At 40.7% G+C, this 72,089-nt stretch overlaps 2 protein-coding genes across 2 annotated transcripts; both read left to right on the forward strand.

Annotated features, from left to right (window-relative positions):
* Positions 1-13,002: 13,002 nt before the first annotated feature.
* Positions 13,003-18,595, forward strand: rbm7 (RNA binding motif protein 7). Its single transcript, XM_069712484.1, has 5 exons — positions 13,003-13,183; positions 13,480-13,642; positions 14,977-15,052; positions 17,263-17,353; positions 17,593-18,595. The coding sequence occupies exons 1-5, from the start codon at positions 13,091-13,093 to the stop codon at positions 17,929-17,931; spliced, it is 762 nt and encodes a 253-aa protein (XP_069568585.1). The 5' UTR covers positions 13,003-13,090; the 3' UTR covers positions 17,932-18,595.
* Positions 18,596-21,327: 2,732 nt separating this feature from the next.
* On the forward strand, positions 21,328-32,984 carry barx2 (BARX homeobox 2). Its single transcript, XM_069691207.1, has 4 exons — positions 21,328-22,333; positions 27,414-27,729; positions 30,907-30,991; positions 31,896-32,984. The coding sequence occupies exons 1-4, from the start codon at positions 22,147-22,149 to the stop codon at positions 32,178-32,180; spliced, it is 873 nt and encodes a 290-aa protein (XP_069547308.1). The 5' UTR covers positions 21,328-22,146; the 3' UTR covers positions 32,181-32,984.
* The last annotated feature ends 39,105 nt before the right edge of the window (positions 32,985-72,089 follow it).

Here is a 72,089-nt window from a genome sequence, read left to right on the forward strand (position 1 = left end):
AGATTGACAGTTTTTACCTCACCGGCAGATTTGTGGTTCCTGTTTTAGCGTGTTTAAGTCATTTCAGGAGGCTTAATTTGCACTTCATTTGTCAAGTTGGAGCTAACCTCAATTGGCAATTTCTTTTTAATGCGATGCTCGCACATCCAAAGACCAATTGCAGCAGTGAGTGACAGTGACATTTTTCTTAATTTCTACCCTCTATATGCAGAGCCTGGGGTCTCTACAGTCACTGCATCGCTCCACACAGTGTGGATCCATGTTGTAATGTGTGCATGGGTGTGTTGAAGTCACACTCGCAGCATGTTGAGCAGATGGTCCCCATTACACCCTCATTCTGGATAAATGTGGAGGATTTTCTCCATCTCTCGTTATTACTGAAGATTCCACTCAGAAAAAAAAAAAAAAGATTTTAAAAGAAAAATCTGTGGATTGGTTCCAGTATTGTGGGAATGAGTCTGGATCAAATCTGACATCATTAAATCACATATATAAAGTAAATTCTCCTTCAAGTTTCAAGTGAACTCTGTCTATATTAAAACTATTCAAACTGCGTGCAGATTAATACTGTCATCAGTGTCCTTGGACCTCTGAATTTTGATGTGTTTGCGGTTTGTGGGTAGGTAAGCATGTGCATATATATGCAAGCACGTTCGCATTTGCATTCATGTTTTTATTCATGCATTTGTAGTTTGCACTATTTCCTCTGCTGTTTCTTGCAGTGGGATTTTTGCTTGTGGCTATCCAACCTGCTCAAATTTCAGGTCGCTGCACTTCTTACCCCAGAGGAAGGTCCTCGGGGAGGTCTTGTTGTTTGAACAAAACTTTCCACCATGTCTGACTGTAAAAAGAAAAGAAGGTTGCTTGCCACATCGTGGTAGACCATGCATAAGGAAGAAAGAGAGAGACATTAGGCCAGCTTTAAAAGTATGTCTGCGAGGACTTTTTAACATATTCAGCTCTGCAACAAAACCAGGACGCTTTATTAAAAGGAGTGAGGGATGTTGCTTCTTGAACACATCATTCATTTATACCATTCTAAATAAAACATTATAACCACATACTGTCAGACTTACTGTATGTGTGTTACACATTCACGTATATGATCAACTATTACAGTTTCATGCACATAACACTAAACATAAAAACACCACAACTTTTTTTAAGCCTCTGAACACTGCTTATATAATTCATCCACAGCTTGTTATCTGAGACGGCGTAATGAAAGTAAAGAAAAGGGGAGGGGAGGTGGGAATAATTCTTTCCCCACCATATATTGGGAGTAGATGCGTAGCTAATGAAATGGACGACATAGAGGACATGTTGCTGATACAGTGGTAATTACCAACTGCTGCTACTGCAGTACCTGCACTGCCTCAGCCACATGCTCGTATCGCCCTGAGCATGATTTAGGCAATGCTCAGAGGATATTGTTCGATCAACACTCCCCTCCCTGGCTGTCACTGCTCGTGTCGATGTCTGCCCCTTTTTTGGGGGGGTCTGTTTGATTGACAGGACTGTGGTGCAGTCAAGGACGTAGTATTATCGGGTTTCCAATCAGATCGAGTCAGATCCACCTCTCGCTCCCCCCAGCTCGTCCAAATACGATCACTTCTGGTAACAAATCACTCGGAATTTGAAAGATGGCAACGGTCAACTCGAGGGTTCATTACGGCAGTTTACTAACAAATGGTTGCCACTTGGTTTCGTCGAAGGAAGAGCCCGTATTTCTACTGAAATCATCCTTCTCTCTCCCTCTGACAGCTACAAGAGAGGCTTTATAATACAAGTTTATGACGACACACTCGGAAGCCCTCACTTTAGTGCCCTGAATGTGACCTAAGTCAACAAAAGCATTCATAAATTCAGCGGTGCAGGGCATCACAAAAACTTGCTGATGCATTTGTTTACGTTAGTGCCAATGTTCATGAGCCTTTTGACTAATTGATTGCTACCCCTAAAGGAAGAATTCTCATTACAATGAGACATGTACTCCATTCGGGGCTCTTGCTGTCATAAAACTGCCAAACAGTTGAACCTATGAGCCACTGTCAATTTGTTTAGCCCATACTCTGTGACCATGTCTTAATATACATGCATACAGAAACATATCGTGAACAATCGTATCTGTGTGTGTGACAGTAAGATCGTCAGAAGAGTGTGGCGTTCATTTGTAGATACCACGCCCTTACTCATGCATTAGAGTCAGAACGCAGTTACACTTCTCCAGTGCTGCTTTAAGTTTTGGGTTTTTCTGCACAGCGCTTTTACAGAAGGAGCTTGGTGTTCAATAACTGCAGAGTTGTGCCAAATGTTAAATGTATCCATTCCATTAGCTGCAGGGCGCACATATCTCACTCATCCTGCTATGATTAGCATATGGTAATATGGCTACAGGGGAAATACTTTGGAGTAATTACAGAACCATGAGACAGACAGGTTTGCAAAGTGCGATATTATGCAGCAAAGATCTAATGGGGGAGGGAAGTTGATGCATGTAGGCAGCAGTTTAAAAATCACAGATGCTTCAGAGATCCTGTGATTACATGTGGGATGACGATTACGATGTGCTTGGACAACATTAACTGATTGCACTTCCGTGATAGTCGGCAGGTCAATCCCGTTCGCTGTTCCAAACCCGACAGACGGCTCATTAAGTGAAGAAACATGCTTTAACAACAAACAATTATCCACACAACCAAGCACTGCGAGTGGAATTGCAACACCTGCGGAGACCCTTAAAGCTAATTTGGGAGAAATCCTTTCAGTGAGACATTAACTCGGCACAAATGATATGAAAAACTCAATTAACATTTAACCGAGTGATGAAATACAACAATACAAACAAGCGCACCTCTGGGCACAGTGAAAATAAGCCCTCATTAGCCAGATGGAAATTATTAAAGTAAGATAATAAGAAGCCCTCCCCCAGTGTGAGGCTGTGCAGGGTGAAAAAGTTAAAGATGTTGCTTTTATATACTACATTACCAAAGAATATTCATAAGGCAGAAAATACTGTTTTATCTCACAAGTGAATTTAAATTTAAGAAGGTAAACAATTTAAAAACAGGTTATATTTTACTGTCTTGACTCTAATGCTAGTTTAGTTGGTCATTTCAATTTAAAAACAGATTTATTCCAGCCTGCTAAATAATACTTAGCTCCTTTAAATGTTATTTAGGCACACTGGGTGGCTGTGTAGTAGATAGCAACATTGATTTCAGTGTTGGTGGTCTTCGACCTCCAGCTTGCTTATCTCCTCTCTGCATCATAATGGAATTAAAACATTGGGAGCAGAGGTTGCGGTGGCAAGGGGAAGTGTTGCTACCAGAGTGGTGATTGTCCCAACCATTTTTATCCCCCCTTTCACATGTCACCCATTAATAAAGTCATATATCATTGTAAGGACTGCTTATTCTGCCGCTGTCATTCTGACACTGCCTCAAACCCCTGTGCTTGATACTATCCTGACCCCACTGATGAATAAAGAATCGGTTTTGAATTAGTCCTTCATCACTACAGTCTCCTCACTCCACTTCCTATCTCTCTGAAACTGTTGAATTTGAATTTCAATCTGTTCCAGTCCATGATATATATTTCTTTTTCACAGCCTGACAGTCAGTTGATATATATTTATGCTGTGGTTTATGACTTTGTCCAGACTCTTTGTAAAACATAACAATAAATCTGCTATTTTCATATTATCCTCCACTACAATATTCTGGCAGTGTCATGGATGTAAGACCGGAACGCAGCACCATTAGGGCCACATGCAACGCTGTAATACACACATATGATTTATGGAACACTAACATCACCCCTTCGATTCCCATCTATATCCGCTGCTATAATTATACTCAACAACATTTTTCCTGTACTTGCTGCATGAATTGATGTGCATAATTTATTTACTTTCTGACAGATTTTAAATAGGAAGCATCAAACCATGGAGTAACCTTGGTGCCTCATCCAAGTGCAGTCACAAGGCTGTCACTTTGAAGAAGTGTGAAAATGCTCATTTATTTTCGTTCTACATACCCCCAACCAGGATAACAGTAAGTAGTTTTAATTTTAATTTTGCGTATATTTTTTCTTGACAGTTCCCTGATTATAAACTGTGTGTCCAGTGAGATACAGTACATGTCCATGCTCAATTTCCCTGGGGTGTGACCCAACCTTCATTGCATCGCTTACATGCAGGGAAATGGATGGCCATGGTCTCTCGCCTTTTGACGGCTTTTAGCTGAAGCAACACCATAAGTAACCTGGTGGGGATTCACTGTCTCATTTCAACTGCGTGAATTCACATTTGCTTTAGTGGGTATTAACTGTATGATGGTATAATTCAGTCTCTGTAATAACTAGGTCACCCTGTTGCCCATATTACAATGTGACTTCCTTGTAATTTGTCCCCACGCTACACTGTGGTTATATGGGACATGAGCCAGTGCCATCAGTATTCCATCAACATTATCTGCTAGTTAATGCATGAACCTTTGCTTTCTGTAGCCAGAGGGACAGAACTTGCCATCACATCGCGGAACACCAGACAGAGAATATAAAATTAATATTTCATAGTGCTCCAACGCCCGTCAGACAAATTTATGTGGACATCCCGTCAATAAATGGTTGAAAGATTGATGGAATATGATGTCCCTGGGTGGAGCACAAAGCAGCTGGTGGGAGTGTTGATACTATTTTTGGAAGATCCCGAGTTCTTTCTCTTAATCTATGGGGCAGCCAACTGATGCATTGTTGCATGCATCAACGTGGTCCAGGAAAATGGAAAGCAGAAGGGCATAATGTCACAATGTCCCAGGAATGTCCCATCTCACAGTGTGTCACAATGTGTGTCACATCAGCTTACTCGCATCTGACATTGTTTCACCAGTAAAACACAAGTAAATGAATCTGTCATGTTAACACAAATTTATGTTGTAAAGACCATACAATGTTAAGTGCCCTGAAGTGATATATATATATATATATATATATATATATATAAGTAGAATTAAATTGAACTTGAATTTTTAATTGAAACATTGATGAAAAATCTGTTTGGAAATGTAGCTTTTTTTGAGCAAAATTTTTTCTATTGGTTAAAAGATTATTACCTCAGCTCCCCGTTTGATAACAGATTTTGCAGCATTGCTCTAAAAGTGGAGATTTACACAAAACTATTTTAAGAGTTAGCCCACTATTACGAGACCCAAATTCACTGTTTGAATATAAGGGTCGGGCAACAGTCCATTGGGGATCATTTCCAGTCGTTGCATCCTGATGGCCGGAGACCTCAGTTTCATTTTAAAACTATTGGAGCAGCCAATCTATCAATCAGGATTGACCTGCTGATACCGAATGTTGTGTGCCAAAACTCTACAACCAGTCCCGCCCACTGGCCACTGATTGTTCCACCCTTCAGAGTGGTTGAGCAAACCTTAATGCGAACAGGGTTTCCAGAGTATAATCACAGAAAAGACTGAAGCTGTGAATAATAGTTGGGCGGTGTCCAGCTAACTACAAGCAGGTTCCATGCAGAGATTAGTATTGTTAACTACTCCCACCTAAGTCTACTAACTGCGATGTGTAAGTGTTGCCAAGCTAGAATCAACTGACAAAACAGTGTTAGCTTCCTAACATGTGACTGTAAAGAGTGAAATGAAACATCTGGCTGACACAAAATGTTGTGATGGCATAGACAAGGAAGATATTAAATACAGTAACACCATGAGACAACATAATGCCTATACATCAGACTAAGTTCCTATTTATGAGGTACATGAATATCACTTAATCTGAAACACATATTTTTCAGTGTATGCCAATATAAAAAAGTCAGAACTCCATTTTTAAAGGTTGGGTAGTTACGTGGTGTGTTATAGCTTGTGATGCCACAGTAACTTCCTGTTTTCAATGGACTGTGCTTCAGATTTTTCCAAGCGAGTAATTTGACTTGACCAAAGTCTTTACTAGCTCAGACATTTCTTGCATTTAAAGAACCTAATTTATCACGGTCTGCTATCAATCTGAGGAAGGGCTTCACACAAACTTTGAAATTTGATTCATGGATAGCCTGAATCCTGAAATTGAGATGTCTTTAAACTAAAAGATTAATGAGCAGGAATTATCATGTGCCTTTGTGACATTTGTCTTCAATCTGCTCGTCCTGGGGCATGTGCCCAGAGGGTTGCCTGGAGGGCCACAGCCACCCATGAAATATGAATGGACACTCAAAATGGCCAATTACAGAAAAGGCAAAGATCTGAAGGCCTATTTGTCTATATTCTGGGGAGCCACTCAATTACCCAAGGTATAATCTTTAATGAGCTTCCATTTAAATTAATGACAGGAAAATGTCTGTGTTATTAGAAAAGAAAAAAAAAAGAAAATGTAAATCAGTTTTGATCCTACAACTTGTTCGTATTTGGTTCAGAATACTTCTCACGCAGTTACTGGAACAAGCTGAGGACATTTCAGACTCGTGTCCCTCAGCTTCCGAGCTCGTTTACAATTTTCTGACCTTCATAAATAAATTAGCTGAATGTCAAGGCAAAGGCTGCACATTTTTGAACAGAGAAACCTACAAGCAAAGGATAGAGGGACCACACAATATTAGTTGTGACAATGACAGATCCAAACCCTTGGAACAGCCTTCAATGGATTTGACATGGTCCCATCTTGCCAGATCTGTCAAACTGCTCTTGAACTTTTCTTTCTATTATTTTGCGGTGAGGAGCACAATACAGCCTGGAGCAGCTCCTGCACGGGTTTGAAGAAATGTGCTCTACCCTGACAGTGACGATAAAGGGCCTGGGCTTGGGGTGAGGGGGAAAAAACAACAACTCCGAGGTCTCCGGAGAGATTACTGTGAATCTGAAGGTTAGCTCTGCAGTTTTATGCCAACAGAAGACTGGCATTCGATTCAAGTTGTCCACAAATCGACTGCGAGCAATTAATTTACACTCTGAGCATCTCACTGAAATGATTGACCTTCTTTTACTCTCCATAAACACCCAGGCAGCTTCTTCACAAAATGACAAGGCTAACTGAAATTTTATTTCATTTGCATCATTGACTTCATGGAGGTTGGCAATTTAAGCCCAAGCCTTGGGTAGTTTAACAACCTCCTAACTGTGTGTCAGTCATGCATGGCTTGTATGGGAGTCTGTTTATTTTTTAGTTTTTTTAAAGCCACAGTAAACATACCAGAATGACAACAGCACCACTTTTGGGAATTATGAACTCTCAAGTGGCGTTGAGCCGAACTCCTTTGTTTGAGAGCAGCTGTGTTATCTTGTCGAAGAGGAGGAATTTCCTTATCTGCTGAAGTATAAATCTGAATCGTTTTCAGTATAATTTCTTCAATATACGGACATTACAGATGGTGGTCTGATTGACTGCAGGGTTCTTTATCCAATGAGTGTTATTTCCTCTGTGCAATTACACCACTGACGGCAGTCAAGATCGCTCGCCTGAGCTCAAGTGCGAATCAGAGAAAGAGTTTTAATATGGAGGTTTTGCATGTAAGGCAAATATTTGCATCACAAGGAGTTGGCATAACATCCTCTGATCAGCTGATTACCATAGTGATGAGAATCTTCAAAGGGGAAACTTTCTTCTCCGGAGGTTGAGCTTGGAGTTATAGGTTATAAGCTGCAATATAGACTGTCTCTGAGGGCATGTTCTGCTCGGTAGCAGGAATTTGGGACGCTCCACTGTTGATTATAATGAAGTGGAGAAAAAGCTTACTTTTGGAAGAGGGGAAAAGAGAAGCAGTCTCTTTTTGACAGAGCTCATTATCTTTTCTGAAGGTGTTTGAGGCTTTAAAAAGCAGCAACAGCAGTAGAGAGAGGAGAAGAGAGGAGCGGAAAGGAGCTGGAGCTGGAATATCCAGAGAGGAGGGAGATTTGTGATGAGATGAACTTTAGACTATAGTGATCCATTTCTTAATTACTCCTCTAGGACAGTCATTTCCCCTCTATTCCCCAGCAATAAAACATCCTCCATATGGCGCCTTTGGCAAAAGGCGTTATTCTGCTCCTCAACAGGCAGGCATCAGTGTGAGCCCAGCTCTCTGAAATGTGCTGACACATCACTTCTTGGAACAGTTACAGGGGTAGGGGTAATGGGAGGATTAGTAGATGCAAAAGAAATGTTCCCTTTTTCTTTTTATTGATGGTCCTTTTTATGCCCCTAATAATATACTGTAAGGTAATATTAGTCATCGGACACCCTCTCCGGGGTGGGGGGTGGGGGTGGGGGTGATCTGAGGGATGCTGTTTGAGCTAAGCGATGGAAAAGGAAAAAAGATTTTGGATGCCCTTCTGCAGTCACTTTTTGTGGTGTGGGGTCGATGCCAGACATCTCTCTCTCTCTTTCTCTCTCTCGCTCTCTCTCTCTTTCTGATACTGCTACTCAGCACTGCAGCACTGTAGCAACAGGATGGATCTCTCCCTTAATGTGTGTGTGTGTTTGAGAGAGGGAGACAAGAGGGGGACTCAAAGAAATGAAAATGAAGTCATGTCAGGGCAGCCGCAACAAGCCGTGCTGATATTGAGATAACAAGCATGTTGCAAAAGCGAAAGAAAAGCCGTGAAGAAACGAAGCGGCTTGGACACCTCTCAGAAGATTTTTGAATCCGTTTGTTTGAGGAGGGTGCTGAAATGGAGTGGCATGCTGCCAGAGATGAGCTCCTGTCTGCATGTGTGTGTGTGTGTGTGTGTCTGTGTTTGAGAAAGAGACTCCACTCGATCTGATGTGACTTTCAAAGTGAGGACAGGATGATTCCCAGAGGTCTTACACTTCATATTTGAAGCAAACCTGTAGAAATTGATTGGCTGAAAATGATCGTTATTCTGGTGGGGGAAAGAATGAGTGATGCCGAACTTGTGTGTCTGAATGTGTTGCAATATACTCCGACCTGTGCTGTAATCTAACAATCTTGGTGAGTTCTATACAGGAATATACAGACATACTGTATCAGATCCTTTTCAAATTGAAGACAGTGCAGCACGCTGCTATTGTTGGAAAGACACACTGTATGCGGTATGTATATGCCCCTTACTCATCTAAAAGCGAGCCTATATAATCTGCAGTCCTAAATAATAAATGACGTCTACCCCAAAAGTGGTTCTCCTGCTCTGTTGAATTAAGTATGATTGATCCACATATTGCCACTGCAACTATGGGAACCACTCAAACACCACCCCCATCAATTGATTCTATCAAATATCAGCTCAGACGGTATGAAATAAGATTGCGCATAGGTGGAGGCAGTTGCTGGATAAGCACTGGGTAGCACTTAAAAAAGCACAGGCCATTAAGCCGAGTGCTGGACGCGCTGAATGGGAAGCTGCTCTGTGACATCACGCTGCCAAAAGAGGGATGGCTTAATTAAACTTTCATCCGACAAATATTCATGCGCGTTTAATGATCCCGAATCACTTCATTCCACATGAATTATGATTATTAATGAACAGGAGGGAAGGGCAGCGAAGGGGTGTACGTTAGAGTCTAAAGGAAACATTGGTGGTAAAGAAGGATGCGTCTAGCCACCAGTCAATCACTTCACAGTCCCACCAAAGCCTGCAGGCCACAGGCCATTATTGGAAGTGTGCACACACTGTGAATGTGTGTGTGTAGCCTGGTGTAGCTAAATGGCCGTAAGATTTCACCCACATCTGACCAGACCAAGGGTGGCTGGTGGTGGCCTATTTCTGGGGTCACTTCTCCCCTGGGCAAATACTCACGAGTTACTGTCTTGCCCTTGAGGGTTGTTCCCATTTTCTCATGTTTTTTTTTTTTCTCCCTCTATTAATTAAAACAATGCAGCCAAATCTTCTGTACAAGTATCCAATAATCCAGTTATAAAACCAGCAGCTGATGATCTCATGTTAACGGGGCATTTATGATATGTATGCGCTAAAGAGCATAGCATGGTTTCATATTTAGCTTAGTGTAATTGCTGTGAATTAACACAATGGCTTCCTGCTTGAGCGTGATTTGTTTCCAGGCCGATTAAAAGCTGTGAGCAGTGATGTGCTTGTCAATGTCTTGGATCATAAAGATAAAGTCAGGCAATTCTGTGAGTTTCAACAGTACATTAAAATTCAGCAGCTGAATAATGTAAAATAATGAGTATTAAAAGATTTTAAAAAAATCTTTTACTGCCACACAATGAGAACCACCAATCAACTCCAATTCAGCCTGGGATGTTTTAATCAGACAGACGATACATCGCTTTTACATTTACTGGGTAAATGAGATTTTGAATGTTCTGATCCTTCCATAAACAACAGCAAAGCCCTTTTGGTACCAACTATTCCCATTTTCCTGATGATTTTCATTAACAGTAAAGTGTAAATCTTTCCTCTGTACCACTGACAGTCATTCAGAAACTTTTCGCTTAAATTGCAAAATAAAAACACCTTTCTAGAAAAAGAGTTCTGTGACGACAATATCACCTCTATAACAAGCCGTTTAGAACCCTTTAATGTTATGAGAAACCTGAAAGTGGGCTGCAGGCTGAAGGAGAAACATGAAAAGAGGATATTCCTTTGACAATAGAATCCAATTCCTTTCTCCACATAAAAACACACACACACACACACACAAAAACCCTCATTATTTTTTCTTCTTCCGCAGAGCAGAGCAGCCATCTCACATGCCCACAGAAATAAAGCCCCCACTACTGCGACTCTGGCGTAACCAGTATCATTGGATCAATGCTACCATCTAGTGCTCCTTCTCAGACTCTTCAGCATATACCATTACAGTATTTAGAGTAATGAATGGACAGCTTAGTTTTTAATGCTGTTTTTTTTTTAATTCCATCTAATTCACTTTAAATTTATCTAAATTACTTACAGTATTTATTGTTGTAGCAAAAATACATAGCATCATATTCATTAACGTTTTTACATTAATTATGTTTTTACAGATTTGGCTGGCACTTCCCTTACCCTCCTCTCTCATTCCCAAACTGCGTACTTTGTCCTGTGGTACACTTTCATAGTGCTCTCCTGAATTCCTTCCAATAGTTGTAAAAAAAACATCAGGGAAATGTACAGGGTAACGGCACTGTAGGAACCCAAAATAGATTCAAGGGCGTTCCAGAGTCATCAAATACTGCACAGGTGTGGTTTTATGGTTTAAACTTTTGTTTTTACTGCTTCTATTGCAACTTTGCAGCATTTTAAATCCCAAGTATTTTGTGGGAATACGCCTTAACATCCCATACATCAAGCGTTAACAACTATGCACAACAGCACAGATCCAACATGACATGATGACAAGATTTCAGTGTTAAATTGCGGTGCCGTGAGTAATTTAAGTGATGGAAACTCAACCTTCAATGGTATACATACATCATACAGACTGCAAGGTGTAGAATAGAGTCTTCTATAATAGCATGCAGTTCACTCTGATCTTCCATACAATAAATCAAACAACAAGAACATTTTAATATATGCGGTCCTCAGTGTGGCCCTCCATGTTTCTCCCCCTTAAGCTGCACCAATGCCAGAATCTGTGAGGATGTTTCCCAGGCATGAAGGAGAAAATCATTACTGTTCAAATTGATCTAATTAATATGGAGGACACACACCAAGGCCCAGCTGATTAGGATGAGACTACAGCTTCTAATGCTGCTGACATCCACACTCAATGCCCTGCCAGCATTAGAAGCACTTGGTTCCAGGTGCTTTAGCCACTGACCCAATGAGAGTGAGCCACAGTGTGATAAAGAAGAAAGTCATATACGTGAGCTACAGCCAGGAAGTCAAAGTAAAGAAAGGAGAAGAATGACTTTACAAACAAAAAGGGTTAAAAACGCTCACTGGTTTTAATGAGGGCAGATTTTAGTGAAAACATTATTTTAAGGAAAACAATTAAAAAAAGCAAAAGTAGGAAATATGGAAATATAGAGCAATAGTCTTCTTCAGTGAGGATTGTTTGTTTGTCTTTGTGGGCCATACTTTCCATAACTAATGCTGCCTATTTTATAGAATAAATTTGAATATGTTACAGTGGGAATTGTTTTTGGTGTAAATAACTAAATTAATGAGGGCTGAATTTCATTGAGATGTTACACTATCAAGGTCCTGATATATTACGTGCCGGCTCACTGGCACACTTCCATGGCTTACCAGGACCACGATAAGTCAAAAAGTAATCTATGAACAAGAGCTCGGACTGCGGCCTCTCTGTTCTTCAATAAAGACTGGACGTCTTTTGACAGGTCTTATAACTGTAAAATGGGAATTCAGTCAGATCGACATGTTTGGCCTTAACATCAATCAGAAATCAGCTTGTGGGTATGAGACATCCTGTCTCACTTGGAAATCAGAAAACAGACACTGAGTGGTTGATATGAGAAAGAAAAATTGATCTGAAAGAATTTCAATAATCAATTACATCGGAGTCATTTATAAACAAACAACATTTTATGTTATATATTATTATATTGTATTCACTGGTGAGCTAGTCTAAAGTCAGTTTGATAAAGCATAGATGTCAGCTTTGATTCCGGGAAATTGTGATGGAATTTTTTGACTATTTTCTGACATTTTAAAGAATTTATAACTCTAAACAATATACAAATCAATAGCTGGCTAGATAACGAAATCTGTTGCAAGCTGGAAGCCTAATTTATTAAATGAATTATAAGGTAACAGCTTAAATACAGTTCAACAGCTCTCCTGTTCTCTGTTTTATATAGTCTAGGCTATTTAGGTGGCTCAGACAAACCTTAAACAAACAAAAAAACAAACACAAATTTAATTTCTATATTAGAAATGTGCCATATCAACGCATAAGCGATATATAATATGTATAATAGAAACATGTTTACATTCGTCGCTGTTGTAGCAGTTGATCAAAAATGATATATTGCCGAAACAAAGGTAGAAAGCCACGGACGTAATTTACGTGTCGTAAAATAACGACCGCTCACCCACGACGGGAAGTCCAGTATAACGGCATTTCACTTTACGGCAAAGCAGGCCTTCCGTTTATATGTCGCAGAAGCTATTTGACGCGAGACGTAAGCCTTCATTTTTACCAGGACGGGTCCAGTATTTGCTGAATTACAATGGGAATAGAGGACGAGGCTGACCGGACGCTCTTCATTAGAAATTTAGACACAAAAGTGACGGAGGAGCTTTTGTTCGAGCTGTTTGTCCAGGTGCTGTTCACGTCAAATGCTACGTGTGTAGTTAGCAAAACACAAGATGTTAACGAGCCAAAAAAAAAAACCTGCTTATTTTTAGGGGGGAAAGCTGCTGTGGGACAACCGTGTCTCTTTTTTTCTTTCTTTTGCTCACAATGCGAACATAAATGTTTGTTTTAAGTAAATAAATAATAATAAATAAAAATCCTTGTTTATTTACAGTCGTTGTCGTTAGCATCCGTTGTTTTGTGTTTTGGGAAAAACAAAAACTAACGATTTGTTTTTTTTGTTATTTTTTTTTTTTTTTGCAGGGAGGACCGCTCATCAAAACCAAAATCCCCAAAGACTCGGAGGGAAAACAAAAGACGTTTGGTTTCGCTGTTTACAAACACGAGGAGTCGGTTCCGTACGCGATGCAGCTCCTCAACGGGACGTCGCTGTACGGGAGGACGATCCACGTGCAGTTCAGATCCGGTGAGCTCACGTTGTTGTTGTTGTTGTTGTTGTTGTTGTTGATCTGTTTGTGGACTTCATGTGTTAAATGAATTTGTTGGTACCCTTAACAGCTCGTGGAGAAAACAACAACAACAACAACAACAACAACAACCCGCCTCATTCCCCCTTTAAAAGCCATGACATTTTCTTTTGTTTCATGTGTACCTGCAGCCTTTTGGTTAATCCTACAGAAACAAGTGTGTTATTTAAATGATTGCTTTTTCTACAAAGATTTTACTCCAATGTCTTTTGACAGGTTTGATGGAAGCCTTAAGCAATATTACGAATCATTGGGTTGTTTCTTTGACCGGCATCACGCGTGTTTTCAATCTCGCAATTAGTCATCCGGTCTGCTTTAAACAGGGGAAGAAGAAAAAAGAAGAAGACTGGCTGCTGTCTGGTATCGTCGTTTGTACCACGCTGCACGTGGACCGGAGGAAGCACAGCAGACACTCGTCTTGAGAAAATCAGAAAGGAAACTATAGACAAGCATGTTCAATTTAATAGGCAACAAAGATCCCCTCCGAGCAGCTTGATGTTGCCGTGACGACGGCTGTAAATATTATTTATAAGTTTAAGGTCCGTGAGGTGTCTGAACACCGAAACACCGGCGAGCCGCCGCCTTTGTTTTGAATCCGTTACGGCTGCAACTTTGAAAGTTAAACATTGTGATCATTCGGTGGGTGCAATAGTTTTCATCCATAAATGTATGAATGGTCTTAAACCGATTCGTCTTTTCCAGTGACGGCTGGAGAAACCGATGTGTATTGATAAAAAAAAAATCAACTCGAGGTGTCCTGGAAACGGACAGTTGGGTTTCCACACCTCCATCTTTGTGACCACGTTGATTGACTGTAAAACTACATTCTGCTGAAAGCTAAAAAGCACAACATGTGAGCGTCAACACTCACAGACTCCACGTCAAACAGTACTAACAGTTATTCATGCGAGCTCAAGTTTGCTTTGCTGTGATTTGCCACATTTACAACTAAAACATAGACATGACATTTCCACAATTTCCATCAGAACGAGGATTCGTTCATCTAAGAGTTATGATCTGACTGGTAAACCCAGAGCAAATCTTTAGTTTATTTATTTATTTTTTTTTTTCTACAGATGTGTTGATGGAGACTCGTGCTACTACCGTTTTCTAAAGCATACCTGTTATGGGGGTTTTCTTTTTTAATGAATGTGTATTCGGCAATTCAAAGTACCAGATTGTTGTACTTGCACAGGATGTGTTGCGGTTATTTATAAACTCGAATCGTATTGTTTTCTCTTACTATTCAATTGTGTGTTTTGTCCCATCGTAGGTAGCAGTCACAGCACCAGTCCGGGGAACTCGCAGAATTCAAATCCAGCAAATACTCCAAATCCTCATGGTCAGAGGTAAGAACAGCCTCAGACACCGTTTTAGTGGCAGCAGCAGAAATAACCATCAGCCTCTGTAGCACTGTGGTTGCTGCTGGCTCCTCTGTGGCCTGGTACAGGAGCACTCGGCTGCATGTTGTTTTGTCATTACATTTTTCACCAAGAAAAGCCACATAGTGTCTTTAATGTTAACTTTGAGCTGCCATCGGAGGATTTCTGGTGACAGTGGTGGCGAGCAGGCTGTGTAAAACAGTTGTGTCGTCTATAAGTGCACTAAAGCAGCTGATCGACTGCTGTTGTCGTAACCGCATCGCAGCATTGGCTCTCATCTCCTTAGATTGCATGAAACGATTAACCAAAGCAGCTGGAAGTGGATTATTTATTTATTTATTTTTTATTTTTTTGGGTGGGGGGGGGGTTGTTTGTAAAGTTAATTGTGTAAAAAAAAATGTATGGGTAAATCAGTCATAATATTTGATCATTTCTTTCAACAGTATTTTTTCATAGGCCTAAAACACACTTTTTAAGTCCAAAAATATGGCCATTTATTATGCCATTAATACATTAATATTGCATATAACAGTATGCAGTACTATTGTAACAATAACAAATGCACACGTATTTTGTCAGATGAGATGAGTTTGTTATTGGTGTTTGAACAGTTTCACAACAAACTCCCCGACTGATCAAGAAATGATTATACACCAGGCCTCAGAGAGAGGTATGTTTGGGGTGTGTCTGGTTTGATTGACATACCTGGGGCGTAGTCAGGTTTGTGATGTAGGTGGGGGGGGGGGGGGACGTAGTGTCCTCAGTCGGTTACAAATACGGACACGTCTGGCTCCACAAAATGGCCATGGTCAAAATGTCTGGACTAAAACGATGGGTAACGTTATGGTGCATGCAGATCCTGTTCAGATGTAAACGCATGAAAACAATGAATTCAAATTCCTGTTCCATCAGAGCAGCTGATGAAAACAAACGTGCGAGTAAAAAAAAAGAAGCTATGTTGCGGTCACTAATTCCCACTTTCGTCTTGGGGACCGTTGACTGAGCAGCTCGTCACGTCATCATCATCATCATCATCATCATCTTCTTTACATGTCAGCAAGAAGTTACATTACCGTCATGAACAATAGACTGGCTGCTACTTTAGCTGCAAGCAGATCCAGTCCTGCCAACTCTCTCAGATCCTGGATCGGACCTGTCAGAGCCGGCTTCCTACCAGTGCTGATGGACTTGTTTCTCATACATTCCATTGTGGATCACGGCACGAAACACTTATCGCTGAACTATGATGGTTTATTACTGGATTTGTTTGAGTTTTTTTCAACAACAGCAACGGTACATCGGGCATGACAATTATCCAGAATTTTTTTTTTTCACAGCTTAAGTTGTTGTTGTTGTTTACGTCATGTCTGCAGCAGTGGAGAAAAGTGAGGACCGGTAGGAGCCATCGAAATCTAAAACAATGTCTCTTCAAAGAAAACACAATATGCAGGCATTGTTTTGGTTGAAGATTTTAAATCTCTGCACTGCTTGATGGTCAGCTGTTCTCAGTTGTTAGTACGAAATTTTGGTGCTCCAACCAGTTATCGTTAGTTTGTCTATGAAATCATCACAAAATACTTCATGCTTTTCTTGCAAAACTAAATATGAAATCGTTCAAATCCGAAAAGTTTGTTTTTACAAAAACTCCAGTATGTGCACACTGTACGCCATCTGGGTGCTGCACTGTGGCCTCACACTTGAGTTCTGCCTTTTTCATTCAGTGAAACCTTTAACTTTTTACAAAGGTCTCTTCCAGAATTTGGGACATTTTGTAAAATGAATCAAAGACAAGGATCTGTTTTGTTAATTGTGTTTAACCTGACAAAAGTACAAAGATTTCCAATGTTTTTATTGACCAACTACATTGTATTGTGTAAATATAAACTAATTTTAAACCTGATGCTTGCAACACTCTAAAGGTCTGTGAAAACATTAAAAAAAAAAAAAAAAATCTTTGTATTTTTGTCAGTTAACAAAAAGTTAGAGAATTTTCCAGAAATGTTTTCTATTACAAAAAAATGATTTTGGTCGATTCTGAAGTGATTGAGAATTGTCGAAAATACGAATCCTGTTACTATGGGAATGAAAATGTTGACCAGAGCTGAACATTTGTATACTTGTCCTTGCCCTTTCTATGAAAAGAAAATATCTGACAATGGTTTGATTTACTCTTACAGGACTCCCATCCAGTTAGGTTCTCCACCGTACACACCGCCACAAATGCAGAGGTCCTTTTCATCCCCTGATAATCTGCAGAAACATGTCACGGTAACATTTCTATACTTTTATAATGTCAAAGCCCTGCACAGTCGTGCCAGAATGTATAGTCCTTTTTCTCAGGTGTTATGTATCGAGACATATTTGTTTGTTTTTGGTAAAAAAAACAACAACAACACTTCTGTTGCTCTGTATCAAATGAAGCGTGTCCACTGATGGAAATAGAAACAAGCTTTTTGGCCTCTAGGAAACACGGGTCCTGGTATTTGTCTGTTTTCCTGTATCTGTAGATGAACAACATGATGTGGCAGCTTCACATGCAGCAGCTTGAGCAGTTGAACGGCAGCCTTCCCAAACCTCTGCAGCGGCAGCCCGCAAGTGGAAATTCTGGTGGAGGTGGCTCGAGGCAACACGACAATAGCCCCTACTGGCAGACGAACCGAGGCCAGCGCTACGCGGACGAGTCGGGCTCCGGCCGTCATCAGCAGCAGCAGCACAGCCACAGCCGGGACAACCACCACCAGAACGACAGGAGCGGCAGCCGTCAACACGACAGCAGAGGTGGCAACAGGCACGACGACAAGGGCGGCAACCGTGGCTACCAAGATAGTAGATGGCGACGTTACTGAGGCATGTAAAGGATTTCTGTTCAGACTTCCAACTCTTCACAAATTGACGGGACAGTTTTCTGAAGATCACGTAATATGTCGATACAATTATTGCGCATTCTCAGGATGTTTCTACAGGATCTTACCAGTTTGAAGATTTAATAACTCATGCCTTAGAGACATTTTTTGTTTACTTTAAAGGCATTTTTAAATTTGTACTCTACTTTCATGTGAGCTTTTCCTCACAAGATGTTGCAAATATTTTGAGGGGTGGGGTTGTATTATCATGAGAGCAAGGACAACAATCAGACACGACTGGTAGTCATTTTTGGAACACAAAAAGAAAAACAAAATATGTATTTAAAAAAAAGAAGAAAAAATGAGCAGATTGGCCAGTTTTTATGTTATGCAAATTGTATTTAAATGGTGCTCACTGAATCCAGGTACTTTGCAGGAAAAAAATAAAATAAAAAAAAAAAAAAATTCAGCAAAAGATTCCACCAGCGACGCTTGTTCTGCAACAAGGGCACCAACCTTTCTTATTGTTAGATCTGCTGAACTTGCTCTTTCCAAAAATGAGCTTTTTTTTTATAATTTTTTTTTTTTATTTTTTAAAATCTGATCTGTAAGAAAAGTTGTTTTAAAAAATGAACATTTTCATTATTATAAAGCTCCTTTCACTTGATTGTTGCACTGTCTTTCATCTGTCCACAACACAAGCGTACAAGAGCTGTACGTTCACGGTGTACAGCCAAGGCCCGGGTCTTGGCTGTACACCGTGGACGTACAGCTCTTTGTGTATGTGACTAAATGAACTAAGTAGGTTATTGTATGTTGATGCTACATGCTGTGATGCATGCACACATGGCTGTTATCGCACCTATAAATGGACCATGTGTAACTAATATGCTTGTGCAGCGGGTTATGAAGTAATCTACAGGTGGCGCCACACACATCCTTCCATTGAATCAATTAAGATGTTAAATATAACTGAGCCACATGATCAGTTCCTACGTTTGACCTTTCTATTGAGGATGCGTTCAAGTCTTAGACATGGATTTGACACCCACTCTGTTCATTACGTTTTGGTTTGTTTCTTCGACAGAATTGTACGCGACTGTATTTTGTTCTTTAATCGGAAGAATCTTCAGAACATGTGCAGGGCACTGCTTTTGGTCATTTTGCAGATGTGACGGAGGAAGACTGTCGTCCCATCCCAGAATTAGCAGCACTTTGATCCTGAACATCTCACGTTGCTGATCAGCCTTTCAGCTTTGGTGCCCCAGTCAGTGTCTGTACAGGCTCGCTTTATAACAAAGTGATGATCAAATCCCTTAATGTCTGTGTTGAGGTCATAATCTACCCTTCCGAAAGTGCTTATGCCACTAACAGCGGCTCCCCGGCGCAATATCGACAACGATATCCTCCCAATAAATCCCCCGGTTTCCAAAAGTGGAGCTGCATTTGCACCCTCTGAACTTAAGCTCTGTCTTGCCTGTAATCTGCCGAGTGTCTGATTGCATCCTGATGCTCCCAAATCGCTCTAATAGAGAGTATCCTCTGTTCGGTGTCAGTACTAGGAAGGCCCTTATTACGCTCCTGGCTGTGGCATAACTCTTTTAATTGGTTGATCTGCCTGGCGTCTCCAGCCCTGGAGCGGACGGATTAGAGAGGCCACTCGGTAGCCGCTGCTGTGTGGACTTATATAGAAGCGTGTCTCCTGAAATGATCCACTTCCAAACACCCAGCGACCCTCCCCTCCCCTCCCCTCCCCTGCAGCAGCCCCGCAGCGCAAACCCGCCACCGACAACATGCCTGCAGCCGTGACTCCCAGAGCTTGGCACCACCTCGGGCTGTTGGGTTCATTGCTGCCACCAGGCCTAATTTACCGGCCAGCTAACGAATCTTCATTAACTCAAAATAATAATAATAAATATATATATATATATTATTGCCATGATTTGGAATCACTCCGTATATTATCGGCTACAGTTAAATGCAGTGAACCGAAACGGGTGAAATAACGTCAACAGAACTGGGCAGTCTCCACCAACACTTTCACAAACGTTTTGAGTGCGCTCCGCTGACAGCGCCACAGCAGTTGTTCTCATCCCCTCCTCGTCTTTGATCAAGCCATCAAAACCTCGGGAAAAGAAGCCGAGCTTTCCCAAGCAGATCTCCCATATTTCCTCCTCCATTAATCCTCCATACTTCAAACACGGCGGCGTCGAGTGGGGGGGGGGGGGGGGGGTGGGGACACAAACCGCCAGCGACTTCGCTTTATTTCCAGTTGTTATGATAATCGTTTCCTCTTTGGGGTCACCGACTTTACAACGTTTATTGAAACTATCTGAACCGGGTGTTTCATCCCAGAACCAAGATTTCGTTCATTTTATATATATATATATATATATATATATAAAAAAATGGCAACGTGTAAATTATTAACAAAAAAAGATAAGCCTACTGGGAAACACTTTAAAAAAAAAATTTTTTTTTTTTATTACCTCTTAAGTCTTTCAAACAAATATCCGAAAGAGGTTTCACAGAAAGAATATAGGCTATAAAACGTGGCTTTCTGTACTTAACGAAAGGCAAATGCATGGGCAAATGTTGTAAAAAAAAAAAAAAAAAAAACCCGCGGGAGGGGAAAGCACGTGGAGATATTGTGTTCAGTGCGAGTCGAACGTGCCGGTATGTGAGGTCCAGCAGACTCATCCGCGCGCCCAGGTCCAAACTGATCGGCTATTTATTTATTTATTTATTATTATTAAAACATTTTTTTTTTTTACTAAAGCCTGTTTGACGTGACTTATTCTTCACACAGATTTCAGCCTTAAATCAAACTTAATTTGTGCCAAACAAAACCGGAGTTCCAGGTGCTCGTGCTCTTATCCGGCTGTACGTTATTGGAAATACGTTGTTGAGACTTCTATGCGTCTTATTCAAAATAGCTTCACACCACGCTGCGAACGCGGTTGCCGATTTATAATCGTTTACACCTGCGGCAGTTTGTTTTGGACTTTAATAAAGAAAACAACTTTGGCCTTTAACCGCAGATGTGCTTCCTATCGTTTTGCTCCTTCACGGGCAATACAGCTATAATTCTGATTTATTATTTTTGGGACAGTAAAACCTATATAATTATTATCATAGCCTAATTATTTAGCCTATTATTGCTGTTGTAGCTCCAAGGCTAATTATAAACCTAATAATGATATTTCATAACAGTATAGGTCTACTACACAAACAACCTAAATAACAGGCTGTTATTAAAATAGTGATAACAAAAACTAAAAACCTAAGCAGTGTAGCGAAACTGTTACACTTTAAACCTTACACTCAAAAATGTTTGCAAGGTTTTTTTTTTGGAGAGAAAGAAAGAAATACGTATCCATTCACACATTTGAAGTCAACTGAAAGTGACCTAAAAGCAAATGAAATCATTAATTTGCTTTCAGGTCACTTTCAGTTGAGGTCAAATATCGAATAGACTATTAGCCTATATTGCGCACATGTCTACAGCAAACGTAGAAAATATATATATATATATAGGCTATAAATGAATGAGAAACTAAGTTACACCCGGGTTTAAGAAAAGTAGGCCTACGTTAATCAAAACGTTTGAAAACAGAGAAGCGCTACGATGTAAACTTAAAATGACCTGATAAGGTTATTTGGGTGATAATAGATTTAAAATGGTGTTTCGTAATATAAACGTATTTTGTTAGATTGTGTCCTCTGAAAAAAAAAAAAGAAAGACAGATCACGCCTGATTCGGACGAAAAACCCAACTTTTAGACGAGAATGAACGAGTTGTAAAAATGTGCAAAATAAATCAGAGAGGAAAAGGTTTAGAGGTGTGTGATGTGTGTGTGTGTGTGGGGGGGCATGTATGTCGCTATATTAAAGGAGTATATGAGAGAGCGAGAGAGAGAGCGAGAGAGAGAGGGAAGGAGGGAGGGAGAGAGAGAGAGAGATGTGTTAGGGATGGTTTATATAGGAGTGGGTGTGAGCACATCGCAGTTCATTACTGTGGCGGTCTGCGCAGCTTGAAGTTGAAGGCTACTTCAGGGAAAAGCTCAACTGCATTTTGAAAGATAAACAATGTGTTGCCCGAACGCGTGAGCTTCAATAGTCGCCTGTCCCGACGGTCAGACCTGCATAAGCTTAAGCATTAGTGAACAGACCCTGCCAGCGCGGCGAAGACGAGCGCGCAGCGCACAGGGACGCATCATGCACTGTCAAGCCGAGTTGAGGCTCTCCTCCCCCGGGCAGCTGAAGGCTGCCAGGCGGCGCTACAAGACGTTCATGATTGACGAGATCCTCTCCAAGGAGACTTGTGATTACTTTGAGAAACTGTCTCTCTACTCGGTGTGCCCTTCGCTCATTGTGCGACCAAAGCCTCTTCATTCATGTTCGGGTAAGACAACTTTTTTTTTTTTTTTTTTTTTTTGATCAACTAACCTAATTAAGAGACAAACAAAAACTCATTTTTAACACGGGAGCTGTGACAGGACACCCACGCAGCAGCTAGGTATCATTATTGATGCGTTATATTTAAATTTGTAAAATATGGTCAATTTAAATGGTGCATGGATGAGGAAATGTGATTTAAAGTGCAAAAAGGTTTTTTTTTTTTATATATATACAAGACGTAGAATTGGATGTCTGCTCTGAAATGTGTTGGCGGTGAGACTAATGACAAAATTAATGTGGTCCCATTAAATTGTAATTCGTTTTTTGAAATGATCATTCCCGGGCAAACAACTATGCAAATGAAAATATTGATATCGGTACCGATTACATGCACCATTTGCCTAATTTATTATCTCACACTGGTGTTTTTTTTAATTTTTTTAAAATTTTATTTCATTGATTCATTTCTAATTAATCCTAATGAATTTAGAGTTTCTCCTAAAAGCTGCACCAACGACTTCAGCGTCCTCACTCTGTACTTCACATTATAAATCATAGCAGCTACGTGTTTAGCGGGAAATCAAAGACATGCGGTGGAGGCAGTGAGATGCTGAAGGGCTTTTGATGGGGGCAAGATGATAAATGAGTGAACTGCTAAATTGGTGTAGTTGTACATAAAAGCCAAGAAGAGGACAGATACGAAAGATAAGGGGAAATTTCACCCCAGAGGGCCGTGGTTACCGCCTTCACTATTTGCTTTGATTCATTTGAGTATTCTGCTTTGCCAAAGGCCTTCCATAATGAGTTTCTCTGCTGATTGACATTTACAGATGGAGAGGTTGTGTGTTTTTAGTCACAGAAATGGGACCTGGAACCAAAAAAAACGTGGTGTAGTTCGGAGAACCACCCTGTAAAAACACTGATGAAGGATAAATCATACAGTGCACTGATGGATCTTGACTGACTCTGGAGGAAACACAAAGCAAGGACATAACACATTGTAATTAAATCTATAAGTTTTAACACAGATTCTTCTGAAAAGTTTTATATATTTCGTTTCATTTCCTTTCAGCAAGATGATTGATAAAATTAGATAGATAGATAGATAGATAGATAGATAGATAGATAGATAGATAGATAGATAGATAGATAGATAGATAGATAGATAGATAGATAAAATAAAAGCAGTCATTTAGATGTGCCTTGTACTTGTACAGAAAGTTACCAAACTATAATACGACAAAGCTCAGGCGAGACAGCATGTTATCTCACCAAAACAAACCCTCTCAACTCACTCTTGATTGTATATCCAGATGAATCCAAACAACTCAAAGGCGTTTGCACACTCCAGTAACCATTAGGATAATTGCTCCAAAGTCTGAAATAATAGCTGCTGCAATTTGATGATGACAGCGACGAGTGGATAAAAATAGGGGCAGCGATTCCCTCATCCCTCTGATATGGATTGGTGTGTACTGCAGGCCACTAGGACTGGGTTTTGGCACCCTTCTGTTCGGATGGATAGAGTAACCCGCCGTGCATATCAGAACACTGTGCCCGCCACTTATTTGTAGCAGCGGGGGTGTGAGACACAGTATATTCCCCGACATCAATGGCTTTTAGTGCTTGATATAGAAGCTGGCAGGCTTCCGGGTCCTAGGCCAAAGAGAGGTGGCTGGCCCCTGCGTGGCCTACAAACAGTGAAAGTTGACTTCTTCATTCTGCACAGGAAGGGATGTCATTACCTCCTGTTGCCAGCGGAGGCCGCTGAAAGACAGTGATGCCAAAAATGCGGCCTGGAGGAGTTGATAACAAATGTTGGTTTTGTATGTCACTCAAACATAGGAGCTTTATGTTCTGCCTGCTTTTTGTGAATCTAGTTTTCACCCAATCCCTCAGTCAATTTTAAAGTGAAACATAAACCTTATTTTTGTACAGTAAAAGAGACCAATACTCATGGAATTGATTCCCTGTCAGTTGCAGCAGGATCAGAGACAATGAAATCTTACCTGGTGCTGAACGGTGCAGGGCTGGTTCCAATATTTCATCTGGTGTCCCATCTCTCAGCAGGACCCAGGGTAGGGCTTTTAGTGCTGTTTTCTGCAAGAGGTGAGAGAGATTAAGATCAACTGTGGTGTAATCTCACTTGACAGCATAATGAAAAATAACAATAAATAAAAAAACAAAAAAGTAGGAGTGTGTGAAGCCTGAGGGCTTCAGCATACTGGTTTAGTATAGTGGTTGCAGGCTTATAATAGAAATCCAAGTGAGCAAAAAAGGTTTTCATCCCATCTTAAACCCTAATCCGCTGCAGACAATAAGGTATCCCATTAAGCATGAAGCCGGCTTGAGAAGGTTGATTACACCCATGTCAGCACACACAGGCAAGTATACACACATAAAGAGAAAATGCGTGCACTTCTTCCATCTTCAGTTAAGGAACATGTTTGACAGCCTGTCATCTCCCAGCCACTCCTGCACTGCCACCAAATTGATCTGTCTCTAAAAAGGACAAGCAATAAATCAGCTCTAAAAGTAGTTTACGCTACAGGCTCCTTTCTGCTGCCACCTGTATGGATCAGGTTGCAGATTAAATACTCAACATGTTCCATGCAATGCTTTTTCAAAGATGCCCCATGAATAATTCTAATTAAAGCCTTGAGTGGGGACACATAAAGAAGCTGCATGGCCTATTGCACAGACTGATGTGTGCTTTAAGGGCAAGGCAAAAAAAAAAAGAACAAAAAATGTTTGATTAAGCAGCTTTAAAGCTTTTACCAGATAGTTTCCATGCAAATCATTGCAAAAGTTCCCGTGCACTTGTCGTAGCTAAGCAAGGAATCATCCTTTCCAGTACTCCATTGAAAACACGGTGAGGGAAGGACTGCAGATGTTATGATAGGGAGCAGATGGTTGTCGGAAATACTGTTGAGAAGTTGTGGTATTGATGCTATTAGTCATGCAGTTGAACAAATAAAATCTCCTTCATCATTTGATGATAAAACATCTGTTTTTTTTTTTTTAGTAAGACCTATGTCATAATAACTATGTTATCAATAGAGGAAACAGTTGGTATTAAAATGAATGCTTCACAAACTGTTCCTCTTGATCTATTCTCAGCAGGTATGTCTTCTGTAATGGTTACTAGAAGCACTTGGGCCAGTCCCTGCATTCCAACTGCTATTATCAAGAGTATCAGTGTGCTTCTGCATGGGGGTGCGCTGCGCTCTCGCAGCTACTCAAACAGTTTATTTGTAGGTTATTGACAGGACACTGGCACTTGTCAACAGCATGTCAGAGAGATGGCTTCCCTGTCAGTGGAAAGTCACCACGAGGGCTGACATTTCCCTCTTCACTCCCTCTCTCTTTCGTACTGCCTCGGAGGAGGGGGGGGGGGGACTGTCCACAGGCACCTCAAGCTCTTTGTTGACAGGTGATTTCCTCACAGAAGACAAACTAAGGCGTGTTTTCTCCTCAGAAAGACACAAATGTACACTTCACTTTTGTACAATTCCACGAATTACAATTAAATCAATATTTATGTAAAATTTCTCCGACAAAGGAACATCAACTCCCTTGATTCATAAAAAAGATACATACAGATCTCATATACAGACAGACGGAGTGAGAACAATATAGATGGCGATCATACAGCCAGAGAAAAGGGGGTCTTCTTGTCTAGACTTGTTGCAATACCAGCAATCTCACATTGGCGGATTAGCGATGACCTCAGTGCCTTACCATGATGTCATGCCCAAGGCAGTGTCTGGTGTGTACATGTGTGTGCGCAGAGCAACTGTGGCTACCTGTATGTGCACTTGAGCAGCCCTTAACGCTCCTCATGCTTGACTTGCACCTAATAGTGGGGTTTACTTGGATTTTGTGCACAGTTTATATGTGGAGACCTCTGCGATCAAGTCTCACTCTACTGTAATATTAGAAACTGAGGCATTTTCATTTTGATGTACTCACTCCTTTCCCTTCCTCCTCTGTGCTACACATCTTGTCACTGGTCTTCAGGGGGAAAAACTTCTTAAAGGGCTGAAAATAATACAAAAATAATCGAGGAGCAGCGTTAAACAAATGTAAGTCAAGGTCTGACTTTGTGTCTCCTGCAGGCACTTGTGTATGTGTGTGTCTATGTGTCCAAGATTGTCTGTTGGTTGAAGAGGAGATTATGGAGACAGATCCACCACAGATAACCAGGAACACACATGGTGTGTGACAACCTCCTATTTTCTCTGCTCCATTGCAGCCCTTCATCTGCCTCTATATCTTCCTGGTTGATCCATATAATCCCCCTTGGGATCCCTGCACTGCTCCTTATCAGCCCATGCATTGCAGTCTGCTTCTAAATTTCGGTTTAGGGACCGGTTTTATATTTGAAGCCGTGAGGATTTTTCTGGCAGATACTATATTCACTTTGGTTAACCCGCCGCATCCTCTCTGCCAACCTCCAGGTCTCCATCCCTCCCGCCTCGGCTCCAGACAAGTGCTACTTTTTATTGATTCTGGCGTCTGCTGCTTCTGTCTGCTCTGATAAAGAGCAAAAACTGTGTGTGTATGTGTGTTTGTACAGAGCTGAGTGCAAGAGTGAGAGAGAATGAAAGAGAGGAAAAAAAGTTTATAGTTGAACGGTGTTAGATTTTATTACAGCTCATTCTGGGTGTGCGTGTGTGTGTGTGTGTGAGTGAGTGTGTGTGTGTGTACATAGTGCTGTCAGGCTCTGTGTGTGCATGCAGTGGTTTTGTGTTGGGAAGCCAGTTAGTGCAAAACGACCTCGGAAAAATAATCATTCATTTGAAGGGTTCAGAGGATCAGTGTAAAACACAGCCTGCGTCATTGGGATCGCAGCCCTCTACATGGAGGAGGTCAAAACCAAAACACTTTTCACAGCAAATACAGGTCAATTAAAAATGAACCTGTCTAAGCAATTACAGCCGATCGATACTGGTACAACCAGGTTGACTTAGGAGTTCCTAAGAGCTCACTAAAACGTGCAGAAGGATATCTGATCTAATCACTGGACTTTAATGCATTTGTCTATGTTTCTGCGACCTGACGCGTTGTCTGTGCTCCTGCAGGCTCCTCGTCACTTCGTGCCTACCCGCTCCTCTCAGTGATCACGCGGCAGCCGCCCAACCTGCCCCCCCACCTCCAGCAGCCGTCCTCCCCGGGCACAGTCCACTCGCACCTGCCCCTGCTCTCCCCACAGCACCCGCGCGGCTCCGAGCCCTCGCTCAGCCAGACGCCCCTGAGCATCAGCAGCGAGTCGGAAACCGAGCGCAGCACGCCGCGCCTGAAGAAGCCGCGCCGGAGCCGCACGATCTTCACCGAGCTGCAGCTGATGGGCCTGGAGAAGAAGTTCCAGAAGCAGAAGTACTTGTCCACCCCCGATAGGTCAGTGTAGTTCAGACACTCACATCTGATTGATTAGATTCAGGTACATTAAAGTTTAGAGATGTGACGATATTCTCATCTCTCGATTCAATACTATCGCGATATTTGGGCGCCGATTCAATTATGTATTGTGATTTTGAAGTATTCTACAAGTACAGATTATTAAGCTTTTATTAAACTGTTGGTTTTTTTTTAAACGCTAGACCTTGGGGAAAAAGATCATTCTTGTAGAGACAATGTTGTCATGCCACAGATAACAATGCACATCACATGTCGGTCTTTGAGTTTTATTTTAGTAGCATCATTGCTATAAACCCCTTTACTCTGTCTGAAAGCAAAGCTAGTCCAAAAAAAAAAAATCTATCATTAGGAATACCAACTAAGAAGTCAATAGGCCATGCACCAATGGAGAAATGTTTTAAATGAAGTACTGTTACAAGGAAGTAAATTGACATTTGCACATAGAGGAAAGTACATTAACACACACGCACACACACACACACACACACACACACACACACACACACACACACACACACACACACACACACACACACACACACACACACACACACACACACACACACACACACACACACACTGGGAGCTTAAACAACGCACCACATAAAAGGACAAATGAAAAGTAGTAAATCATGAATGCTTATAGCTACCAAAAACATTCTTTGTGACCAAGTCGTGTTCAAGGTAAATCAAACGGATGCCCCAGCTACCAGTCATATTAGGTGTCACTCGACCATAACATTTTGACAACCTGCATATCTGGCATAGAGCACATTTTGAAAGCACGCACACACAAGCGCCTTCTCAAAGCCACAGATGCAATTATCAAGCAGCGGTTAACCTAACATCATAACTTTTGATTTGATCCTGTGGGGAATGTCTCATGTAATGTGAATTTGTCTAAGCCAGAGCATTACCTCAGCATTCTAGTCGAGACACGAGTAACGTTTTAACCCCGAGCTCTCGAACAGCAAAAAATAAAAACCAACAAAGAAACACTGCCTTATTCAGGAAAACAGGGACATAGGCCAACACAAGCAAACATAAATGTACTACAATGATTTACTGCCAATCATTTCACACATGTGCAGGTGTATATAAAGTACATTTAGCATTCTACAATGAGATGAAGTAATCTATATGTTAATATCTGTGTCTTAAATTCCATTCTGTGGGTCATTTTTGGGACCTGCCATGAGGTTAGAGCATATTTTCCAGTTTTATTGGAGCCCTCACTTTTATATTTGGCCTGTGGGTTACTTTTCCATTATAACCCAGAATAGTATTGAACCATAAATGTTGTAAAAAGCTGTCCTTCACATGTGCAGGAGGAGAGATTACATTTTTGGCTCTATCTCTGTAGATCCAGAGAGGAGATCAGCGGTGCATGAAAACGTAAATAACTGGCTTTAAGAACAATCATGTGATTACACATGCAAATAGCTACTCTTTCCAGACAGATGTTTCAAACCTTGTATCCTCTTTGCAATGTTGCTGCTTACCACAGCCAATCTGACAAGACATTGGCATATTTGGAGTAAACCAGATTTATTTGCCATTCCATTCACATCCGTGGGGAAAACTCCCACGATGCATTATTAAATATATCACATCTTGGAGCCTGGAGCCACTGGAAAGACGCCATGCCTCGTCTTAAAGCAGAAGCCCCGAGGCACAAGCACAACTCAGTGATCAAATCCAACCACCCGTATGAATAGCTGTGCCAAAATACTGTGTGTCCTGTCAAAATATCCAATCCTGACACTGTTGAAAATTAATTAAACACCCAGCAGGTGGGAAAACATCAACAGAGAAAATCCCCTTTTAAAAGCCCACATCAAAGGTATGGCGTGCTCCCCACTTTGGTTTGTTATGATCCAAAGATAACTTAACTTTTCTCTTCCCTTTTCTTGGCGTGGAACCTCTGCGGTCTCGAACTGAGACTATGTGTGGGGGCGGGTGGCATCACAACTAAATGTATCCCTGAAAATAGACCTAATTATTTATATCATAGAGCAATAATGATTTTATGCAGCTCCAGTTATAATAATTAGAGCCCTAATAATCATGACTGTCATCATCCTCATCAACATTATTAAAAGGTATTCAGTTACATCCAAGACTCCCCTATGAAAAGTGTGAGAGTGCAACAAAATGGTGGCCTTGCAGTGGCCTGGAGGGAGTAACTCAAACACCGTCTGCTGTAAGTGTACGTCTTCTCTCCACTGAGAGCTAATGACCAGAAATAATTGGGGTGTTTTCTTTTTCTGCAATTACTTTTTCTTTTTGCCTCCAGTTGTTGCCCGACTGTAGGCTGGTGCTTGATAGTGAAGTTTGATAGACAGCTTGATTGCCTGGATGTCTGGTGCTTTACGAAGCACGTTCATGCACCAAGCACTCACGCACGGCTCTTTATGTAACGTGGAAGGTTATGCAGACGGCTCCATGAGTCTGCAGGGACTTTCTGTTGTTCTGCTTTTTAGATTTTGCTCACCCGTTTTCTCTATCTCGGCTTCCACTTTCACCATCAAATGAAAGTCGGTTGCTTTCCCAGGGGGGGCTGTGGACATGAAACACCCTTCATCTGACTGTTAAAGACCTTGAGACGAGCAGGGAAGAGGAAATCTCAACAATAAGCGCTCCTTTCCTTTACAAGTGGATGCCTTGTTCACTTTATCTGTCCCTTCCTGAGGTTTCGCATTACCCACCAACCAATAGCCCTATTAGTCATGGATCACCACATGTGGTGGATGCATTCAGACTTTTCTCCAACAGCCCCAATCATCCAGCTACAAGCGCTCTGATTGGATTACTGGCCTCAGTACAGATGTTTCAAACACTGCTTCCTTAGCTGCAGGTGTACAGTGTCAGACTCGAGCTGCTAGCAAATCATCTTTGATCTGAGATCCAAAGACGGAGTTCAGAGTTTGAGTGTGATCTTATACTGTACTTACGTTGGCAGTGCCGGCAACCTTTAGGCATAAAACTGCCTCGTGTAACAAAGGTAAAGGCCAAAAGATTTGGATCATTTCTATATTTTCCTGTTGCCAAAGAAAACTGATGTTTAAAGCACATAAATTAACATGACCTCAGTTTGTATAAAGCATGTTAAAGTATCCAACTAATCTGCAGTTAATTTCATTTGTGATTCTGCAGGTTAGACCTGGCGCAGTCCCTGGGCCTTACACAGCTTCAGGTGAAGACATGGTACCAAAACAGGCGTATGAAGTGGAAGAAAATGGTAAGTGCTAGAGTTACACTAAAGCCTGGCATGTCTGGGACTAATGGGCAACATAAAAGAACATTTCCGCCTTCTTTCTGCTGAACTTCTCTTACTTTTTTATATGAGGTTTGCAGTCAAAATTTAACAAACTCCTTTAACTGGTCAACTTGACTTGTTCGCTCAGCACTGTCGTTAGTGGTATTAATGGGCCCGAAATAATGTGAAAATACCTGCAGCTTCTAAAGGTGTGTTATCGGAGCAGTGCCGTTAGATGCTAAGAGCAGATATTAACCTGGACAGTGACCTGAAGTGGCATAAAATCCCCGAAGTAGCTGTCGACAGGAAATAATTTTAAACAGCCTGTAAGAAACATCTGAGCTAAAATATGGCAACAAATGCCCCCCCCAAAAAAAACAAATCCAGTAAATTGGCAAACATTATGAAACAGTGAACAGATAATTCATTTTGTTAAAGTTTGTCAGTAAATTTGAGTTACTCCAAACTCATTCAGATCAAAACATTACATTTTCATGTCAAATGAGTGTTTTCTTATGCTGTGGAGAAATAACTTTTTGAGAATTCTTACTTCCAAAAGTATGGCTTGAATTTCATTGTTGTATGTTGGTCCCTATAACAAGGAGAGCAGCAAATTGTACGTAGCAGTCTGGCAGGAAGAGAATGTGTGGAAAGGCAGCGTGCGGTTTGACTGATGATGACGGCAGTGAGAGCAAACACTTCAGTAGAGGGGTCAACAACTCGGAGAACAAAAAGAGCTGAAATCATTAAAGATAAATGAGAGCACAAGGGGCAGCCAGCAGCAATATGTCTTCTCTTAATTACTATAATAGCAAGCATTGCCTTTGACTTCTGCTGCCATTTATTACCCGAGCAGTCCACTAAGACTGTCTGTGCTTTATTCTAGGTGCTCAAAGGAGGTCATGAGGCCCCGACTAAGCCCAAGGGAAGACCCAAGAAGAACTCCATCCCCACCACGGAGGAAATAGAGGCCGAAGAGCAGAGGATGAAGATGGAGGAAGAGGAGAGGATGAGGAGGGCGGCCGAGGAAGCAGGGCTGGCTCACGGGGGAGAGTCGTCTCAGCTGGAACCTCAAGATCCCAGCTCGGAAACTCACGATGCCAACGGGGCGATGGAGAGATCTGAGCGGGAGCAGCCACTCCTTATGTCAGAAACTCATGCAGTCAGCTAAGCAAGAACAAACCCAACCAAAGACTAATGCAAACCTGAAAACAAATAGTGCCTCAGGATCACTGTAAAAAGCCTGTGTGGTGTTTAGAGCCATTTGCTTTAGAGATTTGACTGGACACACGCTGGTGGCATCCAGTGTAGCCTTGTATTTTTTTTGCGTACTGGAAAATGCACGGTACAAAGAGCTAAAGTCCATACACACTGAATGCACTGGTCATCGTATAGGGAGTGTAAATCTGTCCAAACAGGTCAGTTGAGCCTTAATAACAACATAGTGACATGTATCACAGCATCACGTCATTGTGCTTATAAACCGTGGGAGATCACTCTCACACACACACACACACACACACACACACACACACACACACACACACACACACACACACACACACACACACACACACACACACACACACACACACCTCAGTTCTCACAGCTGCCAAAATATCAAACCTTGCCTTACTATAGTGTATCGATATATCGTTGTATTATAAATCACTTTGCTGCCAAAAACTGTTCTATGAAATGGCGAAAGTGCCTTGTTGGTCTCAGAGGAAAGATTTTAACATCTTGATAAAATCACAGCCAAATGCAGTACTATATTTTTTACAATCATTTCGGAGGGAAAGTGCAGAGGACAGATTTGTAAAGTTTAGAAACTTCTATGTTTAGAAATGATTTGCCCAGGAAAGCTTACTTTTTTTTTTTGTATTTCTTTCAAAGCGGAAAATCAATATTTCTGCCAAGCCATACACTGTAACATACTGTAGAAATATGTATAAAGTATAAAATATATGGTCTTTTGGAGATATAAATATATATATACACACATATACATATACACGTGTGCGTGTGTGTGTGTGTATATATATATATATATGCGTGTGTGTGTATATATATATATATACACACACACACGCATATATATATATACACACACACACACACATGCATATTGCATATACACACATATATATGTGTAAAACAGTATTTTTAACTGCTGTTTCAAATTGGATTAAAATAGTTAATAATGTTTCAGCCATCCCTGATCTTTCTTCTTCTTACATGTGAGTCAGGATGACTTTCAGCCACGAGGGCACTAAGACTCTTAAGCTGTCGAGATTCACAGAGGGAAATAAATCACAGCCTGTGCAAGAGATACACGGCAAATGCTCAACATTTAAAATTTCCAAAGACGTCTACAGCCTGCAGGCTTAGCACGAGTACCCCAATCGGTATGTTAGACCTGCATTCAAATTACAGTCTTCGACTGCCTGTCAGTGACTACTCACTGTGCGCTCAAAGATTTGTAATTAAAGCTTTTTGAATTATACAGATTTATTTTTATTTGTCATTGTTTCATATGAAAAGTGCAGTATTTTTCTGATGTAAATAATGCTTGTTTGTTAAGCTTGTTTGCTGTTGTTTTTTTTTTAGGTTTGTGTAAAACAATTTTTACTATATACAAGTGTGTGTTTGTGTATTTAAATACACGTAATAAAATAGCTATTGTTGTAAATTTTGCTTGGTATTATTAAACCTCACACTTCATATGTATAATGAATCACACCGTGACGCACTTTTTACGAGCATGTTCTACTTCACACATGCCACCAGAAGTTGGTTTTGCTTGTTTTGGCATGTCTCTCATGAAAACTATTCAACAACAAATTAAAGTCGCCAACAGGACCCTTTTAGATGACTTTACAAATGTTATGCTAAGCGGGTGTAAATCAAGCAGTTACAGTAGCTCTGGTAGGTTGAAGTTCAGACAGATCCATTACTGATGGAGCTTTTGAGGATGTATTAACTGTAGTCAAAGTTCGCCATAAATCACATTCAGGAGAACAAAGCATTTAAGCACTCTGTGTTGTGACATTTATCATCTTTATCTGTACAGCGAACAAGATGTCCTGTAGTGCACTAAGGGCTCCTCCGTGTCCCTGGGCAAGTGAGGAACAGTCTAAAGTGTATTTTTAGTGCCTGATACCGGACATGGATGATTTCTAAAGCAAACAGGGCACGTCAGCAGAGTAATGTGTATTGTGCTTTGACGCCTTGAGTCAACACTCTCGGTATGTTTCACATGTATTCACCACACTTCTTCTTCTATGATTGAACATTTTACTGTTCCAGTCTCTGTGGAGAACCTGAATTTGTTTTATGACTAGAAAAAGTCAAGGTTGAAAAACACTGTTTGGTGCATTATTTTTCAAAACAAGAATATTACAAACAAATATTTTCTTGTATTTCCTTGCTGATGTAGTATGATGGTAAATTCTCTTTCTGATCAATTGTTTGCATCCTAGTTCTGTCACTGAATCAAATAAGTATAATGCATAAAATAAGCCATGAAAAACTTTGTGCATGGATTCCTTCAAACAATGCAATGCTTTGAGTCATTTAAGCTTTACTGAATAAGTCCACCTGCGTGGTCCTGGTAGGAATACAGCTTGTATTATCACTAAGGATTTATGCGTCCAGCTATTGGTGTGTACAAAAGGACTTTTTCAGTATATACTAAACATTGATTATTCAAAATTGACCATACAATCAGGCTTATGTAGAATGAGCTGTGAGCCAGCTTCAGCGCCTGGTAAATTTAGGACTAAAATAACAAAAACATTTGGAGTAGATATAGTGCATAATTGCAGGGTACGAGAAGCAAACATTTTCCAATTAAATATCCTTGCGAAAACACAGGCCATGGCTGGCAGGCAGGGAGGCAGGTATACAAGGATCCACACTTTTCAAGTTTGCACAGGCCGCGGAGCTCCTCTGGGCTAATGTGTGCCGAGTTAAGAAAGACTTCCAGGAACAGCCCCGCGGTGAGACTGGCGGCCTAATTGGAGAACTTGTTATTTTCTCACAGGTCCGAGTTCAGCTTTAGGTCACCGAAGTGGAGCGGTGTCAACCCAATAGGCAGCCCCTTTCCCCCACCCACCAAGACATCCATCGCACACCTTCACCTGTCAGCTTAGCGTACGCTCAGGTAATTAGCCAGGGCTGATGTGAGCGGGGGAGCGGGCGTAGCTCACCGTGCGTTTCACCCGCTTTTGTGTCATGACAGAGGAAGTTATCTTCAACTGTTGAGTGGAGGAGCAACAGCAGGGCTTAGCTAAGTCAATAAATGCTTCCTACAACATGCACAATGCTCCCCATTGTCTTCCATAACAGTTGGAGAGAGGCAGTCATCATTGGCGGTGGAGGAGGATCACCTCCTCTCGAGGTGCATGTAGAAGTCGTCGCTGCCTGCAGCTGTTGCCGTGATTGATATGTTGAGCAAGAGATGAGTGTTGAAGCAGTTTTCCGATTAGCCTTTACAGTGACATGCATTAGTTGGAGCCCCCCTGGTCACCTCATCACTGTGAACAACTAGCAAGTGACAAAAATAAACAACCTGATTCCCAAATGCGTAAAGTTAAAGATGACACATTTCTTTAATATTTTAAGCAAGATTTCATATTTTTTTGACAGTACTCACTAGTCTCACCAAAAATGTAGAAAAGAGTATTTCTTCTTCTGTTCATCTTCCACTCACTCAACTATTCACAGTAACCAGCACTTTTGTACGCTATTTGTATGCAACAAATGGTTTCAAAACAAAAATCAGACTCCAGCCTTTGTAATGCGACTGTGATTGTGTTAAAGCTCTAGTTTCTTTACCAAAGTAGGAAAGCGTGTGCCGCGCACACAGACTGATGATGAATGTACAATGGTTCGTACACTGCTGACATTGTTTTGAAACAGTGGCGTGACTTGCACATCAATGCTATCACATGAAAACATTTTAACTACAATGTTTAGTATCAGAAACGGATTTATTGCCAATTAGGTTTTCGCATACAAAAGTAGGCAGGTGGTATATAAATAAAATATCACAATATATATAAAAATATGTACTAATGTTCACAAGATAAAAAGTATGACAACGTGTGTATAATATAAGGAATAGTAATACATGCTTTATTGCAATTTCACAGACGAAACATGAAATAAAGGATTTTAGATGTCAGGTTAATATGCCGTGTCGAGGCTGTGAGTGGATCTCGCTCATGAGATCGGCAGCAGTCGGGAGGAAACTGTTCTTTTGGTGTGAGGTTTTTGGTCCAGATAGACCTGCTAGTCTGGAGCTGGAGGAGAACGGCCACGAACTTTCCTCCTCGTCAGTGTCCTGGAGGGATGGCAGGTTTCAGGCAATCACCCTCTCAGCTGAGCAAATGATGCGCTGCAGTCTGCTGTTGTCCTTGGCAGTGGCAGCAGTGTACCAGATGGTGATGGAAGAAGTGACGATGGACTCAGCGATGGCAGTGAAGAGATTAGGTTGAACTTCTTAAGCGTGGGCAGGAAGTACGTCCTCGGTTGAGCTTTCTCGGTGAGGAAGCTGATGTTGCTTTTCCACTTGAGGTGCTGGGAGATGATAGCGCCCGGAGGGACGGTAGGACTCCTATCTGTCAACAGCGGAGACACGCGGGGTCATGGAGGCTGGGTTCTTTCTGAAGCTCACAACTATCTCCACTGTCATTCATGCGTTTTGCTTCAAATTGTTGAGGCCGTGACAGAACACCAGATAGTCAATCTCCCACTTGTAGGCAGTCTCATCAGGGATAAGGCCATTGGGGCGGTCTTGTCTCTGTTTTAACATAAGTAGTAAGGATCTAGATGCTTCATTATATGTCTGACTACTTTTAAGACATTGTCAGCCAGTAGTGATGAATGTAGATCTCAAACAGTGCAATCTGCATCGGTATTGATATCCCGCCCATCGCTTGATGTTACAGCAGATTTAAGACATTAGTGGTCAACACCATGTGAGTTAAAGACGGTACCTTGTGCAACCTAATCAAACTGCGTTGATTTCACCATGTATGTGCACCTGTTTTTGAATTGGTGATGAGACGAAGAAAAATAATACTAAGAGGGCTAGTTTAGGAACAAATCCAGGAGTTTGAAGCATGTCAGAAACCAAAACATTGCACAATGGATTATAATAACAACAAAACAGTATTTTAAAACTGTCATTTTACCGCTATCATAACATTTTTGCATTTACTTGATTGACAGCTGCAGTCCTCTACTAGATGACTACACTGCATTGTGGTGAAAGTTGGGGCCAGATGTTTTGCAGAATGATCTGGTGATTTTTTTTTTACTTGATCCTCCTGCTTTCAGTGACAGAACTTTGTGTGATTTTTTTGCAGCTCATTTCAGATCTCAGTGTATAACCCAGATTCCGAATACATGTCTAAGGATGTCCTTGATTGTTCTGCTACACTTGAACTGCAGAATTGATTGATTCATTATGTGAATCATTCATTCAGTGAAGTGAAAATTGCTCTGCGTGCATTTTAAGAGAGTCTCCTTTATCATTTAAATGCCCAAAACCGCATTAAGATACAAATGATCTGGTACTAAAAGGATCCAGCTTTCATGTGTTGCCAGGACCTCATGAATAAGATTTTCTTTGAATTACTTCTGTCATTTACACAATCATCCTTAACCCAGATGTCTTCGAACTAAGTGCCCAAATCACTTCTCAGTGCTGATGTACTGTGGGATCTTTCAGCCTAATGTATTTAGTGCGCTAATTACTGTACTACCCGCCTCCCTGTCTTCTTTCCATAGCTCATGCTCTGGTCAACATGTCTGGGGGACGATGCACTGCCTCCCACCTCCAGGCTCTCAAGCCCATAAATCAGCCACTAAGCATGTGTGTATGTTAGTGTGTGTGTGTGTGTGTATATTAGTGTGACTGTGTCTGTGTGTTTTTCCTGCGAGAATATTGAAGGGTCTGTTATAGAAGTGGTAATCACTGGCTGAGGGGTGTATATCCGCCCCAAGAGGAGATAGGCGGTAATAGACCTGTCAGTTTTACCCAGACGCTACTGTGTGCGATGTGTAAATCACTGCAGACTCCCCAAAACCCCACAGACCTGCCTGTCAGTGAGGACTTAACCCCGACGCTGGTGACGGCCTCAAAATATCTGGATTTAAAGGCCCATAACAGCAAGTTTGCAAGTTTTAAGCTCTATGACTGCAGACAACATGTAACCACCTGTTTAAATACTGACCATTTTCAAGTACAGTTGTTTATGAAGAAAGCTCAAAGGTCCATTTACTGATGATTCAGAGCTTTCAACCCAACCCATTATCCCAAGACGTTGTATTGAGCTATTATGCACCTCTTGATTTACATCCAGTATCATGCCTGTGCAGGAAGCGTGTCCTTACTGTAACAAAAGTGAAGGTTGTAGTAGGCACAAAACAACCAAGGTGTTTACCCAGGCCACACCACATCCTAATCATCCTGCAGAAGCCATGCATATAATGTTGAATGTTAGGATTTTAGAGAATTGTCCTCCATGTCTGGTGCTAAATGCTAATTAGCCAGATCTTACAATCCTCATTTAGCACACGGAGTTAGCACAGGAGCTATATGTCACATGACCTAAACGTGAACTTCAGTCACACAGTAACACACCGTGGAAATATTGTGACTTTCAGTTTATATACTAAAGTTTTATCATCTATTTACCACACACTCCAGATTCCAGCAAAAAAAACTACTCCACAAGAAAAGATGGGCTTAAGTAAAAAAAGATCTTAGGTAAGTAAAATAATTCAGACTCATTTTTTCATTTTTAAAACATTTCTCTGTTTCACTATACCTGTCTTTCTAAAGCTTTTATTCATGAGAAAAATACAAGCAAACGACAACAACTGGATAGAAAAAAAAAACAAGTGAGACAAGAGCCATGTGGGTGGTGGGTACTGTCGGAGTTTCTCACTGATCATAACTCATTCTCAGGCACAGCTGAGAACATGGGAGTCATCCATACAAAATCCAGCAAAGCCTGCTGTTCTGTTCTGGTTTTTTTTTAGTCTGCTGTGACCTGGTCTGTCCTTTGAGAGATGTGCACTCATTTGCCAGTTAGACAGGGGATTTTACGGTGCCGTTTCTTACTTTGCTTTACAGAAACAAATCAAACCTTTCAGATGGAAAGAATGGCTTAGAGGGGAGAGTGTTTACAGCTGGCAGCAAATCGATCGGGGACAAGATACTGAGTGTGTGTGGAGGAGTTTTGTCTCACATACTTCCCAGAAGAAGCTGAAAATAGCAAGTACAAATACAAGTGTATTTAATATTTAAAAAATACATTTAAACTTTGACTAGTTTATACTTTAAAGGAGACTTTTTTTTTTCTTCTACACAAGTACCTTGAGAACTTCAGATACTTTACTGGTTCTCTATATTTCATCACAGATTCTTCATCACAAAGATAATTTCCTAACATCTCTCCCTCCGACCTCTCTTTCACATTGCCCTCCCTTCTCTCCTTCAATGTTTCACTCATCCCTAATGATAAAAAGCAGCCTCTAATGCACTTAATTTAGGATACATGTAAAACTGAGCTCAGTATGCTTGTAATCCATATTTTACACCAAGATTTGAGTTTATAAAGGAAGCCGCGCTGAGAGCCAAGCAAATGTCAGAGCGAGTCGGGGAAAAAGTGCAATGGTGCTGGCTGTGTAATGTGGGATCAACAGAGTGGCAGAATGACTGAGCAATTACGTATTTGTTGAAAGCTCATTTCATAGGTCTCTGCCCAACCGAAATAAAATGAAGTGAGCCAAGGAAATGTGTGTGCGTGTGCTTGTCTGTGTGCAGTTGGTTTCTTGCCTCCACCAAGAGACGACCTTAGTTCTGTGTTCACATCCAGACACATCGACAGTGCAAAGAAAACTTCCTCCTTGTCAAAATTTCTTTAAATAAAGACTTCTTTTTGACACAAATCTGTGCTCGGATGCTTTCCTGTGCTGACAGAATCAACTTTTTTTTTTTAATTCTACGGGTGGACACTTACATCCTTTTTCATGCAGAGAAACGTGTGTGCTTGTTTGTAAAAGGACTTAGTGTCACTCTAATTGTGTTGTGTTGGGCCAGCAGGAAGGTAATGAGCTCAGGTGAGCGATCTGTCCTCTCTTCAAATATTTCCACTTGGTGGAGAAAAAAAATAAAAAAAAATAAAAAATAAAACCGGAGGATGGGTATTGGTGATTGGCAAGCTGTGAGGAGCTTATATTTTCTCATCATGTTTAGCTTCTCTTCTGTCAACTGCTCTGACAGCAGAGCATGTCAGCGATCCTGTGAAGGGGCTTGCTGCTTTTCACTCTTGGCTGATGTCAGGGAGCAGCCAGGGGTCAGCTGTCAGCTCGAGAGGCGGAGCTAGGAGAGAGTGGGTGGAGCCCCCCGAATCACTGTTAAACTGGCTTATATGTGGTTTTATGAATGAAATTAAACGGATTTCACGACATCTATCTTAAGTATTAATTATTTTCAGTGAAGTTAATTATGTTGCATTTGTTATGTGCTGAAACATCTGTGCTCATGGCAAGGCACGTACAAGCTGCTGCATGCTGGGCAGATGCATGCATGACTCATCTGTGGGTTATTCAAAGGGAAATAATACCACATATTGCTCATGAATGTCATAAATAACAAGTGTAAATTACAAATCATAGACATGATTAGTTTTTTTGGGCAACTTCGGTAATATTACTCACACTTAGATGTTTTAATAACTTCCATAATAAGAGTCATTCCAAAAACAAAACAGTGTATCCACTATGTCTGACATGAGGCAAGTGAGAGAAAAATAACAATAATAATAATGTACAATTTGTTTTACAAGATAACATAAATATAAGCCTGTACACCACGAGACTAAATACCTGTTTTTTTGCGCATTCCAGCACGTTTATTCTACTTTCAATTCTTTCCCCACTGCAGACAAAACCCTCTTTATGTGCGACACACTCAAGTGAGTCAGTTCCTCATCACTTGCTGTCACGAGGCATCAGAAAGCAAGACCTGCCAGCATGCCAAAAGGTTCATCCCTCTCCACCTGTTGTGGCAGTGGTTGCTATAAACATTTGAGTAATTTGTATTGAGTATGCAATACTGTAATGTTTCCTTCAAGATGTTATCTGCCTGCTTCTGGCACGTGGCCATGCACTCAGGGGTGTATACACAAGCCGAAACACATACATACACATACACACGCACGCACGCAGATGCGCACACGAGTTAAAAAAGTAGAGAAATTGGAGGTAAAGACCAACAAAAAAAAAAGGGGGAAAAGTCAGAAAGTGAGGAGGGTATGGCAGCCAGAATCGGGAGGTGGTATCTCTGTCCTCGGCCCCGACAAGGTGAGCCCTCTTTGCCCTCAGGACTGACGGCACAAACAACATTGCTGGCTGGTGAAGCAAAAGGAAAATGCTCTGAGCCATCGCTGAATATAGATAATTTCATAAGCACTTAAAGGTGATGAAACACGAGGGCATGGCAGATGGAAGAGAGACACATATGGGTGTTTTATGTCCTCGAACGTGTGTGTTAACTGACAAAAAGACAGACACACATTATCATAATGTCAGCCGGTGCCAAAAGGAAAGGCAAGTGAAAGAGAAGCATTCTTTGACAAGGCACAAAACGTCCCCAAACAATACTTCTATTATAATTTTTTTGGCGTTTTAGATCAGTTCACACACATTTTGTTTACAGATTAACTCCCGATTGTGAATAGATCCATTGTTTGGCATTCATTCATATTTTCTGCTTGCTTAATCCTTTTGTTCATTCATTTTTTTTTCTGTCACTCCTCCTAATCCATTGTTAAAAACTGGGCCCTATCCCAGCATGCACTGGGTAGAAGGAAAGACAACATTGATCATACTGTAGAGACAGCAGTGGACACCCAGAGGAGCTGATGATGTCTAAATATGCTCTGAGTAAATTTGAGCTCATCTCTCTATTTTGTGTGATTCCAATTTTTTTTTCTCATTTGGAATGAGGCAAAGCCACAGTGCTGCTCCTGAGACTAAATCATTATTAAAATACTTTTATAATTGATGTCACTTAATTGGCATTGTGAGTTGCCTTTGTTTTTCCACTCTTTACCATTTGCCTGCGTCCACATCATGTCCAACAAAACCTGATAGCATCTCAGATATATGCACAAGGTCCCTTAGATTTAGGCACCAAAATTGCATGGTTAGGTTTAGGAGAAGATCCTGGTTTGGGCTAAAATAAGTACACCACTCACATAAATAGTATTTTGTTATGACCCAAGTTAAATTTGTTTATTGAAAAAAAAAAAATCTAAATTAAATATATTAAAAAAAAATCCACATTGATTTTGCTTTCTCAGAGTCAAATACTGCTCTCCTGGGGGAAAGCCCTGTCTGATGCATCCAAGCAGCCACAGCCTCATCCTGCATGCACGCTGTCATGCTGTCCCTCCCTCTAGTCCCTCACGACTTCCTTCTTTGACAACCCGATCTCAAACACGATTATCAAGTGTATCAAAAATATCAATATCATTTGCATAATACTTTTACAAGATTATCGTTTTAAATGAGTCAGCTGGAAACATTTTAATGACATCAAACTCATGGCGTTCAGCAAACTGGATGTACGTGCAAATAATCAGCTCTCCACGGTGGCCATTTCAGATGGAAAAACTGACAGTCTGCCTCTAAATTCAAGGACCCAATTTTGAAAAAAAGTCAGAGCAGTAAATCATCCACTGTTATCGTTTTAAACTGCAGTATTTGCTGTTTGAGAAGCAAAAGCTTGACAGTAGAAACAGCGACGAAGGGCGGTGGGGATCAGCAGACAGGGAATTCTGTGACGTGTTTACCTATAACTCACAGCAGTTGCTTCTCTGATCGTTGACATCAGCTTAGACACACTGTTTATTTAACTTAACACGCGACAGAACATTTTGAGTGTACATTCAAGACCGCAGGAACCTCGAGTTAAGAGCATTTGTAACTCAGCATTTGTGGAAAACAATCAAATGAGCCACTGATAAGAAAGAAAAAAGCTCAATAATGTTTTCTTGGAAATGTGATGTTACATACTCTGTGTTCAAATATTTGGGTGGAAATAATCATTTGTAGAGAGATATTCTGGAACATTTTCTGAGAACTGCGCTAAAAGACGGATACGTTGAAAGGTCAAATTGCAAGCCAACTCGTTTAACGAAGATCAAAGCATTATCATTAACCCCTCACATCCGTTAAAATGCATAATGGCAATCACTATAAATGCAGCTACAAAATGCATTAGGCGATGATGATGTTTTTCTTTCCTGTGGTGTGGGTGGTAATGATTCAATTTACATGATAAATAGGGACTAGGTGCTTCCTGATTAGTGACAAACTGGAAGGGGGGGGGGGGGGGCAAGAAATGGAGAAATGATGAAAATGGCCACACTATTAGGTTTGGGAGCGATGAAGCAAAGGAAGAGCCCAGCTTGTTGATCAACAAATGAAAGAATGAGAGAGAGAAAAAAATGGCACCAAAGGAAAATGGTAATAGAGCCTCAGAAGGGATTTTCCTTGCAGTTGAGGGGCTTATTTGAATTGGATCTGCTGTTGATTGAAATGAATCGGCCCAATATCACAACTCCTTATAACTCGATCCCGCGCACAGATGGACGAGTCATCTGAGAGGACACTTTCTCTAATCCTCAGTCCTCTCATGTGCTGGGGCATTCTGGGATGTCGGAGAGGGAAGAAAGAGGATTGCAGACACCGATGACCCTTCGGGCCCCCAAACGTATACACACATACATTCACTCACACAAGGATTCATCCGAGAGGCATCTGTGACTCTTGGCTCTGGGGCAAACCGATTTCATGGTGGACCGAAGAATGAGATCAAAAACAACAGAAAGGTGTAGAAGAGAGTGTTTTCTTAGTTTTACCTCTCATCCAGTGGTTGAAGTAACAGGCCGCTGGTGTCAAAGGTCAGCGTGTCACAAGCAGTTATCTAAACGTGGCTTTGACCCTCACTCACTTTTTGATGGGGTCGGATTTCAGCGCATCTGACAGAAATGCTTTTTGTTTTATTGTAAAGGGCACAATCACAGCTTTCAGATTAATTCAATGAAAACTTTGAAAGCAATTTTTAGACTTTTGTTTTACATTTTTTTTTTAATTTTTTTTTTTTTATGTCATAGCTGCTCTTCTTTTCCACCATCCACACTCTATTTTCCCTTTGACCAGATCCTGGTATTTAAATCCCTTCTCGTTCCACAAGCTGCTGTTCAATCACTCTGGAGCTGTCAGCACTGTACTTACTGGGGCTGCTCTGTGGTAAAGTTATGAGACAAAGCACCGTTGAAAACTTCTGTTATGACTGCAGAGATAATGCATTAGGGCATCGACTGCTCAATACAATTTTGTCAACCAGACACATATTATTAAAGCAATAGGGTAATAGTTAATTACAAAATATAATTAACAATTTATTATTTATTTTTTTCATTATCCTTAATTCCTATTTTCTAAGTTTAGAATTTGATGCAGACAGTGACTCCTTTCCATGCAGATTGTTCCAATTTGATTCAATTTGGCACTAAATATACAGTAATGTGACAAATTCTATAGGCTCTAGAAGTAAAGTGACAATACTTTCAAAACACTTTATATATTTACTTGATACAATCGATTTCATCAAATCAATATTTGGTTTGACCACACATTTGCCTTTGAAACTGCAACAATTCTCCTGTAGGTGGACTTCAAGTTTTTCAAGGTATTTGGCAGGTAGGTTGTTCTCAACATCCTGCAGAACATTTCCTTCTGTGCCTCAGTTGCTTCTGTTGCATATGCATACATGTGCTGTATAGCATAGCATAGCATAGTGTAGGTATACAAATATAGAAATATAACTCGTGTCAAAATGTATTACTAAATATTGTGTATGCTTTGAAATTTCAAAATCATAAACACATTGTTCTGTACAAACAATACATACATATTTAACACTTCTGAGGTTTTAACACCATATTTTAGTTTGGTTAAGTATTGAAAATAACTATGTTCACACTGTCTGATGTAGATCTTATAAACTGCGTTCCATTTTGTAATCATGGAGTTATGCACGTTTTTACACTATAAGCAGTGACTTTATCAATCACAACGGTATGCTACAGGTGAAAAGTCAGATTTGTATCGAGGGAATTGTTGTAAGGTAACGATTCTTTTGAAATGTTGTGAGAGGTTCAAACGAATTTAGCATGAAATGCTGACAATAACAATCCATCAAATGAGCTGGTATTCAGGTGGAGTGAGTAACAGAAAAGAGACAAAAGGGGCTATTGTTCGGAGATGGCCTTGGATACAACCTAATGGTTGCCATCTTTATCAACAATGGTTCAAAACACATTGGATAAATTTCTGTTCGCTTGAATGGCCACGCACAAAGAGAGCCAGTGTTCTGTGTTGACTGACAAAATCTGTGAGACATAAATGATTTACTCAGCCTTAATGCAGGGCAGGGCACCCAGCATGTGCACTAAAACAAAGAATAAGCTTGTACAGTCAGAAACTTGAAGGTATTTCCTTCAGGTATCTCTGCATGCACGTGTGCAGACTGATGAGTGCACTGCTAACACATCAGTGACATGCGCTAAATGCATATATATACAAATACAAGCGCACATGCACTGGCACAAATACATTATTTCATGCTCCTACATTACTCATACAGGGTATTAAGACTTTGTGGAGAATGTGTGCGCTTCATTGTGGGTTGTTGTGCATGTGCAGGGTTACCCAAACACAGCGGCAGCCAAGAAATACACTGAATAACACCTGATACCTCTGTGTTTTCCATTGACTGTCATCCATGACACTCAACACTTTCCACACATTGAGCAAAATGTCCTCACTCGAAATCTCTGTCCTGATCTAAATACATATGAATGTAAAGAAATCCTCTTTGTTTTATTCATGTTTATGTCTGTATCTCTTTTACTCTGATGATTCCAATATTAAATAAAAGTACTATGTCAGATTTCCTAAGTGTTTTTTTTCGCCAGTAAGCCAAATCAGTAAAAATCTCAAGGCTATTACACTTCCCATTTATAAAAGCAGCATTGAGCTTGAGTTATTGAGAACAAAGGTCTTACAGACTCTTCTGGCACAATGCACACATAAATTCTTGTTTTCTTAATTGGATTAAAACCTCAAAGTCAGTTTGGAGACCTCCCACATCGAGACAAAGGAAAAAGCAAGTGGGATCATTGTAGATTTCCATCTCTTAAGGTCTTCAGTTTCTCAATAGCTATTAAAAAAAGAAAAAAGAATCCTTGTTACAAATTCTTGATTTTATTGAGGCAGTAAATCTATCATCTCTACAACACAGTAAGGAAGACAGTCTCCCCCCTCCCCCCTTTACTCTTTTCCCTTCGGTAAAGATGTTCCATATAAATAAACAAATGGTATCTTCCCCATCATCTTTTGCATTTTTTTTCCTCCCCTGCTCTTCCTCCCCTCTCCTTTGTCCCCAGGTGGAAGGAAATTGTTGGCACATGTACGAGGATTGCTCAGTCAGTCATGATGTACTAACCTCTCTGACAGTAATCCTGGCTGATCTCTCTGTGCATGTGTGTGTGTGGTGTGTGTGTGTGTGTGTGTGTGTGTGTGTGTGTGTGTGTGTGTGTGTGTATACAAAGGTGTGCGCATTTGCTGTATGTGTGTGTGTGTGTGTTTGTTTGTACGAGGTTAGTTCGGGCACTTGTGCGCTGACAGCAACCTGCTGGGTGAGCTTATGCTGTGACACATGTCAGCAGAGAGCATCCTGTTCAGTCAGCAGTCATTTGTAACTATTTATTGACACACACTCAGGAAGTCAAACATGCTGCTGAGTATTTATTCATTTCTCATTTGATGAGAAGAAAAAGCATATTTGAAATGACGACCTCATCAAAGCAGGTTAGTGCAGAAACGAAAAGAAAAGAAGAAACTTTGAATTCTAAACAGTGAATAAAAACAAGTATTTGGAAGAGATCTGAAATACATGCAAGTGCACTCCGACATCCTGAATTTGGGTAAGACTATATGACATTTGAAGTCTAATTCTGGCATTGATCTTTTTTTTTATGATGTATTACTGTTGTCAGTCACTTTAATGATCAATGGAATCAACAGCACAGCAACAGCTACTCTGACAGTTCTGGGTAAACATATTCATCAAATACATTTCCTACAGTGTAGAGACAATGATGACAGTAATAACCACACAGCGGTCGTGGAAGAAGTAAAGTACAATACAGTAATGTAAAAATACACCAGTACAAGTAAAAGTCCTGCATGAAAAGTCCTACTGAAGTCAGTTCCTGCAGGAAATCACCATCTTACGATCGCAATAATTAACGCAAATTCAAGCAAACTCCGCAATTATTTGTGAGCTTGCAATTTTTTTTAAATTCCCATGATTTTTCCGCAAAAAAATGTCATTAGCAGACGCTGTGCTGAAAGTATTAGGGCTTAAAATTAAGTCTTTTCAGACAAAATTCGCTTTAGTAACACAAATAAGTGCGTATTTAAAATCACTACGGCTCTCCTCCTCTCATCTCTTCACCAAAACAAACTCGCTGCACCGGAGGAAACCGGAACAAGTGGAAAATGTGCCACTTTGTTTTTGTGAATACAGCAGGCCTGTGTTGAATTAACATTGATTAAACAGCATTTAAAACGGCTGATGTAGTCGTTGTTTCTATATTTCAGTCACAGACTGTCCGTTCTGTAAAGCTGCATCACTTTTATGATGTATTTTGTAACTTTTAGCCCCATGGTTCTCCAAGTTCAATAAATAAATTAAAAAAAGATTAGAACTAAAATATTTCTGTGATGTGCGCCATGATTATTATCACAGGAAGTGATTACATATTTATTGCTTTATCAGGTAGTGCTTAAAGATAAAATCAGATTTTTCTTACAGAACTTTTTCGAATTCCCGCAATTTCAAGCAAAAGAACTGCAAATTACATCAAAAAGTTTGAGAAAATCCCCCACAAAACCAAGCATTTTTCAATCAAGTCGCAACAATCAGAAAAAAAAACTCAGCGAAATCCTGGAGAGACGTTGAAGTAAAATAAGTACAGACGTATTAGCAGCAAAAATGTAGTTAAAGTTTTAAAGTAATGGTTCGGGTTTGGTCCCTGTGACTGATATAGTATTACATATGACATCATCAAATTATTACTGGTGAAGCATCAGTGAGTAAGCAGCATTTTGTTGTTGTTGTAGCGGCTGCAGGTGGAGCTGGTATGAACTACTTTACATCCAAGGACAGCAGTTAAATCCGATTTCTTTAATATTTGATGTTTAAAGAGATATTGTATGATTTGAACATTTATTGAATTGAAACCACAAAAACTTTCGATTCATGCCTATTCTAACTTGAATGTAGCTCTTATAGGCAAATGAAACAAACTCTAACAGTGAAATGACTCATTTAAATAATTTAAAAGGGGGTTGTGGTGGCTTTTATTTAAACTTATCCAGAATCCATGAACCGTCTCAAAGCTGCAAACGTAGCGACTGAGTGGGCTATGATGGAGGCGATGACATAAAATAAACACCGTCAGGGTTTTTGTACTCTTACTGGCACAAGGGTGAGATAAAAGTTCCTGAAGGTTCAATACATATTTCACACAAACTGTTTTTAAAAAACTGTCACAAGGGCTTAAAGTGACGCGATACAGATAAGTATCTCTTTGTACACAACACTTGTTTATTTGACTTTGAAAATCCTGTTTTACTAGAATCCATGCACACGGAAAGAACCCATGAGTGATACTGCACATCCAGAAGTGTTATTCTGTACGGTACGTGCATATTTACTGTAAATAGAATAGCTCGCCACTGGCTTCATTGTTAAAAAGCAAGCAAGCACTGAGTTCAAAAAGATAGTTTAAACAGTAGCCACCTTACAACAGCAGTTGTCTTTTAAACTAAAGCCCCAAATATGGACTCTGGATGTAGATGACTAAAACAGAAAAAAAAAAAAAAAAAGACAGACATAAATGAAAAAACAAACCAGTGCTTGGTTTGTGGGGCCAATTTAAATGTATTCAGCTCTCACACACCAGCAAAGGTTTCCACTTGCTCATCTGAAGAACCCAATCCTCCCTGAATTACAGGGAGATTAGGGCTGGATTACGCTGCCTCTGAGAATCCCAGCCAGAGAGCAGCTATCATATCCATCAGAGGAGACAGTGGGCCGCACCTGTTGCCCCAGAGCAACACGGAAGGGGACAGATCAGGCCCATTTGAGGAAATATTCTGGCCGTTTCAGAAGAAGGAAACACACATTGATTGTTTATATAAGAAAATTCTGTTTTTTTGTTAACCTTTCAGATTTCCTCTCCAAATGGAGCAATCTCACTTTAATGCACCGCGTGTGAAACGTGTTTTGAGTTTTACAACATTACTTCATACCCTGGCAAAAGATGTCTCCAAGAGTACGTGAATGTGTGCATGGCCCAAGAGGTCCTTTATTGTCCCTGCAAGCACTTTACAACCAGCTGTGTGTGCAGTAATTCACTTGAATGCAATTATCTTGAAAAAGTGCACCATAAAAAAGGCAATTTCAAGAAAATGGTGTCAAGAAAAGTTAATAAAAACTGCGAGTTATTTACATGGATAACTGTGCAAATGACTGCTAATGCCGTGGTAATGGAAGGGAAGAGGGAGGGAGCGCTCACAATTAACTACTTCTCTTAAAAGTGCTGCCGACTTGCAGGTGCAACACGCAGAGCACTGTGAATGTGTGCATCTTGTGGAGAATTACGAGAAGTCGCTGTTTACTTGAATTACTTAATTTTATACCATCCCATGACACAATTGGAGCGCTTTTAAGTGTAAAACAAAATACAGCCCACTGGACTCACATTATGGTCACTGGACTCAGTGGAACCACCAACGAGTGAGAAGCTTGCCGAGCAAAGAAAAATGCAATAAACGACAGATACAATTTTTAGATTAATGTATAAGACATTAACGGATCAAAAGGAACAATCGCTGATCACACCCCTCTGCTGCTCTGCAAACCAGATTACACAACCTTAGAGTGACCGCACCTAACTCTTGCAAAAACGCCAGTCTCCAAAGATGCATTCACACGGACAATAGCAACCATTTATTCATGCCAAGATGGATTGTGCAAGCATGTAATGATTTAGCATTAATACACTGCGGTTGAATCAGCAAGCCCGACTGCTTGTCAGTCAGAGCGGTGCTGTGCTTTTTACTCTGTTTTGATAAGAGGAAATAAAAGGATACGAGATCGTTATTTCAGTCTTAAAGCTTATAAAAACGCCAAATTACAAGGCATATGTTGACTCAAATACTACAATTACCCAAAACCAAACAAGCGCTGTAACAGAAGTGCATTTGCTGAGGATGGGTGTTTCGAACTGTCTGCGAGAGATTGTCGGACTGCAAGAAGACAAAAGCTTGTTCTTCTCCGAGATGTAACCAGCCGTCCTGTACCCGCAGAACAACAATACTCTTGGGCAATACATAAGATGAGACAATTTGCCTTGCTTGACAGTAGACAAACAGGATAGGTAATAAGGAAAACAACCTGCAGTTGCTAAGGAACAGGCAAACAAACAGAGCCGAGGAAAGATGAAGTTGGGTGTAAATCAGCCTGAAGGGACAAGGGCCCAGTCATCGAAGCAGAGAGCCAGTTTCACAAGGGAGGCCCAGCCAAGTATCATCCAGCGTAAAATACCAGCAACTAATCGTTTACCTCTTTCTCTTTCCCCTTCTTTTTATGTCTTTCTATCTATCCATCTCTGTCTCATTTTTAAAATGAGTCAGGGATGCAATGGTAGGTCATTTTACAGATATTAGTTCATTTTTTTCCAGTTTAAGCTCCATGTTGTGCAATTGTCATTTTAAATGGTGCTGTACTAAAAACTTAACTTAAATTACTCATGAAGTCCAAAGTATTTCAATGTTCAATTTATGGTCGCCCATGTCTGCAGCACTCGTCTAATAATAATCTTTTTTCAAGAAATGTGGCAGCTTCAAATTAGCCTGTCACATCGTCACCATAAATTTTAATTACTGCTCTCTTACTGTGTTCAGAGTTGTTTAAAACAAAATCATTTGATGGAGGCACGTGGAAGGTTAACGCTTTCATTTGACCTCTGGAAACTGAAGATGTGCCTTCGAATTTGAGAACAGCCACGCAGCAGAACATGTGAACCTTGCGTGACGCTTCGGCTATTCGCTCACAGCATGTAATTTACTTTCCGCTTAAGTTGCTCCGGCAGATGACAGAAGAGTTAAAAAGGGCAAAGTGAAGTGAACGTGAGATGTTAGGTATCTGCTCTTAACTGTGGCCTCAGTATTGCTGCGTGGCGGCTGAGGTGATACTTGCTCTCCGGTTTCGATGCAGTTCCGCTCGACCGGGCAGACTGGGGACATTCCTCAAATGAACAGGGCACACTTAAACATACTTGCACACACACACACACACCCCTGTCACATGCTTAATTCATACCCACAGGGACAGCAGCATCTCATAATGCGTTTCTCTTCTTGACATGCTAAGCTGAGGAATGTGCATGAGAAGATGACGAAGCTGACTGGCCTGTTTTTCAGCACCTCTGGATCATGTCGCTGTAACAGACAGACAGAAATGACCATACGCACACCTCTTGAACACCGCAGTGCAACGCTCAACAGTTTTCTCTTCACTTCTTCTCCTCAAACACACATTATGTGGTCAGTCGGTAAAAGAGCAGTTTACACGAGATGTGTGTGTTTAGTTACTTTAATGGATCGGTTTCACAAGGGGAAATGACTCGATGAGCTAACCTTGTATCTTTTCTGTGTATGACACACATTCACAAAGTTGAAGTTCAAGGAAGTCTCCGATTACAAGGGAAAGCATGGTTCCCGTCGTCACAAAAATATCCCCACGAATAACCCGTACTATTTATAGGCGGGGTAGAAAGACATTTTATCAAAGTCGGCATGCAGAAAGCTTTAACGAATAAGCCCGGCCCAGATATGCATACGTGTCCACATGTTTATCTATTAATTCATACTTTAACCTTTTAAATGCCAGATGTGGAATTTTACTGTTACGGTTAAAGCACATACACAGAAAGGAAGTCTGCGGGTTGCTTTTCTTGGTCACCTTATAGCTCCTAACCTCATGTGGGCTGGATGTTGTCAACCCAGCTGCTGGCAATATCACTCGGCACCGGCGGCGTGGTGCCGCGCTGCGAAGTGAGCTAATGGGCCCCGAGTTACTTCATCGCACTTCTAAGTGTTGCTCCATTTAAGAGAAGCCGGAGTGACTGCAGAGGCACTAATAAAGCCATTCAGGAGAGGGAGCGTCCCCGGAGATTTCGCGGCTCTACTTGTGAATCGTTGACAAGTCTTTGCTGAAGGCCCAGGTGTGTCCTTCAAATGGAGTTTTCACTCCTCCGCTGCTCATCGACATGCTCTGCGGGATCCTTTAAGTGACTGTTGCAGATGCAGTAGCTCAACTGAGTGCAATCATTTCCGAGTGCAGATTATTTTTTGGGGACAATTGTCTGCAGTGTTATGTTGTTTTGAAAGCTGTATTTTTCTAATTCTTTATAAGTTACATAATTGTTTAATCAGAGGTAAATATGAGCACACAAACACAGCATGATGTGTTGGCCTTAATCATCAAAACACGAGCTGTTATTTTACTCAGAAATTAAAAAACAAATTTAGAAAGAGAACATAGACAGCCTCTCATGGTGCAATGCAAAGCTAAAAGCTCAGCAAAAAAATAAATAAATGGTGTGTCGCAGGGCAGTAAAACACGTGGTACTCCCGTTTTTGCCTCCAGGTATGCCCCCCACAATTATACACAAGAAGACATGTATCTGAGGACCTGGGACAAATTCTTTAAGCACCCAAAACCAGAAGAAAAACCTTCAAAATTAATGTCAGGATCACGGGGATAGATACACCTGTCCCGGACATAATGTGATATTTGTTTTTTCTACAAGAACAGGAGCATCAATCATCCCCAGTTGGGAAGATACGTGTGAAATGTCATGCAGCCCATGCGTAAAATCCCATGTCACTCCGCCTTGCAGCCTGCTTTTGCAGCTTGAGCTTTGCCTCTGAGGCATTTTGCGTCTATAAATTAAATAGCAATTATACAACTGGCTGACAAAGCAAAGAGTTTTTGCATCTGTGTAAAGCTTGACGTGTTGGCATGGCTGTCAACACATAACGCAGGTGTGAACAGCGGTTTGTAAATCATCGGATCTGTGGAAAGAGAGAGATGCACGCTTTCAACAGATCTTTGCCTCAAAATACATGCAACATGCACATCACTTCTGCTGTAATTTCATTTCTCTTCTGTACGTGTTGAAATTCAACAGCAGTCACTGCAATTAATTCATCAGATGTCTAGAAAGATTATCAAAGAGAAACAGGAAAAACTATGCCGTCTTGACGTTGGATGCACCTTCTTGTGGCAATCTATCATGAAGTGTAAAGTGTTTTCCAAGAGCTCGATCAAACTGGTGAGATCACTGCGTTGGCATTGATCCTCAGGACTGGACATGCTCAGCTCCTTCCTCACCAGGTGAATTAGAGGTTGTCTTTATTTTACAAGAGGGGTATGCTGTTTTTTTCCACTGCTCGCTGTTATTTTCCCCCGTTACAGTGATGCCAAGTTCTCCCCATAAATTCACAGGTTCAGATCCTTACCTATCAATACCTGTCACTCATTTTTATATCAAGTCAAAACTGACAAATAGGCTAAATATGGAGGGGAATCTAGGAGCCGTTGCTAAGGAATGGGACATGAGACTCATAACAAAAAAAAGGGGGGTTAATTTAAAACGGTTTCCACCTGGGGGCATTAGCCAGGGTCTCCCTTAACAAGTTTAGTACACTCACCATCATGAATTGTGTTGGGAAAAAAAAAAAAAAATCTGAGTTCTGTCCAAACAATGAATAAGATTTGCCTTGTACACATGTGCAGAGTTGAGAGGAATAACTGATAGCCGTGTACACAGTATTAAAGGATAATGCTTTAGCACAGTAGGTTTCATAAATCCATTGAGGACAGATTGATGCTTGGACATCTCTCTATGCAAACAGAGTCCAGTAAAAACTTCGCCTCAACCAGCAGTTACGTTCATCATCATGTAGATTCATCATAGGACAGTGGCAACAGCAAAGACAGAATTTATAATACTCAATGCTCAGTTGTGACGTCATTTGCAAAAACGAGAAAACAAAACACAAAACATTTTTTTCCAGAATAGATTTCTGCCGTGTGCATTGTTATAACAAGAATACAGTGTTTTTTTGTTGTTGTTGTTTTTTTTTTTTTTTTACAAAGTCAGTTACAAGATCATCTTAAGTATATATAAAAAAAAAAAAAAAAAAAATCAAAACATCTACTTTCACTTTTGTTAGGTATCAAATTTATTGCAATACAGTTCTGAGGAGTAATAAAGTTTAAATATGTTTTGGAGAAAACAAATCTAATGATTTTGTGGAAAAGTTCAAGTCACAGGGTTTCTAGTGGATTTGCTTCAGGGGCCTGAGGTAGAAAATTATACACCGTAACACACGATGCAATTTGGATTAGAGTGCTTCTTTATATCTATACCACACTACATGTTTAGATAAATATATTGTAGCTTTTACTTCACTACATGAATAGGAGATTTGTAGGTACTTTGCACATTTAGATTTTATATACAAAACATATAAATTTACAAATTAAATTGATAAGAATTATTAAAATTTCTAACAGTACATAACGTAGTTGAAATTAGCTTCACGTGATCCAAATGCTGCCTGAAAATGTATGTATATAATTATATGACTGGCAGACACTATTCTGCTACATAATGACTGCTTTCACTTTTGATACTTTAATGACATGTTCCTGATAATATTTATGTACAATTTCTCGTAATGCATTGGTTTTGAACTTTTAATTGTTTTGTTTTTTTTAAATTATTAGTTAGTTTATTTGTTTGCATATAAAAATGCCCAGCTCACATGGACTTAAAAGACACGTGTTTAAATCAATATTAATATTGTCATTTACTTTTTTTTTTAAATTGTAGTTTCACACTTTTAAATGAGGAAGGGTTGAATCTGCCTGAATGAAATGAATCGATCCATTATGAAGTCATTTTGTCTTCAATTTTTGTCATGTTTATGGCAGAAAGTAAGAAGCAAGAGAATAAAAAAAAACATCAATGAAACATGCAAAGTCAAAGTCAAACTTGGCAACGCAAGATGATTTGATTGCAAGTTATCATTAAGTATTTACAAGGAGGCACGATTGATTGAAAAGAAAAAAAAAAAAAAACTGGACTATATGAAAGTTTAGAGAAGCCCAACACTTAAGATCTCTCAGTAAGCGCCACAAGTTTATTTCCCTACATCCTTCTCTCCTACAGAGCTCTGCTAAGTTCAAGACAGAGATATTTACAGTATTTGCCCTGGGGCAAAGGGTTCTAGGAAAAGGAAGCAAGAAAAGCACCTATTCATAACTGTTAAAAAACAGAGCCCTTCCTCCAGGCCCCAACCGCTGATAGACTTACACCCATTGACTGATAAGGGGGAGGGCATCTTTCAGCGTGCATTCTCCTGTAGGGCTTACTTAAAGAAACATACAATTCACCATTCAGGGGAGAATCTGGTGTTTCACATCCATCTGTCTCTCAAGTGGCACACATGGGGTGAGCGGTGGCATAAATAAAAAATGACCTGTCAACCTCGCAAGGAGGACTGACAGGCTGTCAGCGGCTGGGGGCAAACGCTGTGTCCATCAGGCAATGAAATGCATAAAGGTTGTAAGAAAAACTGTAAGAAATGTTTTCATCTGCACTGCTAAAAAAAAAAAAAAAAAAAAAAAGGGCACACTGAAAGAAGGAAAGAAAGTTGGCAAGCAGCCAAGTGTTGTCTGGCACACATCCAGATGGAATGATGTAATAGTGGGTTAAGTAGTTCAGGGAGCTACAGGAGTTGGAGAGAAGCTTTGTATTTTTTTTTTTTGGAGTGGGGGTGAGGGGGGGAGTTTGTAGCAGGTGAAATATAACAATCGCTGGATTCTTTTCCCATTTTCCTTCAAAAGGGGAGACTGAGTCTGGAGAAAACTGTGAGGAGTTGGTGGCCCATTAGAAAGCTCTCTTTCTCCCCGTTTACACGTCTTCTCGGTCTCTTCTGCGGTTCAGTGTCCATGCAGTCGCAAAAAGAAGTCGGTTGGGGCGTTCGAGAGCTGTTGTCCTCAACCTCACAACCAAGCTTTGAAACTCTGTCTTAAATCATGACAAAAGTAGAATAAAACAGGCTTTTTCTGCCCACATTCACACTCTGAAATGACTCTCAATCAATTTGAAATGTACTGAATTTCCTCACATATATTGAGTGATAACATTGCCATACACTATATTTCCACACAGGGGCACTGTGTTGTGTGTACTGGTGAACCTTTTTAAAACAAAACAAAAAACAAAACCTTGACTGACTTCTCAATAAATCCATCAACTGGCCAAACAGTCAAATCAATCAATCAATCATCATCGAATCAATAAATCAACCTACATGTCACAAATTATACGCCTTTGTGTAATACACGCAAGCATGTATTATCTATAACCTTTAAATGACAAAACCTGCTGCTCGTGCACGCACTTCGAGAAAATGAAAAGGGGGCTTTTAAAAAGGTAACAGATTTAATGTGGGAATTACAAGAGGAAAAACTTCCACCTTGTGTTTTTGTCCTTGTAATTTTATTTTGGAGGTGTGGTGCTTAGATAATGCATCCGGCTCCGTCATGAATGCTGACCAGCATTCATGACAGACAGGGTATATTTACAACGAGCCTGAATTGCACGGTACACATCAAATGAGTCACGCTGCTGAAATGGAACTGTTTATACAGCAACCAAGAACGCATTGTCTGATTACAGGGTGCAACACTGGGAAACGCAGAATGAGTCTATTCGTGTGCCTCTCTGCAAGTTGCATGATGTGAGTACGAACACAAACAGCCGCAAACATGAGAAGTTAACTTGTTTTAGTATGTGAAATAAAATAATAGAAATAAATTTGAGCATATCTTTTATTTCATGAAATCAACAAAATGATAATTGGTAAATCTACGCACAGAATCAGGGAAAATGTTGCGCTACTCTTTGTGGGTTGACTTTTGGCACCTGCTAATGAATAAATTAGGCTAATGAGCACAAATGAATTCACTTTAATTTTATGTCAACCTTTAAATTTCATTTCAAATTTAATTACCCATTCATCAACTGTTGTTAAATATCCAACAATTTATCCTTAAGCAACATAATAAATGCACATGAAGAGGCCAAGAAGCCAAGAAAATATGCTGAAATTGAAATACGTATTTTTCTCCTGCTCATCCTGCTTTGACATTTGGAATGGTTTGACTGATGGTCAGCACATTCAGTGTTCGGAAAAGTTGTGACATAATGCAAAGAGCGCTGCTGCGGTTGACAGCTGACAAGTGTTTTGAATTGCTAACCTCCCAAACAGCCCTGTTTGACTGCTCTGTCAAATACCAGCTCTGTAAATTTACTCTGCTTGAGACTCAAAGGCAGTTCTCGTCAGTGTGTTACCAAACACTCAGCGTTGCCGGGGAAACATTTAAAATGACGGCACACGAAATCGAATAAGAAATAGGATTTAATGTCAACAGCCAGAGGTGCCAGGTAGCCCGATATTACTTGTCGGTCGGAGTCTCTGCAGTATTTAAAGCCATTGATATTAATGGTGGTAGAGGGAAACATTATCCTTAAGTCCTGTGGTTGAATTGAGCACAGAGACCAGAGGTCTGCCAATACATATGCAGCTAACCCAGTCTAATATCCAAATTACATTACGGCACACTCAATCAGTCCGTGGGCTATTATTGGTCACAGGAGAGGACATAGGCACATTTGCAGAGAATGGTTTCATTTATGAAGCAGGTCGTAAAAAGTTTGGTTTTGGGGAGGTGCGGCAGGGTATTAAAAATATCTGAACAGGGGGACATGTCATTGCCGTAACAGCATTAAGTTAGCCCTTTAATCTGCATTGAAGTATGTTTACTTTTCAATTATACTAAAGTAATGGGCTTCAGTAGATCAGAGTTGGATATTAAAAATATATCATACTGAGTCGTGGATTACTTCAGAAAAATAAAGTGAACAGACTTCTGACAGCTTGAGTGTGGAAAGAAAAAGAACCGAAAGATGAACATTTAAAAAAGTTTCAAAAGCCAAACAACAGTCAATCTTACAGGTTTACAGTTTGCTTGGCAACAGTGTGAGCATTTACTTGTGTCTATTTTTCCTGGTGATGGAGAGGCTTTACAGCTTCCCTCCGATTGGCCCAATCAGTCACTTTTACATGCAAATCTCAGACAGACTTTTGTTCTCTCCAACGACAACAGAGACAGTCAGAGTCCCCCGCGTGCACTTGTGGTTCAGTTGGAAAAAAAATATTTATGATCTCAAAGACTAAGTCATGGTTATTAAACTTTCAATTTTTTTGTTGAATTTATTTAACATGAACCAATTCCTTCAACTCACCAGGTGCCCAAGAAGAAATGCAGTTTAATAGTGAACAAATAGTCACTAAACAAAGAGTATTCACAGGTGGATATTCAGAGACAAAGCTGAGACATCTTTTTTGCTGATATTACACGCATGATTTTGAAAGGCTCAATGACCTCAAAACCCTCAAGTTCCATTACAAATAAGCATAACATGAGCGGCAGCAATAGACCCCCGCTTTCATATTCAAATCCTTTTTTCCTTTACAGAGCAGAGAGGATTTACAGCGTATTAAGCCATTTTGCCTCACTGTCATTTAGCAATTACATGTCTGTTGAGGGGAAATAGGACGGAAATCCTCGCGGAGGAGAGATGAAAGGCCGGCTCTGCATCAGAGGGACTGAGCTGAAAACCCTGGACAATAACCCCCCCAGTGCTCTCCGTGGACAATCAGCGAGTGGCCACCTTTGAGCGTGGCACTGAGCTGCTGTGATCTAACAGCTATAAAATGCCAAATAAAACTTAATGATGGCAATTGCCATAGAGCAGAAGCCTGTACACCATAATGGATCATTGTTATGGAACGGATGATGTCATGACTGAGTGTGCTGCTCTTCTTCATTCACCCCATTTTTCTAAAGAGAAAAATCTCCCAGTTATATCTGTGTATATATATATATATATATATATATATATCTTTGATGATGTCACGTCGTTATTCATTGAAGTTTTACACAAATGTATGACTCTTAAAGAGTGTTGAAAATACTATTTAAAAAACAGATTAAAATGTGCTACCAGGTTTATTATGTTAAAGACATTTGTTACAAATCATTAACTGATTTACTGCACTTATTAATTGTTGTTGCCTGATGTAGCTTCAATGACGTAAACAAGTTAAAACTTGTTACTAAAATTGATTAGTCATTCTTTTTGGCTCATTTAAATTTACTGATGTAGCAATCCATTTAAAAAAAAAAAAAAAAAAAAAAAAGTTTTTACATCAGATTTGTGGAAACATTTAAGTGAAATGTTCTTATGCTGCATTTTAAATTATGGAGAAAATGCGCCATTTGTTATTTTTCTGTCCATAATCTCGTTCCTTTAAAATGTGATTTTGTGACAACATTAACACCCCTGTTAGAGTAAAATGATACATTGAAAGACTTCGACCAAATTCACATCACATTCACTGATTTTTAGTTGTACTGTTTAAAGCTGAATACAACACTGACCTTGTATTGCAGCCTGTTTTGATGGTGAACTTTCATGCTCAGTGTAAACTCGTGTACTTGCTGTATGTTGACCCGTGTTATACCAAAATATCGAAGATGTCAAAGTTTTACAATGTAACCTTGGCCTGAAGAGGGCACAAAACTTTGAAATACCTTTCAGAACAATCAAATAATTGCATACTTCCCCACCAGCATCATCACAGCAGCAAATCACGGCAGTCTTCTTGTCAATGCTCATTTTGCAAGCTAAGTAATAATTTGATGTGTTGCCCTGATATGTGCATAATAAGTCACTCACAGTATCATCGGGCAGGTAGTAATTAAGTAGATCGACCATAAATCTTTCCTGTGAATTTCACGTTCGAAGCATCTTGCAACAGCGGTAAAAAGGTTTCCGTTTTCTTTCTGTGCTGATTGCCATAAATTATGTTTGAGACCCATGTTATGTGGTGCGTCATGTTTCAAACAATGCTGGGACAAATATAGGTGTTTATTATACACCGCTTTTATCTGAACAAAGGGGCTTTTAGGATGGCTAATCACAAAAACACTGGATTATGTTTTTGTGAGCAGAAAATTTGCTCTATACAATCAGTCTTGTCAAGCACACCATCGAGCACTTTAGTTCACTCTGGCAGAATTTTGCCCCTTGATATCGCTTTGGGAAAATCCATTTTCAATTCATACACACCCACAATACAACTCTGATTGACTTCAACTTTTATGGGTGGCAAGTTTCAGACAAAGGAAAGGCTTGACTGTAAGGAGAATCACACAAACCCGGTGTTTGACATTCAAATGCATATTTATAAAAGGGATGTTTAAAAAAACAAAAAAACAACAACACTATTTACTGTTCAGCCACTGTGTCTAACTTTATGGATGAGCGCATGTAAGTGTGTGTAACCAAAGAACACAGCTTTTGGCCACAACAGCATATGCACACAGCCTTGTCCTCTCCCTCCCTCATCCTACTGTGCCATCCTCAGCGGTCTCCGACGTTCGGCCCACAAGCCCACCAGCAGGACCAGCCGAGCCGTCCACCCTTCTGCCATCCTGCGCTCCGTCACCCTGGCGTCGCATGACATTCTTTCCCACAGGCAGCCACATAGTTCCAGCGTCTCCTCATGCGAGGGGGCCTGGGACCCTGCAACAGGCGGGGGGCACTTCAAAGGCCGGCCGGCCCACAGCTGCAGCCTGTCGCTCCAGCAGGCAGCTCCAGTTTGTAATCATTATTAAAGGCTTGACCTCGGAGGCATCTCTGCCGCTGTTCACACCCCCTTCCCACCCCTGATAACGCTGCACGGGGCTCCTCTCAAGGCGACTCCAGTTACCCATCAGTCGAGTGGACTGAGAGCGATGTGGCAGAGGTATTGTTTCTTGCCGTTGTGTTGTTTGAGGCATGAGGACTTTTCTTCAAGGAACCCTTTTTGGTCGGGCATCTGTATGGCATCAGTGCAAACAATGATTTAAAGGCTGGTAACAATACCTTGCTGAAGTCTTAACATGTCTGCTGCTCATAAAACAAGTGAAATATTGTTTAAATGGAAATGAACGCGACAGCTTATTCGACTGCTTTATATGTCCCCATATGCATGCGAAAAAAAACATCTGAAGAAATGATTTAATAAATAAATAAATAAAAAATTCTGGATATAATAGCTGACTAACTTAATTTGCGTGGAGACTTATTGCAGGGCAGGTTAAAATACGTCATTTGTACGTTATGTTTAGTATTCCTTATAAGAGTCCAGTATTCCCCATAACGGCTCAAGTTGTTCAAGGAGAACCAAATCCAGCCCAACGTCAATATTAGTTTTACTCTGGATTAAAGCCGCACTTTCAAGACAAGAATTGTAACACAGAGTATTAACTGGACACCTGTGGGGGACACACGGCCAACCCCGTGCACCAACATAGGCTCACCCTGCTGCCCTGTCTGGTGGTTATTAGCTTGTTAGTCCTTGTGTGATGAAGGAGGAATTTATAGATGCAATTTACAGCCTATATCATCCGGTGCTTGAATGTCAGACTTGCTCCCTAATTCAACGAAAGTAATTACACTAGTTGACACCTGCCCTCTGCAGTTTTATTAGCATTTTTGCTCATGTCAGAAGCTTGTTGATTAGTAGTTGGTCACCATCAACAAAAAGGTTTCAGCAATGAGGAAAGTCACAACAACAAGAGGACAACATTACACGGCCCAGCCACATTACTCAATGGCTCAGGAGTTCAACAGCTGGATCTATTCTATATGTATATAGATTGTAAACAACATTGTAAAAAAAAAAACAACACTTGTCTATATCTGCTATTACACCAGTTACCTGTGCTGATGACAATCATCAGAAGTACAATGTGCAATGCCCTCATGCTTCAGTAATTCTAAACATCTACGGCCAGATGTCAATGTGCCAGCAGCCAGGATGCCCTCCTTTCCTTTTCTCATTAATACCTCATGTCCCTTATTGATGTAATGCACTTGAGTCACTCCAAAACAACAGCAGCTGTCCAATAATGGCACGCCTGCAAAATGAGTGGGAGGGGCCTTTACCAGGTGTGCTGCCGCGGTAACAAACATGTGGCATGATAACCCTTCATTAAAGATTGCATACTCCGTATAGCATCCAGATGACCTGAAACCCTCTACATGATAATCAATCCTCACAATAAGTCAGTGACTTTATTGGGCCTTTGTGTTGTCCTGCAGATGATTGGGTGTTTAGAACATTTTCCGCATAAAACAAGCAGTAAATCTTACATGAAACCTTTGTGTCAAATACCCACGCAGTAGAAAACACATTGGTGATTACACAGTTCGGAAGAGACTTGCGTTTGATGAAAGAGCATTAAAAAAAAAATCTTTTACCAGGACTTAATTCACAAACTTATGAATCATGCCGTTACTAATGCAAAATTGGCAGACATTCTTTATCCTCTGTTGGCCCATAGCGCAGAGTTGTGTTTGACAAAGCTTTTATAATGGAATATTGAATGTCAAGTCATCCATCAGCAGGAGATTAAAGAGGGAAATTGTATTCTAAAAGGTTGAGTTAAAAACCACACAAAGCATGCTTCTTTTAGCTAAACTCTTAATCTTGACCACCTCTAACCTGGTATATTAAAAAAACAATCTGATCTTTAAAAAAAACAAAAAAAACAGACGTGAACATTTCTTTTTCTGAAGCAATCACAAAATACTGTTTAAATATTCTGCATAATTAGAGGCATAAAACTGCATCCAACTTATCGTTTTCTTTGGAATAATTATTGCGCCCTGTGCTACAACCACTTCATCAAGATTGTTTTATAAAATTTAGCGCCATTTCCATGGATACAGTCATAACACTGCAGCGTCTCAGCAACAAATTCCATGATGGCATCAAAACATTAACAATCATCTTGTGGGATAGAATTATTTAGTTAAAAGAGATATGAAAAATTCTATACTACAATGAAAAGTGCAAGCAGAGATGACACTTTAAACTGATATTACACTCAATGCTGCAGTATCAATAATCATTTATCACTCGATCCTATCTGCCAGGACATTGTTACATTTTAATAGTTGTGAATGAAACGTGTTTTAGATCTCCATCGATGATGAGTTATGTCCTGTTATGTTATGTTTGTACAAACAGGGTTTACAAAAGCCTATACAAGCCCAGTAACTCTAAAACAAAGCAGCATTCAAATACATAATGTGTCATGAAAACAATATGCAGAAAACCCCGACTATGTTACATGTCAGACATTTGGTGTTTGTTTTTATTTTAACACTTGGCATGCTCAAAAAGCCAAACTGCGTCACTTGTGTGCCGCATTTCAATTATCAAAACAGATAAAAAGGATGTGGCGGAGATCTAACGCACCCATCGCTATCTTGTTTATTTTGTATCATGACACGAGAGAGTCTACAAGCACAGTCAAATTTTACTTGACAGTACTGTCGCTATGCACAGGGTGTGTGGCTGAGCGCTGGTGAGTGGAACCATTCCAAAGCTCAAAGCCTGACAGCTCCAAACAGATGGAAAAGCCTGCCTGCAGCCCCGCGCGCTCTTTTGTCCACCTTTCCCCTTTTGTTTTGTTGATTTGTTTATTTTTGGTTTCTATACAATCAAGAGCCTCTTGAGCTCAGAGCGCGGAGAGGCCTAGACATAATATGACTGCGCCAATAGATGAGAGGGACAGCATGGGACAGGACCCCCCAGGCGTGCCGCAGGGGGCCTGCTCGAGCAGGATGCCAGGAATGGCTCAGGGGTCCCAGCGGCACGAGCCGCCGACACTTAACAAGCGCCTTGCAGTTGTCCCCAGCCTTGACCCGGTCTCGTCTTAAGACACATATGGAGCTTAGACAGGAGAGAGCCTCAGGGACGTGATCAATTACACGGTGTCATTTTATAAAAATATCTCCAGTGCTAATATGTTATTACAGTTTTTCCATGACATAGTGTGGAAGAGGTTTTGTCATGTATTGAAAGGTGCATTTCATATTTGCCATCAATTAATTCAGGTGACTTTTACCGTAATTGTTTTCAAAATAAATGAAGACTGAATTGGTGACAAGCAATAAATTATATATAACAAAAAAATGACAAAAACATATCTGTTTCTTGACTACAGTGACTGCACTGTAAACCCGGGAGATGTGATACCACTGTTAACACGTACTAAAACTGCACTCCTGTTTTGATTCTGCCCTTTCTCTCTTGCTGCCTCTTCCCTTGAGAAAGTCTGGGGATTTCTGACAGGCAGGCCAGTAGATGTCTCAGCTCAGGGCTTCCTGTTACAAGACCATAGCAGATTTTGCTTGGTGAGTAACAAGGACACATTCCCTGGCCCCCCTTCATGTCCTCTGGGAGGCTGTGGATCATGTACAGGAATCAGTATGCAGGTATGTAGGCTGAAGAAAAGAAGACTTCATCTCTATCACAGAAGGTCATATTAAGCTCAATCTTGCAGAATTACACCAAGCCAATGACACGGCATCCCTTCAATTGCACTCGAAACAAAGCTAGCTGTTCACCAGCACCGTCCACATTGCGTGACACTGATGAGGGATGACTAATGCTACTGCTTTTCCTTTATAATGTTTTAGAAGCTATAAAACATTGAGCTGACTCAAGACCAATCCTGACAGTTTTACAGTCTTATATATATATATTTCCACATTAAAAGAGAAAAGAGGAAGAGACATACCATGCTAATGTTTTTATGATCTCTCTCTCTCTCTCTCTCTCTCTCTCTCTCTCTCTCTCTCTCTCTCTCTCTCTCTCTCTCTCTCTCTCTCTCTCTCTCTCTCTCTCTCTCTCTCTCTCTCTCTCTCTCTCTCTCTCTCTCTCTCTCTCTCTCTCTCTCTCTCTCTCTCTCTCTCTCTCTCTCTCTCTCTCTCTCTCTCTCTCTCTCTCTCTCTCTCTCTCTCTCTCTCTCTCTCTCTCTCTCTCTCTCTCTCTCTCTCTCTCTCTCTCTCTCTCTCTCTCTCTCTCTCTCTCTCTCTCTCTCTCTCTCTCTCTCTCTCTCTCTCTCTCTCCCTCCTCCTCTCCCTCTCTCTCTCTCTCTCTCTCTCTCTCTCTCTCTCTCTCTCTCCTTTTCTTTCTTTTCTTTTTCTCTTTTTTTTTCTTCAGTTTTATGAGTTGCCAAAATCATCATAAGGTGTTATTTTTCCAGCTAAGAATTATACTGTAGATGAAATGAGTAAATATAAAAACACGAATGAAAATGAAAAGTTTGTAATTCCTCAACACAAAACTGAATAAAAGGCACACACGACAAACTAATAGCTGTCTGTGCATTAACATACAGAATACCATTAATGCACTGCATGTTGTTGACATGGATGTCTTTATATCAAAATGCCCACTACAGTGCTGTTACTCGAAGCTGAACCATTAAAAATCAACACGCCACATACCAGGCGGTTAATGTGGTGGAAATTTGCCAAGTGTGGATTCCATGCAAACTGAGCTGCCCAGTCCTCTATTGGCCTGGGAATACACAAAATGCCCCACATGCATTATGTGACACTGAATTGTGCTTTGGAAAACGTGGCTTTTAATGTTTCCCTAATTGGGGGGCATTAATCAATTGTGCTCCATCAGCAGAGGCTAAGAGGGCCTGTAAGCATCTGCCCACCATCCAGCTCTCTGACCCAAGACCAGCTGGCTCTCAACCCACGCTCTGCTGCAAGAAATCACTTTTGACTCCATCCATCAAAGCTACATTAATATTCTGCCTTAAGCAGTCCACTAACTTGGACTGCATTCATGGTCTTAATTACCTCAGGCCCTGCCAGAAGAAGGTGACCGCAGAGAGCAAAGCAACTGTATCAGCTCCCCCTCCTTGTCAGTTACCATACATTTATACTCCATCAGGGACCAGTGACTCTTTCAGGCTTGTCCGCTTTGGCTCGTACATACGGCGTACAAAGGACGTGGGGGTGGGTTGGGTATCAGAAATCGGGGACAATGGCAACAACTGTGCAGCTAATTTAGCTACTTGTTTATCACAAGTTTGTAATAAGAGCCGCTGCACAATGCAGGGGAGCACAATGGAATGGTGATCAGGGAGCTATTGTTTTTCAAGCTAATTAGCCCCTGGCCATACCTCTGAATTCTCTGAGGTGCACAATCCCGGAGTTAAATGTGGCTAAAAGTGGCAGACAGCCGTGGTACCATTAAAAAGAGCCTTACAAGTCCATGGTATTTGGGGATGTATTATATGATGGCCTAGTTATCTGCTCATTACATTGCTGTGTTGAACATAGCCCAGTACTCTGGGAGCACAGTAACCACACAACAGTTGTTTTTCCCTCTAATGTGGTCCATTTATCTGTTATGCTGCCACATATCACTTTGACTTGCCCACAATTGCCACTCCAACTAAGCTCAATGGATAATGTGGCAAACTGAGTGGTATGAACATTTTACATTTTTAATAATACATCTTGGTCAACAATTATGCTTTTCATTATATGTAGCAATTTAACCCCTAAAAATATTAACAATTTTACAACAGTTTGTGCTGCATGAACCATTTAACTTATTTAAGAGAGGGTATTCAGCTGCCCATTCGCTCCCCAGTTCAGTGCATCACATCGATTTGTCTCGGCTGTTGATTCAAACATTCAGCACACAGGGTGGGAAATGTTACAGCCACAGAAAGCAAGAGTTCCAAACCAGCCTTGTGGAATCAACCTTTGACCTTGAGGCATTAACCCCTGACCTGCAACAGGTGGAGACGGTGTCTTTCCAGCCAGTCGGACCAAGTGCCGGGGGCTTTCTAGCATCAAGTCTCAGCTCTTTGGACAAATATTATCATTTTGCTGAGGACTACTCAGACAAACATGGTGTAGGCTACATGTGAGGTCTTACAGCACATGTTTTCGCGGGTGTAAATGCTGTGTCTGGGACTTGTCGGGGTCTCAGCAAGGTGACTGAATGTGAAAAACAAACCAAACACCTGTTCCGCACGAACACCTCCCCTCCACAAAACTGAGAATCTGATGATAAGGAAGGGTGCAGAGAAAGAAGAGAATTTATTACGACCTCTCAGGAACGGTCACCTATAATGTGTGTCATATAAAGCACATCAGTATCAAGTGATGCGAATCATTTCAGTCCATGGAAAGACAGAAACGGTGTGCTAATAAAATGAATGACTAATATTCCTATCTAAATAATGTACTTATAATCTATATTTTTCTATAAACGTTCTACGATTGCTAAACTACTGCATTCAAACAAGTTTTACTCGGCACACACTGACACAAAACCTCCGATTTGTTTTTGGAAGATTAAACTGAAAAATAGAACAATCATAAATGCAACGTCCAGTGATTCTTTATCAAGTTTAACAGTTATTCCTTTCAAAATCTTTCCGGCTTTTCATCTATCACACACCCTGCTGTTTTAGAGCTTATGGTTATTAGTAATGGGGCGAGGAGGCACAGAGTGGTCTGTTGGCTGCCGACCAAATGGACAATCTTTGATCTGCAACTGTGTGGTTCTTGGGGCCAGGCGGCTTCATGAGCCTATTCAGAGGAAGAGGCAGGCGAAGCTTCCCCAATAGGTGTCAGAAATCTCCCTTGGGGCTGTCCTCATCACGGGGAGAATGCGCGCAAGTGGCCCTCGGAGACTCTCTCTGACGTTGCTCTCAGTGGCAAACGAGTTTTAATGGCGAGGTCAGGGAGAGTTCCTGACCATCGGGGCCAAGGGCCAGGTGGCACATCACAGCGGCCCTGTGCGCAGCTATCCCCAGAATGCGACACAGTGGCGTCGGCAAGTTTGCCTCTGATCAACAAGGGGAGGGCTGGGCATGATGGCGTCGCCAAATGCCGAGGGGACTGTGGCACAGTGTGTGCCAACTCTTCGTCAGGCCATTCTGTTCTGTAGTCTGAAGAAAAATATGATTTACTCACTAAATGTGAAGGTAAAGGATGTTTTTCAGGCTTCTGACAACATGTTTGTCTAAAATGGTGAAATAACAGCTTGTGATCTCAGAGTTTGAAGTATGACCTTTATCAAAGCCACTGTTAACACACTGTATTGTAAGTATCGATATCTGGCATGGCAATAACAACAGGTATGATGAAGTTTCTTACAAAATAGTGTTTGCTTTCATATTGAGCATCCTCATCTAACACATCAGCTACAGCAGCCAAGTTTTTGCTTCACATCTCGGTTGTATTATTTATATCTGAGTTTACATTTGTGTTTGAGAGGTTGGTGATTTACTACTTTTAGAAAACAAACACAATTATAAGTCTTTTTTTTTTTTCAAAGCCAGCCTTAGTTTCAGGAGCAAACATAAGACATTTTAAAAGAGAATTGTCAGTCAGATCTGAAACTATCATTGTACATGCTTCTGTAGCTGCTGTCAGTTACTGTAGGCATGATTCAGTAATGCCATCTACTGGCTGCACATTGTGACACTCCTTTTGTGCACACAGATCCAAAGAAAAGCCATGAAGTGAAATCAGTGTTCATATTTTTTTCTACAATGATAGATTAGGATTCACCTGTCCACAGAACAGACTTTATCCTAGACTCTCAGTGTCTGTCTTTCAGTCACTGATCTTCACTTAATGGAACTCGGTCCCTCCTGGAGAGGAGGACAAGGACTAATTAGGCTGCGTATGGCCCACAAAGTGGTTCTGTCATCTAGTGGCCATTGAAGAGAACAAACAGTCCCTTGCCACCTCAGCTGTTCAAAGATATTAGAATAACATTTTGAAACACCAGCTGCCTTGTGGTTTTCAGTGCACAATCCTCTAAAACCACAAGCCTTGCAGTGTAGCAGCATGTCTGTCTGCCTCGAGTCAACGGATAATGTAACCAGAGCCTCTTTTTGTGTACTATTCAAGAAAAAGCTTTGAGGATGACAGTCTCCACTTTTATATGCAAACCGAATAGCCTGTCAATGACTTGTTAATAAAAAACAATTTACTCTGATTCAAAGCATGAAAACACATTTTAACCCAACATGAGCAGCACATACTCGGTGAGACCATACAATAGCTGAGACGTCTTCAGACACCTGTAATGCTCCGTTAACACTTGCTGGTTCACTTCATTTACAGCCAACATTTAAATGTCCTCACTGCATTTCAACATGATGCGAAGCAATGTTTGTGCAGATCCTTATTCCTAATTGCGCCCTAAACAGACATGTAATTAATGATGAAACAGCCAAGGCAAGAAGAGGATTCTTCTTTCTCGCCTTGGCTGTAGTGAGCATTTATAATTTGTGTAAACAGATGTGTAGCCTAGATTTTACACCTGCACCGTTTAATTAGAAATGCACAGTTCCCTGCAGGCTAATTCTGTTATTGATCTATTTTTAGGTGGCATATTAATTTTCACAGTGTGTGCCTGTGTGAAATAATTTTGTTTGCAGCCTGAAATTGGGCTGTAATCGTCACAAACTCGCCATCACCCAAAGCACTCCAATACAGAATTTCAGCTGGATAAGTCAATGCACTTACTGGAGGCGGGAATATCATTTCTAGGCAGAGACATCAGTTACTTTACTGTCAGTTATTATCTGGAAACCGCTCCGTCACTCATCTTGTCATTGCTCAGCCAGACTTTACGCCAAGCTTTTAGCCGAGTATATGCTCTTAAAGGGTCAAATTTAGCAGCACACAAAATTGAAAAAGGTTTATTACCATACAAATGATTACATATTTATAATGTGCATGTGTGTCTTTGTGCTCCTTCTCCTTGTATGCAATGAAGTGATAACCAGTGAAGGATAATGGAAGTGAAAGACCAGAATATCTAGTGGACACAAGGGTTGGGTGTTAAATATTGATGTAGCAGACATGTTGAAACACAAGTTGTTGTTTTTTTCCTAACAATGTGCACAAATGGTCGCACATCTGCCTTCTAAACACAAAAACAACAGTTTCATTAAAAGACAAGGTCAATAACTAGTATATGGCTTTCACAAGGGCTATTCATTTGAAATGGATACAGGAAGTTGCTACATTTGGCAATGGTGACTTCATCAGGTAGCCCCACACTATTTTTTTTTAAAAATTTAGAAGTACTCACTGGGAAAAGGGTTAACATGAAGCCCTGCACTCCCCAAAAACAATTGTATCATCTTCAACTGTGCCATCTTCACCTCCTGTCTTCTCATCAGTGCCATCGGCTCCAAACCACACAACATCGCTGGTCTCACTACCCTCTGCTTTTAAACTTTCCTTTCACTCGTTCTGATTCCCTGCTGTCAAAAATCCCTCCTGACACTGTTCTCCACCCTCCCTGCTCTCTCTTCCACACTCCCCATTAATTGGAGGAGTTGACCCCAAGTATTTAAACTCAACGGACCTCACCACCTCTACTCCAAATCTGAAACTTGCATGTCACAATCATGTCTATTGTGAAAGTAAATGATATATTGTAAATACAATTTTCTGCTCGATGTCCTTCGATGTTTTGATCCAATTTATGGGAAATATATATTAAATATCTATTGTGTGTGCCATGAAAAAACATCCAAAAACATGCACCTCAGGTCAGGTTACCTGGCGCCGCGCTAGTGGCAGCAGCTCCCCCCTAAGAGCCCCCCTGCTGTAGCGAAGAAATTTCCCCTCGGGGATTAATAAAGTGAAATAAAATTTTTTTTAAAAAAAAGACACTGACAATGAGTTCAATAAGGGAGGGAGATTAAAACATATATCGATACATATGCAGTAGCACAAGCCCCCATCCACACCCAAAAAAAGGTTCCAATGCATGGATACCACAAATTTCCAACACACCGTCATAGCGAGCAGTCTGACTTCTGATCACCAAAGATCAACACATTATTCAACATTGTGCTGTGATAATTTGCCTTTCATGCAGGGAATGCTCAGATGAGTACCAGAATGCACTGGGGTTATGGGAAGCTATATATGAAATCATCAGCTACATAAAGCACATGGGAACACTTGCCCTACCTATTACATCTGTGCAAAAAGGGTTCCTCTGCAACTGTAGTGCAATAAAAAGTCTGACCTTGATCATCTGCTCTGTGGTGCTTTAAACTCAGATAAAGAGAAGATCAAATGCAAGCAGCAAGGATACTCCACTTGCCTCTCTGCACTAAAGCTGACAGGTGCTGAATTTATGATACAGGGAAACACTTAAGTAATATGCAGTTCCTTTTACAGCCTTTCATTCACCTCCACGGACCACTGCCGGTTGGATATGAGGGCCCCTGCTGTATTCAAGTGTCATATTCAATGATATTAACGCACATCATATGCAACATTGCATATGATGATAATAACAGCAACTGTAATACGTATAATTTCACGATCTAATCTCCAGTTACAAAGCTTTTCCATGTGACTGCATAGTTGGCTGCCAAGTTTAATAGATGACTGAATTTCAAGTACCTAAATGTGAAGCTGACTTTCATCAATAACCAAGGTGCAGTTGTTGTATGATGTGCTGTATTGTGTGGTGATCATTGAAGGGCTGTTGTTATTCTCGCTCAAAGTGAATTGCCCCACAAGGGATTTAATCAAGTATTCAATTGATATATTTGAGTGATTGATGACCAGGACAAAACACAACAAGAACCCAAATAGACTAACACTACTGGAGCCGTATTAAACAGGAGGTACTATGGACATCATCCGTAAACCTTACAGGAATAATACCAGGGCAACAATGTACCAGTACATACACGTCTGTGTCCCTGCAGATTCAGTAAAAAAGTCAGTGATAGACCACATTCCCTTTCATCATCATTCATCACAGGCAAGTCTGGTCT

Source organism: Brachyistius frenatus, unplaced genomic scaffold, assembly GCF_029030835.1.
Source record: "Brachyistius frenatus isolate BFR_SWC_R1_liver_20210118 unplaced genomic scaffold, ASM2903083v1 Contig_1, whole genome shotgun sequence".
Lineage (NCBI taxonomy): Eukaryota > Metazoa > Chordata > Actinopteri > Embiotocidae > Brachyistius > Brachyistius frenatus.

Excerpts from the sequence above, each read along its gene's own strand:
- rbm7 (XM_069712484.1), top strand. The coding sequence starts at position 13,091 with ATGGGAATAGAGGACGAGGCTGACCGGACGCTCTTCATTAGAAATTTA. Across the intron at positions 13,643-14,976 it reads CCACGTGCAGTTCAGATCCG|GTAGCAGTCACAGCACCAGT; the intron begins GTGAGCTCACGT and ends GTCCCATCGTAG. Across the intron at positions 17,354-17,592 it reads ATCTGCAGAAACATGTCACG|ATGAACAACATGATGTGGCA; the intron begins GTAACATTTCTA and ends CTGTATCTGTAG.
- barx2 (XM_069691207.1), top strand. The coding sequence starts at position 22,147 with ATGCACTGTCAAGCCGAGTTGAGGCTCTCCTCCCCCGGGCAGCTGAAG. Across the intron at positions 22,334-27,413 it reads GCCTCTTCATTCATGTTCGG|GCTCCTCGTCACTTCGTGCC; the intron begins GTAAGACAACTT and ends GTGCTCCTGCAG. Across the intron at positions 27,730-30,906 it reads TACTTGTCCACCCCCGATAG|GTTAGACCTGGCGCAGTCCC; the intron begins GTCAGTGTAGTT and ends GTGATTCTGCAG.